At 44.2% G+C, this 72,089-nt stretch overlaps 2 protein-coding genes across 6 annotated transcripts; one reads left to right on the top strand and one right to left on the bottom strand.

The window, feature by feature from the left end:
* The first annotated feature begins 446 nt into the window (after window positions 1–446).
* LOC109732905 (uncharacterized) lies at window positions 447–1,921 on the top strand. Its single transcript, XM_073509600.1, has 2 exons — window positions 447–963; window positions 1,183–1,921. Exon 2 carries the CDS (start codon window positions 1,270–1,272, stop codon window positions 1,765–1,767), a length of 498 nt encoding a protein of 165 aa, XP_073365701.1. The 5' UTR covers window positions 447–963; window positions 1,183–1,269; the 3' UTR covers window positions 1,768–1,921.
* Window positions 1,922–12,117: 10,196 nt separating this feature from the next.
* LOC109732906 (uncharacterized) lies at window positions 12,118–30,247 on the bottom strand. Of its 5 annotated transcripts, XM_073508930.1 has the most exons (16): window positions 29,815–29,932; window positions 29,609–29,716; window positions 28,548–29,231; window positions 27,383–27,583; window positions 26,873–27,184; window positions 26,627–26,745; window positions 25,439–26,470; window positions 24,963–25,104; window positions 24,711–24,870; window positions 24,459–24,622; window positions 23,963–24,042; window positions 23,134–23,233; window positions 22,891–22,952; window positions 22,321–22,477; window positions 13,479–13,668; window positions 12,551–13,163 (listed from the first exon to the last, which is right to left on the bottom strand). In XM_073508930.1, exons 3-15 carry the CDS (start codon window positions 28,776–28,778, stop codon window positions 13,498–13,500), a joined length of 2,931 nt encoding a protein of 976 aa, XP_073365031.1. In that variant the 5' UTR covers window positions 28,779–29,231; window positions 29,609–29,716; window positions 29,815–29,932; the 3' UTR covers window positions 12,551–13,163; window positions 13,479–13,497. The 5 variants fall into 5 exon arrangements, 4 of the variants coding, with proteins under 4 accessions (XP_020147695.1, XP_020147693.1, XP_073365031.1 ...); XM_020292106.4 differs by having other exon boundaries at window positions 12,118–13,668; window positions 29,815–30,186; XM_020292105.4 differs by lacking the exon at window positions 29,609–29,716 and having other exon boundaries at window positions 29,815–30,247.
* Between the last annotated feature and the right edge of the window lie 41,842 nt (window positions 30,248–72,089).

Here is a 72,089-nt window from a genome sequence, read left to right as displayed (position 1 = left end):
CCATGCGGGCTGACTCGTGGCGCATTTGTTAATTCCATCCCAGTGAAGAGCAGAGTAAATAGCATAAAACTACTAGTTTACAGGCTTTGGTTTCAAAAAACTACCACTTTTTAATTTTTCTCAGAAAGCTACCGAACGCGCGGTCCGCTGTTTCAAAAAACCCAAACCCGCGGTGACTAGCGATTTAACCCGTTTTCTGACGGACCGGGCCCATCTGTCAGCCCACGTGGCCACGCGCGCTCACGGCGCGGCCGTTAACGGCCGTTAGCCGACCGGCCCGGTCGGAACTGGGGTAAATAACCGCTCGGTCGGTCGGGCGCACCCACCCGCTCGCACACTCTCTCGTGCTCGCTCGCTCACTCCCCTGCTCTCACTCCCCTGCTCCAGTACGAGCTCGCCGCCGCTCGCCGTCTTCGAGGCCGGTGGCGGTCGACCTCCTTGCCGCAATGCCTTCCTGGAACGACGAGGAAACCAGCTCGGAGGAGGAGTGCGAGGTTGTCAGCATGGACATGGGACTTATGGTAAGTTCTTTGCCACCTAGGGTTAGGGTTAGGGTTAGGTGCTAGTAGCCCTAGGCTCTAGCCATGGATGTTGCTGAGTGTAGTGTTGTTGTTGTGTGTGTGATACTGTTCTTGATTAGTGAGGGTGGGGTTTGATTGTAGGATTGAGGTAACCTAGGGTTCATCTCTGTACAGTGTTAGGGTTCATGCTGATTTGGAGATTTTTTAGTGATCAAGTTTAAAGAACAGTGCTTGTTGATTCTGGTATTGAGTGGAGATTGAAACCAGTGTTTGTTGGTTATTATGGTTGCAGGAGGAACCAGACACCACTGTGGAGCCCCTTTTCTGTGGCCAACTTGAGCTTGCTCATCCCAAGTGCATTCTGCATCAACTGAGGCCTATTAAGCGTGTTGCTTTTGAAGGGCCTGTAACAGGAAGGCGTTTCTATGGCTGCCCAGTCCAGGTTAGATGCCCATTAAGTTTTCTGTTATGGATGTTTGATATGATGCAGCATTTTGTTTGATATGACAGTCACATATGTATTTTTGTCACTTTGGTAACTTAATCATGGCATTGTAATAACTTATCATATCTCATTTATGTTATTCATAGTTAGAAAATCTCCAGTTTATCAAGTAGGTTGTAGAGTGGGGCCATAGTCTTATCACATTTACAAATGCAGGAAAATGGTGTGAATTGTGGTGTTGTAGAGTGGGTTGATGGGCCTTGGCCAACTGTTCTTCAGAGATGTTTGTGCAAACTATGGGAGATGTTCCATGAGCAGAACTTTGGAAGGGTACATGACAAGGAGAAGTTTGAGAAGGAGTTGGCCAGGCTTAAGAGTGAACATGAAAGGGAGTTGGCCAAGCTTAGGACTGAAAATGACAAGCTTTGCATTGAGTACACCAAGCTTGTTGATGATGTATCCAAGATGTTTGATTGGCAGGATGGTAGGGTGGACAAGAAGGTGTACCAGAAACAAGTGGAGGAGGAAGAACTTGAGAAGAAGAAGAAGGAGCTAGAGGAGAAAGCTATGTTGGAGGTGCAGATGGAAAAGCTCAAACTTGCAAAAGAGCATAGGTGCATTTTGCAGAGCCAAGCTGATATCATCAAGAACACCGGGAAGGCTATGAAGGCTGTTGAAGTTGACAGAGATGTTCTTAAGAAGGAGAAGGCAAAGCTTGAGCTTGTTGTTGCTGAGCTGCTGAAAGAAGGGTATGGCAGCAAGGAGAAGTTAGAGCAAATCAAGGCCATCCTTGAGTCTTGAAGCTTGATCTTGGTGAAGTAAGTACATCCAAAGGCCTTTATATAAGGATGTGGCCTGGCATGACTGCAAGTGATTATGGGTGTACATTTTGGGGGAATGTGAAGTTTAACCTAGTGCAAGAACCTTATTTCCTATGTTGTTAAGTTGTAATGGATCACCTATTAAGTAGTGGAAATGGATCTCTTATGCTACTAAGTTGTGGAAATGTAGAATATATGCTATTAAGTGTTCAACTTGATCTTATATCTTTTATATGTTATTTGTTAGCCTACTAATATTATTTCTGTGGGTATTTGGGCTTATTGGCCCACTAGTCTTTGACCAAATGCAACCCTAGGCCTGCTAAACCCAACCCCATCCATCTGTCAATATAAACCCCTCCCCACCCCCACCCTTTCCCAGTTACTCCACCAGCCGCCACCCAAAAGAAAACCACAGATGGATCCTGACATGGGAGATGTCACAGAGGAAGAGGGGGAGGCTGTGGAGGTTAGGACAGCAGCAGCAGCACAGAGGAGGAGGAGGAGGCGCAGGCAGAGGGCACTAGAGGCGGCCCAGGATGAGCAGCAAGAGGAGTTCAACCGCCGACTCTCCGACAAGGTACTGGAGAAGTGCAATGATGAAGAACTAGAGCTGGTTTTCACTGGCGGCAGGGGAAGGTCATTCATGGAGATAATTAGGTGGGCAAGGATGAGGGCAGTCATGGCTCCTCATCCAGCAACTAGGGCCAAGTGGGTCCGTTTCTTTGAGCGCTATGACTGATATTCGTGAGATTTGGATGTAATCTATCTTTCTAGCTATCTGTAAGTCAATTTGAGAGATAGTTTTGGTAGTATTTGTGAGATTTGGATGTAATCTATGGGACTATCTTTCTATCTATGTAACATTTGGATGTTTCTAAATAAATGTATGCATTTGGTCAGTTATGTATATCTCAGTATCTTATAATGCACTTGGTCAGCAGCACCATCAATTTATCAAGTGTTGAATCCACATATAGATAAAAGTTGCAGATGAATTGAAGTTGCAGACAAGTGCAGAATCCACATAAAGTACCATATTACAAACCAAATCAAACAGTGCAGCATCAAGTACTTAGTGAGGCAGTGTTATGACAAACCAAATCAAACAGTGCACTTGCATACAGAGTAGTTCAACCACTTCAGCTAGTTACCACTTGCATAAAAGTAATCTTTCAGCCTCCCAGATGGCTTCCTGACCCTCTTTGACCCATCCTGCACAGCACTTGTAGCAGATTGTCTAGGAGCAATGAAAGATCCATTGCCAGCTCTATTGGCAGTAGCTGACCTGGTGTTCTTTGCTGGAGAAGACCTTGATGACCTTGTGTTCTTTGCTGGAGAAGACCTTGATCCATTGCCAGAAATAGTTGTGTTCTTCTTCTTGGGAGGTGGTACTAGTGTTGAAGAAGAGGTGTTGGGCCTGCTCTTCTTGAGAGGTGGTGGTACTGCTGTTGTAGCTAGAGCTGCCCTTTTCCTTGACCTAGAAGCTGTCTGTGTTGACACACTTGTTATTGGAGGAGGAGTTGGTGCAGGTGCAGAGGCAGCAGGTACCCTTGGTGGCCTTTGTGCAGTTGCAGCCATTGAAGAACCAGCCTCAGAGTAGTTTGCTCTATTTTCCTACACAACAATATTAGTTAGAACTATTTTCCTACAAATGCAATGAATGTAACAATGCAATGAATGTAACAATGCAATGAATGTAACAATGGAATGAATGGACATACCTGGTGCTTGTTCAGCCTCATCTCGAACTTAGGTTTCAAAGGGACACCACAATTGTTGATCCTGTGCCCTTGCTTCTTGCAGTTGCTGCATGTCACTGTACCAATTCTAGAAGTATCCTTTTTAGCTGGCACCTCAAACAGGCCTTTCCTCCGGGCAGTTTGTTTTTTACCTTTCTTTTCTCTAAAAACAGGGGGAGAAATATCATCACCAGGTGTATGAGGCCAATGGTCAGGACCTGGCACAGGGAATATTATGTGCTTATATGTTTCACAATACATGGGTTTCTTGAAGAAAGCAGAAACATAGTCTTCAGGGTGTATCTTCACTTTCTGCATTGCAGCAATGGCATGACTACAGGGGACAGCTGTCATGTCCCACCTCCTACAGTCACAGGTCTCATTGTTCAAATTAACACAATATGTGTTTTCAGAGCTACTAGTGACCTGCCATATTCCTGGCCCTGCCATGTATGCTTCACAATATTTAGCCCACTTCTTCCCCTCTTCTAAAATCTCTGAATAAGTAGGTGTGATTTCCCATCTGCATGTCTCTGTCTTCTCTCTGATCTTCTGAAACTTAATCATCAGCTTTGTTCTTATGCCCTCTAACATAGTCCTGATTGGTTTCTTCCTAACATCCAATATCATTCTATTGAAAACCTCACTAAGGTTGTTTACTAACAGGTCTGTTTTGCACACAGTGTCCATTTTATACCTAGCCCATGTATGCTCTGGTATCTGTGACAACCACTGCCAAGCTTCTAAACTTTCTTTTTTCAAATTCTCCATGCCTAAATCATGTCCATGTTTGGTAAAGGAATAGGCAACCTGATCTAAATGTTTCTTAAGTTCCTCTCCTCTGAAACCAGCAGATTGAAAATTGGCATAAATATGTCTAAGACAAAACCTTTGTGGAGAGTCAGGGAATACATCATCTATTGCATTCAACAATCCCTGTTCAATGTAGTGTAATCTTAAGTGTTACTACTGAATAACATTTTACTCATGGCAAATGTAAACACTAGGTTCAGAAAAATACCTTCTGCATGTCAGACATAATTGTGTATTTGCCAAACTTATTGCCAGTTCCAATGACTGTTCTCAACTGTGTGAGAAACCATGTCCAACTGTCTGTCTCTTCCTTATCAACAACACCAAAAGCTATTGGGAAGATGTTATTGTTGCCATCCCTCCCTGTAGCTGCCAACATCTGCTGACCAGTGCTTAGCTTGATGAAGCAACCATCCAGACCTGCTAACATGATAACATGAGTGCCTAAGTACATCAATGTTTACAAATCATATAAATTTCTGAATACTTACCTATAAATGGCCTGCATCCATTCAGAAAACCCTCCTTGCATGCAAACAAGCAGTAAAACATATAGTGAAACCTTGGGGTAGGAGTTGGGTTAAGTGGGTCCTCATGTGTTGTTACTATGCACCTACTGCCAGGGTTAGTATCTAGCACACACTGCAGGTAGTCCCTTATTCTGTGATACCGGAGTTTGTGATCTCCTTGCACAACCTCAACTGCTTGCTTCCTTGCCCTATATGCCAAGCTTTTAGGCACATGCACACCAAACTTCTTCTTTGTGTATGACATAATTGTGTCAACACCAGCTCCAGGGTTGGATCTGACTGTATCCTCACAAACCTTAGCAACCCAATTGACTGTCACCTTTGTGTTCTCTCCACTTGCTCCACAAGTGTGATCCAGGTTCATCTTCTTGATACTGAAAGTTGCCTCATGAGCTATCTTGGAGGCAACTATGTAAAACTCACAACCATGTTTTCTCTCAGAGCACCAAGCAATAACCCTAGTTGGTTCATTTCTGTGATACTCAAAATTCCTAAGAGTCCTCACATGAAAATTTCTAAGTGCTTCTCTGAACTCAACTACATTTTCAAAGCACAAATGCATTGAAAACTGCTCATATGCATCAGGCCTTTTTGGATCATACCATCTCCTCTCCTTCTTCTGCTTCTTCCTACTCTTTCTTCCAGATGGCAGCCTTGGTGCATCCTCTTCATCACTTATGCCAAAATCACCTGGAAAACAGTACTCATCAGCTTCAGGGACATAATCTTCAAACTTGTTGTGCTCAGGCTCACTGTGAGACTTGCTAGTTGGGCCAGGTTTTCTAACTGGCTTAAGATTTTTGGCTGCTTTTGTAGTTATAGCAGCAGGATCCACTACTTCTTCATCTTCAGAAACTATTGGTTCTTCCTCCCAAAACTCAGAAGGTTCTGAGTTAGCTGCACAATAGTGCTCTGCAGTATCAGTGCCAGCCTCATCTTCACCCCTACACCAAGCTTTGTAAGAAATTTTCTGCCCTCTGTAATCACCCCTAAAGAACTCAAAATCTGAAGATGATTTGTCATCTTCAACTACATCTTCTTCCTCTGGTACATCTTCTTCCTCTGGTACTTCTTCTTCTTCTTCATCTGCTTCTTCTTCTACATCTTCTTCTTCCACAACTGTTTTCCCCTTGTTCAAATTGTTGCTTTGCTGTGTGTTCATGTAGGGCTCATCAGGGGTTAAAGATGGCAAGCTAGCATTAGAGGCAGGGTACAGAACACCTTCTTGTGAAACTCTGTAAACAACAGGTTCACCAACATGATCAATGGGGATCTGTTCCTCATCAGCTGGGCTTGGATCAGTAGCTTTTCTGACACTGATGTTCAGTACCTTCTTATCAACAAATAAGTCAAGCATTTCCTCTAATGCCTCCTCACTATCCAGGGCCTCCACACCCTCCAGCCCCTTTCCCTCTTCCTTTACATAAGTCAGAAATGCATCCATGCCATAGCCCTCCAACTCAACCAATGCTAATATGGTCAGATAACTGATATCTGAGGAAACTGAATACTTTTTCTTCATATTATCTATTCCTTGAAAATGTAGCCTCAAGTCCCAAATCTCATCATCTAAGCTGTAGGATTAAATTGACAAACAATTATTTTTTAAGTCACTGAACATTACTGAACTTTCTTCAGATATCAAGAACATCTATGCACTGACCAAATGAACTAACCAAATGCACTTTCTTCTACAGTAGCATGCCAAGAACAAACAATTACTAACCCTAGTTCTAATTTGAACTAAAGCACACGGAAATTTTAACTAAAGGACCCAGAAACATTGACCAGTGCCTACCTCACTCCACCAAAGGACGACGCCCAATGGTGGCCGCCTGCTGGATCAGTGTGGATGCGCTTCGCCACTGCCCTAGCCGCGCGGACTTCCGGATCTGAGCTCGCCGGATCCACATGAGCTGCGGGCGGTGATGGCTGCTGCGACCGCTGCGCCGGGAAGCTCGAGCTGCCTAGCCATTTGTCCACCTCTGAGTGTCCACCGCCCTCCTGGCCGGTGCCGCCTTGCCTCAATAGCTCGCCGCCGACGACATTTGGCTGCGCCGCCGCCATCGCCCACCTAGGTCACCGCGGGGGAGAGGAGGGGGAGTGAGAGAGTGTGTGGCCGACCGCCCACTTTGGTTCCGACCGGACCCGGGTCGGCTAACGGCCGTTAACGGCCGCGCCGTCAGCGCGCGTGGCCACGTGGGCTGACAGATGGGCCCGGTCCGTCAGGAAACGGGTTAAATCGCTAGTCACCGCGTGTTTGTGTTTTTTGAAACAGCGGACCGCGCGTTCGGTAGCTTTTTGAGAAAAATTAAAAAGTGGTAGTTTTTTGAAACCAAAGCCTGTAAACTAGTAGTTTTATGCTATTTACTCGAAGAGCAGGGACATTATAGTACAGTACTACTAGTATATAACAAAATGCGACCAGATCACGAACAGGCACAATTCGCTGGGCGACCTCAACAATAACAAAATGCGGCAAGCAACGATTTCTTGATAGGGCGACCCTTTTCCGATGCGCCGTCGGCCCAGACAGCAGCAGCCGTTCACTGTGCCGTATGCGTGCGTGCAAATTTTTCTACCCGCTAACCAATCACATATGGTTGGTGCGGACAGATCCGGTGACTGCAGCGCGTCTCGCGCCGACGGTGTCCCCATTTCTTTTAGTCTGCGATGATGAAGAAGGACGGGCTCAGCTCCATCGGTCTCGTGAACCTCCACGTCTAATCAAAGGTACTACTCACTCGCAAAAAAAAAGTATTTCTCGCAAAAAATAATAATAATCAAAGGTACTACTACTACAAACTCATAGTCAAAGTGGGAGCGAGCTGATTTCGCGGGCGCATTTGTCGTGCGGCACTCGTACGGACGCCCTTTATATATTATCTGTATGTATGTATCTAATGTGAATATGTGATATCAGGCAGCATCAGTGCAATTATCTACGTCGGAATAGGAGTTCCGGTGAAAAGGGTGGGCTTCTAAAGTTTCCCATACGTGGCTCACTCCACCGAAACCACTCCACCCTAGACGCTCCATTAAAAGGCTGTGACCCAATTTTGATTCCATCCTTGTGAAACGCTGTGACAGTGGTACAGCACTACTATAATAAGTACTATGGCGACCAGATCGGCAACCAAGATAGTACGCCCAATTCGTCGGGCGACCTTAACAATTTGCCTAAACGACGACCTTGCTTCGCCATTGGCCCAAACAACCGCAGCCGCTGTGCCGTATGACTAACTAATCTGTAGATTAGTTAGCTGCTACGCACTCCCTCCCTCCCATAATCTACACTTAGTGGTAGCTTCAGTATATATACAGCCTAGCATTTGGGTGCAAGCGAAGATGGAGCACGCTTGGGCCCCCGATGCCGACCGATCTGCGAGCGGATTGGTCTCCGGTTGGAGTGGAAGGGATTCGGTGACTGGTGCGCATCTCGCGCTGACAGTGTCCTTTTTAATGAATCAACTTGTTTTTCAAAAAACTTTCGATCTATTCATTTTCAATCATGGTAGTACAACAGACATTAGAAATAATAATAAAAATTACATCCAGATCCGTTGACCACCTAGCGACGACTACAATCACTGAACCGAGCCAAAGGCGCGCCGCCGTCATCGTCCCTCCCTCGCTGGAGCCGGGCAAACCTTGTTGTAGTAGACAGTCGAAAAGTCGTCGTGCTAAGGCCCCATAGGACCAGCGCACCAGATCAGCAACCGCCGTAATTGAAGAGTAGCATAGATCGGAAGGATCCAACCTAAAGACACACGAACGTAGACGAACTACGACAATATCCGAGCAAATCCACCAATGACAGATCCACCGGAGACACACCACCACACACCCACCGACGATGCTAGATGCACCACCGGTCCACCGGAATGGGGACTAGGCGGGGAGAACCTTATTCCATTTTCAGAAAGCCGTCGTAGTCTCGTCTTCCTGAGCAGGACACAAACCCTAACAAAACTTGAAGGAACATCTAAAGACAGAGCCCTCCCTTGTGAAGAAGAAACCATGTGATATTGTCATCAGTAGTATTTCTGCGATCAACTTGTGATTCGTACGGAATGATTTCTACTACATACTGTATCAACTTGCAGCTGAATTTGCTGGCTGTGCATAGAGGAAACCATGTGAACTTGCCATCTAGGAGTGTTTCTGAATGTCTATAAATTGGTATGTGTATAGGACATATGAATACCTATCTGAAGTGAGAACGTATGTACTATACGTGACAACATACGAAAGAAACTTGACTTCATAGTTTTATATAATTTAAAGAAAAATGAAAACTTGGCTTCGCACAAGGGACATGAAATAGCGACGGGAGTTGTTGCCAAGGTACGAAAACTGAGTGTGAAATCAACCAATGAAACTTGTCAACTTGTTCAACTTGATACTGTGGATCTCTTGCGAAGTGGCCTGCCACTTACCGAATCGCTAGCAGTTGGCGCGGCCTAAAAGAATGATCATATGGGGCAATTTTCTGCCAAAAGATCGTCTAAAAGGGCGACAGCATCGAGTGAGTATCATGTTATTCCCGGAATCTAGAGTCCTATGATACATAAGAGTACTGACGATAAGCCTAGATAACGGTCTCAACTTGCGCATCTACTAAATTGTTCAACACGCTGTGGCTACAGAGCTAGGTCCTTTAAAATTAGTGCCAGATCGCCACTTTATTTTGCGTGTTGTATAGAGCTGTAAAGGCCGGCGAACCTACGTAGACAGGACGACTACCTCAATTGTAACCCAATGGAATAGATATAACTGAAGAACAGAACAAAACCGGAGAGCTGGATCGCAAGGTCAGTGAGCCAACCGTACCATTGGTCCATGGACGATTAGGTTAGCATATCCTGGAGCAAGTGGCAATTCTCTACGCCGAAATAGAAGTTCCGGTGGGGAGGGTAGGCTGCTAAAGTTTCTCATACGTGGCTCACTCCACCAACACACACCTCCATTAAAAGGCCAGGCTATGGTAGCTTAGCCATCAGCAAAGAAGACACTGTTTTGAGGCCAAGCTATGGTAGCTTAGCCATCAGCATCCTCTGAGCAAGCTGCTGCCTAGGAACCTAGGCCGGGACGACGGAAGACGGAGAAAGAAGAAGACGACATGCTGGTATTGTTTCGGCTCATGTCCTCGTCGAGCACATCGTCGGATGAGATGTGAGCCGAACCAATATCACTCATGTATTCTTCCTTCAGAGAGGAGTCCTGTGTGGAGATCCTGTTGACAGAGGGGGACTGGTTATTGTCATAGTCATGGTAAGTGTTCTGTACTTCTGATACTCCAAGATAACAAGCTAGCCAAGGACTATAAGTAGGGGGGTCTCAGATTTCTACCACTACTAGAGGGATCGTTTTAATATCACTCTCCTTACTCAAGACTAGTACTTCATACATTTGCTTTGTTGAGGCGACTATCATAAATTGGCCAGATTTACTTGTTTTCTCAAGGTCTACCTACGGCTACGAAATTATAGTGCAGGTGGCTATGAGCCATGTAAGCATTAGTGGTTAGAGACTAATAGGAACAGCTTTATAAGCATTTGCGGTATGATTTCTCTCTTTGATCTTGAATAAAACATAGGCACATTTGTGCTTAGCAATTATGATATAAGCTATACATGAACCCGCGGAAAGGATGTAGCTGTTAGAACTTTTCACGATATCTCATATTATACGTCGACAGCTTTTGGCACCGTATTCTTTTCTTCTTTGGAAAGAGCTATAACCTCTTTGGTATTGCCATGCCTTTTGCTTGGATGACTTTTGCAAGGTACATAGCCATTTTCCTGCACTTTTGTATGCCTAAATTGGTTTCAAGTGTACATTGTTAAGCATTAGTGTCCTGATCAAACATCGAAATAATAATTTTACATGATTTTAACTATCTTAACTTGATTGGTTAATTATATCTTGAACGAAAAATAGTTCTGTTACCCACATCCTCCATGAGGACATATGAAGACTTGCATAGGAAAAGGTCCTTGCAAACGAGATCTTCAGTACATCATAGGACATCTGGATAACAGATAGATCTATGCATACTATAATCATGATGAGAATTCGCTCCCAAGACTCACTCCAACCTCTTTGAGATATCAATGGTCCCATTTGGAACAAATGAAAAAAAAAAACGTGGCAATCTTGGTTGATTGAATTCCGATAGGAAAAATTCATAATTTGCCATCTGAACATGTGACTAGCTTACAGGATTCTTCAGTATTACCGTGGAATGGGCTATTCCATATTTAAAAAAATGGAGGAATGGGCTGTTTATCTTTTTCTTCTTGTTATGTCAACAATTCCTGTGTTTTCTAGGTGACATAGAAAAGTCAATTTTAATATTAAAAAAACCCTTGTTTTGTCCCTACTGAAAACTAAAGTACTAAACAACACCATAATTTCTACGGTTTTCCTATTTCTGAGTTCTTAAATCCCTGCCAAGTTAATCAGGATGCCAGTTCGGAAGCGTCGTCGTACCGAGAAAAGGTCATCTGTGCAGTTTAGCTGTTGTCTGCGCTCGCTGATCCAAGGGCACATTGTCAAGCTTGCGACCTGGGATGCCCTTTTGGACCCTAGCGGCGATCAATCGCCTAACGAAAATGCCCCGTGCTGCACAGCGCCTAATTAAGCTTTATATTAACAGCTGCTACTTGCTAACGTACAGTAGCCGGATGGCCTAGCCAGCTAAGCTAGCAGGGGGGAGGAATATGCACTTGCCACGCAGGATCTGCATGTGCCGTGCAAGCCTTTTGTCCCGTCATTTGTTTGTTTCTTCCTACGACAGTGACTCGCCCGGTTTTGAGCCACATGTGTTCATGCGCCAGCCATTGAAAAATGCTAGGGTACGACTCTTCAGGCGTGAGCTTTGTGATGGTGTCTATCTGTACACGCTATTGGTTTGCTTAATACTGGCGTGGTACGCATGCATGCAGTCTGGTGGTTGTGCGTCTGTCAGGCTACGTGTTCTGTGGATTTTCATATGCGTTCTGAAAGGGATTCCAGACAGAAATGTAGCTATCCAACGGATAGCTCATCAGCCGTGATCTTAGCCTAGCCCTACTTATACGCCAGCATGCTGGCATCGACATGTACGACGATGTATTTGTTCGGGCCTGATGCAATGGATGGGCCATTCGTGTGCCGACTACTTCAAAGCTGGAGTGAAAACTAAGAGAAAAGTTCTACGGAGTTGACATGGTCTCTCTGCGAGCTAACAAACAATCAATGTACACGAAACCACACAAACTAACCTCGATTTTACACTGTTATAAGGCAGACACAAAGCGCATGTCTGAACTACAGGTATCAGGACATGGAAGTGATGGCACGCTGACCAAGCAAAACATCGAGACAAGTAGATAACATACTTGTATGCCGGCATAGGATATTGCATTGGAAAGTATAGGGTACCAGTTGCACCAAATTGGCACCTGAAAGGATAAGACAGCTGAGCTAGGGTGTCTCACAGAGCATCGCTCCGCATTCTTCCAAGAACTCCACTCTGCCAGTGTTTACAATTTCAGCTAGATCTGCAACTATCAGCTCTGCGAACATCTGATTCGCAGGTCAGATAACATCTCTTTGACCATTGCAGATCGTGGTAGCCTTCAGCATAAATTCAGCAGTTTCGAAAACCAGAACTTCCAATGGGAGTGTGCAATTTTCCAACCACCAAATTTTTCATTGAACAAATTTAGAACTATCAACCCAAAAGTACCCAACTTTCAAATGAAAAATACCAGAATCAAACCCAGAAAATCTGACATTCAAGAGGGGAACACCAACTTTCATCCAGCAACTTCAAATTTTCAACAGTGAGAAACGAGTAGACAGTATCATATCCCTCGAAGGCAGCAGCACCAAGCCATCCATTGTGGTTTGTGGGGGACAGACCACTGGATTTGGTTAGCATTTGATGACATATGGTGTACAACTTCACGTCCCGAATGGACATGATTTTAGTAGTGACTTGGCAGCGATGTCTTTATGGTAGGTTCAACAAATTTTACCAAAGAACAGAGTCCCATAACCAATCTGTCCTGTCGCCCAGTTAGTGGTGATCTTGTTGCAATTGCTGAGAGGGCAACAAGGAGGCCCCAGTAAGGTCAGGAGTCAGGACATCAAATACCAGGTACGGCATCACTATGCCTGGATGCCCGCACTTTGGATGCACCGTCAATGGCAGGAGGCCAGAGGGCAGGCAAGGACCTTCATTGTCCAAGTAAACCCACAATATTGCCAGAGTTTTCAAGTCATGTAACTTCCCCTTTTCACTGAAAATTTTGAAATGAATTTCCAACATTATAACTTCCCAACCGAGCATTCCATCTTCAAGTATAAAAGCTCCATAAATTAATCAATAACACAGCTCCAATCTCTTTAGTGAAAGGAATATACAAGAACTGCTGATCTTAACAATATGTATCTCTGAATGAAGAAGCCTCCCCCCACGTTCTGCTTCTTCTTTCTGCTTGCAAATGCAAGCAAAGAGACCTCACAACTAGCACACAATCACACTCACTAACTTTTGTCATGAAGGGATGCAAAAGGTGAACTAGTTCCGGAAATTGCAAGATAAATGGATGCACCTCTTTTCACATTGTCATGTCAGAAGTAGAAGCAGCCCACATCCTTGGTGATTTTCAAAGAGTGATACTCATTGTAGTTCAGATACCCCCAGAAGCGAGAAAGACCAAGCTCCTCATACTTTGAAGACTTCGAATGCAAAATATACAAATCTTTGATGTTACTCTCAAACCTCGTTCTAATTGCGTCCACCTGTGCAGGAAGATAGATGCTCTCAAATTTCATATTACTATGTTACCAGAAAGGACATGTATATAATTAGCAGCTGCTACATAGTGCTAGGTAAGATTTGGAGGAAATGGAAACCATCAATAGTACTGCAGCAAGTAAAGTGCATGACAGCAGACATTTAGCAAATCTCAGCAACTACTGATAGAACACACCAACAAATCTATTACTGACGGTGTAATACGGGGGTGGCCGCTCGGTGGGGAGCCCGGCAGCAGGCCCGTCTTGGGGCCCACAGGAGGGGCCCTGGAAGCCCGGAGAGGCGGCAAAAAGACCACCTTGGCGAGCAAGTCAAGGTGGCAGCGGCTTAGATCAGATCGATCTCCTGTAAAACCCTATCCCCTGTCATCTATATAAGGTAGGGGTTGGGGGTAGCAAGGCCCATCTACATCCGTAGAACCATACTCTCGCTAGACTCATACTCCATCCCCCATTATAACCCTCGCACGATGTATCCCACCATGAATACAAAAACAAAGCAGGACGTAGGGTATTAGGCCAACTCCAACCGTCGACCCCAAACGGACGCCTGTTTAGTCTGGATTTTGTCCGTTTGGGTAGGGCGATGGGGCAGCGTCCAGCCGTTTTCCTGGATGCGTTGGCCGTGCTCCCAACGCGCTGTCGCATCTGGTCCGGCACGGCCGGCTGGAGCCCCTATATGCACATTTTAACTATGCACATTGTAAAAATAGTTTCACAACCAAATAAATCAAACATTGCAAATAGTCTTACAAACAAATAGTTCCACATCCAAAAAAACACAATCAAATGGTTTTATAACCCAGTCGAAATTGTCTTCAATAGATGGAAAGAAAATGAACCGATGCATCTATTGGTTGCCAATGTGATTCCACATGTGCTCAACCAAGTCATCTTGGAGCTGCATGTGAGTATGCCAACCACGCATTTCACGATGGAATTGGGCAAACTATTCAAACGTTGCCGGTTCTTGGTGCTCAGGCTCAACATTTACACCCTGGAAATCAAACCCTTGACCATAGATGATGTCATCACGCTCATCCTCCACGATCACACAAGCAGTCGTTCTTGGTGCTCAGGCTCAACATTTACACCCTGAAAATCAAACCCTTGATCATAGATGATGTCATCATGCTCATCCTCCACGATCACACAAGCAGTCATCATCTCCCAAAGCTTCTTGGTGCTCCATGTCAGTGCATGGTTTCGAACGATACCCATCAAGATTGAAGCATGCCAAAAGCACGCTCCACATCCTTCCTAGCACTCTCTTGCATTTGGGCAAATCTCTATCTCTTCTCTCCTTGCGGATTGGGTATTGTCTTCACAAGAGTTGACCACTGAGGATAGATACCATCAGCTAGGTAGTATCCCTTGTTGTAATGGTGGCATGGTTTTTGAGTCGCTGTATAGTCGCCGACTAATCGCCAAGTCGTTTTCTAGAAATCAGGGCGACTCGCGACTATACAGCGACTTGGGTCGACTAATCGCCGAGCCGTAGGGCTGGCGGCGACTTGACTAGTCGCGACTCAAAAACCATGAATGGTGGCCACTGATCTCAAAGTTGACCTCTGGGGAGTGGCCTTCTGCAAGCCTTGCGAACACTGGAGAACGCTGAAGCACATTGATATCATTGTGAGAACCAGCCATGCCGAAGAAAGAATGCCATATCCAAAGATCGTGTGAAGCCACCGCTTCTAGTATGACAGTGGTACCTTTCACATGCCCCATGTACTGCCCTTGCCAAGCAAATGGACAGCTCTTCCACTTTCAGTGCATACAATCTATGCTGCCAAGCATGCCCGGAAAGCCCCTATATGCATTGATCGTCAACAACAGTTCTGTATCGATGGCAATTGGCTCTCTCATGTACTCAAGGCCAAACACTGCCACCACGGCCTTGCAGAAATTGTACATTGATAGGAGACATGTGGACTCACTCGTACGCACATACTCATCCACAAGATCGCCTAGAATTCCATATGTAAGCATGTGAATAGCCGTAGTGCATTTCTGGTAAGAGGAGAAGCCAATCTTGCCAAGGGCATCCTCTTTGCACTCAAAGTGTGGGTCATATCCGACCACTCCCTCCCCAATACGATTGAACACATGCCTCCTCATACGGAAGCAGCGGCAGAATTGATGTGGTCTGAAGAGCGCGGTATTCTCAAAGTAACCGGCATAGAGCAGGGCGTGGCCACTCTCCCTATTGCGGTTCAAGGCCGGAGCATGACCCGGGATTGATCCCCTGAACCGAGGCCGCTGCCGAGAAATGTGGTCATTGACGACCAAAGCAGCCACCACAAGCTCTTCGTCATCCGATGAACAAAATGAAGTTGTGAAAAAAAATACTCGTCCCCACTATCCATGGTACCTTGTGAGCAAAGTCTCGAACACCTTGCGATCATGGTGGAGATGCGGCCGGGCTCCCCTCACAGGCAGCAGGCAAGGTTGGCGATGGCAGCCGGCGGCTATGCAGCGCCTGCCGGAAGGTGTTGGGGTCAATGGGCGTCGCCAGCGGCCGTAGCTTCCCTAGTACCGGATGAGGCGACAAAGGGCCAAAAACGCCGGCAAAAACTCCTTCGAAACACAGGCATGGGGCGGCTATGGCAAGGGGTGGTCGTGGTTTGGGCGGCCAGAAAAATGTGTGGCGACGGCGATGGCGGGGGGAGGGGAAGAGAAAAGGGGTTGTGTCCCCGACAGGTGGGCCAGGGGAGGACAAGGGTGAGCGTCCCGCCCGCCCGCGGGCTGTCCATTCGATGCAAACGCGGCCCAAATTTGGGCCAAGAATGGGTTGAAAGCGGACAAAAAACGGACATTTGTCCATTTGCTCCCGCGCGTTGGGCCGCGATTTCTGTCCGTTTAGCCCCAAACGGGCACGGCCAGACCATTTGGGGTCCTGCGTTGGAGTTGATCTTACTCCTTCTCGGAGGCCCGAACCTGGGTAAACTCTTCGTGCGACCTCCAATCTGGTACTTACGCCCATGTTCGCCACCCTACCGAGGGTACTGAGGGGTTTCTGCTCCGTCAGTTGCCGCGCGAGGCACGGGCTACGCTGGTCGGAGAACGAACCCATATCGGATCATTATACATGCCCGAAGACTTCATGCCGGGCCAGACCTTCATCTTCGGCTCCTTCGACCTCAAGGTTGACAATCAGGGGCTGCTTTATGACGTAACGCCTCACCCCTTCGTGAACTACAACTGTTTCGGGAACATTGAGTTCGTGTTCGAGGAACACGGCAACACCACATGCGTCAATGCCCCTTCATCACCACTGGCAAAAAAGGAGGCATCGATCTCGACCTGTCTCGGGGCTGCTGGATCTTCACCAACCCACCAGCCCACCCAAACAATCAGCGTCAACATGATCTTCTAGGCCACACCAACCCCGACGACCTCCTAGAGTGGTCAGGCACCACAATAGCCTCCAGCTGCACCGACCATCCGGCCTACGTTCCCCATCCTGGCAAGTTTGCTTTGGTGGTAAATCCGATCATCAAGGGCTTCGGCCTCCCATGGGTTCTGAACTTCTGATGGGCGGTGGCAGTAGCGTAAACATCATCCTCCCCGACACGCTGGCCAAGACGGGGGTCTTTCCCAGCACAGCTTGTAGCCCTCGCTCACCGGCTTCCGCGACTTCGTACCGGGTGGGCCGGTGCGCCCCCTCGAACGGCTCAATCTAGAGGTCGTCTTCGAGGAAGAGAAAAATTACAAATAAGAAACGATCCAGTTTGAGGTCCCCCCGTTCCAAACCGACTACAGCGTGATCCTCGGCAGGATGGCCTACGTAAAGTTTATGGCACTGCCCACCCATGCGTACCTCTAGCTCAAGATGTCGAGGTCCCAATGGCACGATCACGATACATGACAGACCCGAGAGGGCACTCCAAACGAAGGTCGTCAACGTAGAGCTCGCCGAGGAAGCGCTGGCCTTAGCGGAGCTCGAGCACATCATGAAGTTCGTCGACACATCTACAAAAACGCTCCCAACCAAACCCAGGTCAGGGCCCGCGTACTAGCCGACAAAGGAAACCAAAAAATTCCAAGTGCACCCAGAAGATTTGAAGAAATTGATGATTATCAGAGAAGACATGTCAAAGGAACAGAAAGCCGAACTCCTGCAATTCCTCCTGAGCAACTGGGACATCTTTGCTTGGAAACCCGCAGATATGCCCGGGTTTCCCACAAAGATCGCACAACACAGCTTCGACGTCCGAAAGGACGCCAGACCAGTCAAACAAGCCCTCCACCGCTTCACCACAGAGAAACGGCGAGCCATCAGCAAAGAGATCGCTCGGCTCCTAGCCGCCAGGTTCATCAGAGAAGTCACGCACCCAGAGAGGCTTGCCTGCGTTGACTACACCGACCTCAACAAAGCATGCTCAACGGACCCATTCCCTTTACCCCGCATCAACCAAGTCATAGACTCAACCGCGGGCTGCAAAGTTCTGTGCTTCCTGGACGCCTACTCCGGCTACCACCAAATACGCATGAAGGAGTCCAACCAGGAGAAGACCTCCTTCATTACACCTTTCGGGCCCTTCTCCTACATCACCATGCCCTTCGGGCTCAAGAACGCCGGTGCAACGTATCAACGAACCATGCGAAAGTGTCCTCACGACCAGATCAGCGTCAACGTCGAGGCATACGTCGACAATGTAGTCATCAAGTCAAGACATGGCTCCAGCCTTCTCTCCAACCTCGAGCAGACATTCACCAACCTACGGGGCTTCAGCATAAAGCACCCTGAAAATGTGTTTTCAGGGTACCCTCGGGACAACTCGGCTTCATGTCGCTCAACGAGGAATCAAGGCCAAACCGGAGAAGATACAAGCCATCATCAACTTGAAGCCCCTAGAAAAGATCTGGGAAGTCCAGAAGCTCGCCGAGTGCGTTGCAGCCCTCAGTCGGTTCATCTCCCAGCTCAGGGAGAAAGCACTTCCGCTTTACCGGCTCTTACAGAAGAATGACAAGTTCTACTAGAGCAACAAACCAAAGGCCGCATTCGTCGACCTCAAGCGTCTCCTGCAATCCAACCCGCAGCTGGCCTCCCTGTTGCAGCCCGATCCGCTATATATCAGCTGTTATAGTATATGTGGATTGCACTAGCCCTTTCCATCAGTTCGGACTTTTGGTTGCGTTGGCTGTTGCAGTCTGATCCGCTATATATATATATCAGCAACCACACAGGTAGTCAGTGTAGTTATAGCAGTAGAGACATCGGGTTCTGCATCCCGTATACTACGTTAGTGAAGTGCTGACACCATGCAAGACCCGCTACCCACATTATCAGAGGATCATGTATGGCGTGTTCATGGCGGCCGCAAGCTACGTCACTACTTCCAGGCAAATCCCATCACGGTTGTCAGTCATGCCCCGCTATCGAACATGGTTCTATGGTCATCCAAGGATTGGGGGCCGACATCGTCCTGATCTCACCGTGCGGTGATAGGATGAACTACGACCTACAGATACATTTCCCCAACTCCAACAACGGGGCAGAATACGAAGCCCTCCTCCACGAGCTTCGCATTGCGGCCTCCATGGCATCTGTCACCTCATCTGCCGTGGTGACTCCAACCTCATCGCTCAACGGTGATGAAGACATTCGACACCAAAGGCCCAAAGATGGTCGCATACTGTGCTGTCGTCTATGTACTAGAAGGAAAATTCGATGGCACCGAACTACACCACGCCAAGCATACTGACAACGTGGCAGCTGACAACTTGGCACGCATGGGGGCAGCCCAAAAACTAGTCCCGGCTGAGGCATTCCTAGAGGTCCTACACAAGCCATTTGTGCAGCTACGAGAAATCGCAGAAGACTCCGACCTCCGGTGGACCAAAGCCTGCGGACGCAGAAAATGAGGCTGGAGAAGGGGAACTCGCGGAAGAAACTCTCGTGGTCACCCCGACCTGGACTCGGTCGCTCCTCGCATACTTGATAAACAGGACCTACCCGAAGACAAAAAAGAAGTCCGGTGCATTGTTTGCAGGTCCAAGGCATACACAGTCATCCAAGGAGAGTTGTACAAGTACAGTGTCACAGGCATCTTCCATCGTTGGGGGCTTGATATGGTCGGGCCCCTCGCCACAACGCCAGGCTGTTTCAAGTTCTAGTCACCGTCGACAAATTCACAAAGTGGATAGAAGCCAAGCCCGTCACCAATGCGGAGGCTGACACAGCAATAAATTCACCTTTGGTATAATCCACAGATTTGAAGTCCCCCACGACATCACCGATAATGGCTCCAATTTCACAGTAGACACATTCAAAGAATTCTGTCGCAACCGGAGGATCCAAATCGATTACTCGGTTTCACACCCACAGTCCAACAAGCAGGTGGAGTGCACCAATTGGTTAATCATGCAAGGTCTGAAGCTCCGCCTCATTACCCCTTTGGTCCAAGCAAAGGGAAAATGGGTTGATGAGCTCTCATCCGTCCTATGGAGATTACGGACAACTCCAAACAGATCAATTGGACACACCATTCTTTATGGTCTACGGGGCCGAGGTGATACTCCCTTCCAACATAAGAGTACGAATAACCACATGTCTGTGTGTACAAGGAGGCCATGGAAGAATTCAAGAAAGACGACATCGACACCAAGGAAGAAGCTCGGCTCATTGCCCTCGAACGCACAACCGTCTACAGCAAAAACTACACCAATACAATGGAAGGCATGTCCGAGCGTACGAGTTCAACGGCGGCGACTCATCCTCCACCTTAAGCAGAAGCCACGAAAGAACAAGCTCTCCTCCCCATGGGAAGAGCTTTACATCATTCACGAAGCCCTTAGCGATGGGGCTTACTACCTCCTCAACCGCAAGACAAGCCGGATCACGAAGCGTCCATGGAACGCTGCCCAACTACGTCTTTTTTATTAAGTTACTCTTTAGCAAGCATAAGCATTTTTTATGTTTTTAGCCCCCTTGTTTTAGCTCGATCCAAATAAACTGCTGAATAAAGGAATCATTCTAGGTTCCCATGGTGATTTGCTATTTCAATTGTTAATACAACGAACACAATGGGATAGACCTAGAGGTAGAAACAAACGTATCTCTCTGCTTGCCAGGCTCGGGGGTTGTACTAGCATCGTGGACCTCCCCACGGTCTGCACAGAGGCTGCATCATGCATTCCTTCTATTAGTCTGGACCCGAGGGCTGATTGGCCCTTGCCGACCTCCTAGTGCCACCAACACGGGGCTGCATCGACGTAAGAAAACGATTTGGTAATCCTTATAAAAAGGGCATAGCCGAGGGAAGACGGAGGCTGAATAACCTCTGGTCGCGTCATTCCCCGATCAAAAACAAAGAGGCCTCAGGCAGTATAACACACTTGATCTCCAAATAAAACTGTTAAAGGACAAGAAACTGATTCAGGTATGCATCACATGAATAAGTTTGTCTATGATGGGCATCACCCAAGCCGCAACGACCACTACATCTTTTTCAAGCTACTCCAAGCCTACATCCAGGTCGCAGTCCGCCGCCACCATAATGGAGGCCTCCCTCCCTTCCTCAAATAAGTCGAATAACTGACAATCTCGGGAATCAAAGTGGCGACGACCTCCGTGGAAATATCGGGGCGATGCACCTTTAGTTGCGCAAGAATGGGCCGAGCTCCTTCGAAAGCAGCAAACTCCTGCAGCACAATTAGGTGCTCCGTTCACGAGCTCAATCAGAGGCCGCGGGCGAACGTCCACTCCATTGTGTCCGGGTTCCACATCAACCCCGACACATGGACAAGAGCTCGGGTCATCCGCCGCAACAAAGGTGCCGCCACGTTCAACCTCTCCTCTGGTGGGGAGCCCGACAACAGGCCCGTCTCAAGGCCCACAAAGATAGGTGAAGACCTAACCACAGGAGGGACCCTCGGAGCCCGGAGAGGCGGCAAAAGACTACCTTGGCAAGCAAGTCAAGGTGGTGGCGGCTTAGATCAGATTGATCTCCTGTAAAACCCTATCCCCTGTCATCTATATAAGGTGGGGGCTGGGGGTAGCAAGGCCCATCTACATCCGTAGAACCATACTCTCGGTAGACTCATACTTCATCCCTCATTGTAACCCTCGCACGAGGTATCCCACCATGAATACAAACACCCGGAGGCGCAAACCTAGGTAAACTCTTCGTGCGACCTCTGATCTGGTACTTCCGGCCATGTTCGCCACCCTACCGAGGGTACTGACGGGTTTCTGCTCCATCAATTACCAACTATTCACAATGTGACAGAATATCCCTTTAGTGTGACCAATCTTCATCTATGGTGTTTGGTTCGGGCACAATTAACAGTTTAAGCTCCAAAAAGGAAAAGGAAAAAGGAAAGGGGAAGCACCCAGTATACTACCATAACTTTGAGAGGGTTTCTGGCGTTTACAATTAGAATCAAACTCAATGGATTATATCAGGATTTTCCGGATAGTCAGACAGGGAGCTAAAGACAGACCTACTCAACCATAGATTATTTGTTCCCAGAACTATGATACATACATCGTTCTTAGGGAGAATAATCAATAATGGTTATCAGATCAGTAAAGATCTTTTATGTGCATGCTGGAGTTGAAAGAATAAACCCAGAAGACACAATGTAATACTTCCAGACAACTTTGTCCATGTGAAATCAAGAGAATACCTGAGAGAAGTTTATAAGAGAATGCAGATTAAGCTGATTAACTGTTGATTCGGAAAGGTCATTAAGACTCTTAAAGCATGACCGGAACTCCAAAGCTTGTTGAAGCATGCTTTTGATTATGGTGGCAACTGGTTTTGTCTCATTGGATAAGAAACATCTGGAAAAAAAACACCATGCAGTTAGAAGCAAACGTAATATAACACAAGAAAAAATCCAATATTATAGTCAGTACAGAATTAGCAAAAGAGATGATACTCAGGAAGTATAGACACCAAGTAAATGGGATAAACGAAGTTCTCTTGGCAGCTAAGAGATAATGTCAGAAGTACCAGATTCCCTTGCTTTCTATCCTACTTGGAAGAATTAGATACTCAATTGAACAGCCAAATGTGAGTTTGTGACAGGACAAAACAGAAAGTAGTCTAATAATTATCTTTATTATGCTCATTGCAATAAATCACACTAGTTCATGGCATGAACCACAATTAAAAAAAAAAACAGCTGCATAAATTGCCTATATACATGTAGTAAAATGAAAACTAGTTTCATTTTTGTGGGTAAAGGCCTTACATGTGAAGTGCGTCTGTAACATAACACAAATGCACATACTCGATATCCCGCATATCTTTAACCTACAGAATAGTTGAGATCAGTATACGCGCAGCCACCCAGAAAAGCTCAATCCAAGTAAGATCATTATCTCAAAAGAGGTAATACGTTAATAGATAATAAACTCATGATGTTTAAAAAGGTATATTTTCATCCTCTTTGAATGTAAGTAACATAACTACTATGCCAACAAATATATTATACCTGATGTTTAAGGGAATGTTGAAAACGACGCCATGATATATCAGACAAATTGCAATGGTGGTACTGCTGTAATGTTGATAGAAAATGGTAAACTTGATGTCTGATAAAAGAAAGGATAGTTATGTCAAGAAACAAACCAATAAAATAAGGACACATAAGTCAAGAGTAGAGGAACAGAAGGCATTCGCATAGTAGAAGCAACTACACATGAGAACATTGAGATAATTCATTATGCTTCCGCATAAAAATGGAGGATGCTATTTTAGATAATATGGACGTTGGTCTGTGCAATTGCAAATCAATAATTTAACCATCCAAAATGACAATATTTTTCTCAGAAGATTAAAAGGTTCAACCCTCCAGCAATGTTTTCAACAGTACATGATGTAACTTGAATTACATCTGACTAATTCTACTTTTTGGAATGTTGTTTGGTAGAAACAGGACAATTTTGCAGTGACTAATGAGTCGGCAGTACAAAAAAGATAAAATTAACGATTTTGTTTTGATAAATGTGGCAATTACAAATGTCATATTTATAGCAGGTTTAAGGGACTACTTTCCTGACCATCAACCACTATCTATTTGGCTATGGTTATCTAATACTAGAAAACCACTGAATGAATAATCAAACATGAATGCAACAGTTACTTTTATTATGACTTGGATATGCCAACATGTATTGCATTTCGAGATATTTTTAGAATAACAAGATTTACCAACAGATCAAACATTCAAATACTCGAAACAAATCAGACATTATGTTCTTAACACTTCAGTGGAATATTTGAATGCCACAAAGCTTTGGAAAGGTTTTGTATGTGCGTACCTCACTTTCATCACAGAGTTTAATTTTTTCAATATATCAGGTCTACTGCGGCCAGAGCGACTGATTAACTGTGTCAACTCCTACAATAAATTACCATATTATAGTCACATAGCAGCAAATAAGTCCCACGTCACCACAATTATGGATATTCACATTTGTTGACAGAAAAATATTCTTGTAACTTCTCTTGAAGAAAATTTAGTAAAAATCACTCGACGGTAATTTTGTATGTGAACAAAGGGCACTCCACAAACTTGTTCAGTTTCAAATAGATCCTACATCTGGGTTGGGTCTGAGAACTCTCTGTCCCCCGATTGATGCGAACTAACAATGACGACCCCTTAAATTTCTGTGTAGTGCTTATTTATTTATTTATTTTCTCTTGCCTAATTGCCTCCAGCTGCAGCCTTGTGGGTTTTGCCATACATACAGATAATAACAGAAGCTTACATGGCATGTACATTTCAATGAATTAAGACATCGATAAAGGAATCACCTTTAGAAACCGCCATACTTCAGTCAGTGAAAAGACTGCAAACCTGACTTGAACAAGATAACAGAATATTTCAGCATATCTCCTAAGTGCCTCCTCTGTAATGACAATATTCACTGGCCAATCAACTTTATAACCCAGCAAGAAGTCATCCAGCATGTGGAAACCTGGCCGCCAAAAGTTGGGCCGTTAATAATTTGAGAAACAAACCTTCAGTTCTAAAAACTATAGTCAAGGACAAGATCAAATTATTACCATGTTCAGAGGCTGCCACAGAAATGACTGGCTGTTCTTTCATGTATATAAACAGTTTTTCCTTATAAGGATCGGTATCACATGAAGACCTCTGCAAGGCCAAGTCAAGAAGCCCTTGGATCTCTGCTCTTTTCTGCTCAGACTTAACAGAGAACCATTTCTGCATGGGGGGAAGTCAGACTTAACAGATTTGTGCATATAAACATGAGTGCATGGCGTACAGGCTAAAAAAAAACAGTTGGATAAAATTACCTTATGATAAATGGAAACAATAAAAGATTCTGCCCAGTCAGCTAGTTCCATGAAATGGTACCGTCGTAGTGCTAGTAGATGTCCACAAAGATCAAAACCCTCCTCAAGCAACTTCATTGTGAAGCTGCTAACATATTTATATCTTTTATTACAGTTAGGGAATAACAGGTAGAAAGAAAAATACTGGCCAACAACTTTAGTGGTTTATAAGCTTTAGAATCATAGCCTGGATCAGATTTATTTTTTCCCCAACAAGATGGTTTTTTACTTGTAAAAGCAGTTGATGAACCTAATACATGACAGATGGACTAAGTTTGACACAAAAAAAAGGCATTTAAAAGACAGTACATCACAAATTGGCGTTCGTGAAATAGTCTATGATGTTATGCTGATAGTAATAGTAGAATGAACAAGAGGCATTATGATCAATCTGACATTATGAACTGCACTGTACAAGCATATACAATTAAGGATACTGAAGCAGAACTTCTTGTATAATGCACTTGTCAATAGCTATATCAAGTGGCATATCAGATGCTGAACTACTATCTCCAGCTATCTTTTCTGTTGATTTAGCAGTATATTCTAACAATTTCTCCCATAATGCTCCCCCGCAGACATATTTTGGAAGATTATCACTTGCTTCCGTTTCTCCTGATGAAGCAAGGTATCCCTGACTCCCTGTCTTAGCTTGAAGAAGCTCGCTGGAACAATCAGGCTGTTTCTGAGCAGTGGAATGTACAACCTTTGTAGCTCCGGCTTCAGACTCCACAAGGGACGTACTTCTTTCACAGTATACTTCACATGGATTTGTGACTGACTCGAAAGCAAAGCTTTCAAGTGCTTGATTTTTCCATTTTCCTCGCAAGTCACTCTCCATATGATGACCAGCCGCATTCTTCAGAATGGGATTGGTGCTGAGATTGTAAGAAATGCTAGAATTCCATGAATGATTTATCTTGCAAGACTTATCTGTGTGTGATGGATAAACTACATCATCATGTGATACTTGCTCCACTGCACTTTCATTGTCCGTATACAGAAACTCATCAACTAAACACATTTTTCCAGGGGAACTATTAAATGTGTTCTTTGGAAATTTGCCAAATGGCCAAAATTTACTATACTGGTAATCCAGTTCTAGAGCATCAGGCATCACATTATGTTCCACATTCTGCGAGTGCATGGGAACGTTGATGCAACCCAAATCAACATTTCTATGGTCCTCATCATTAGGGCTTGAAGAGTTTGTCCCGTTGTGACGAGAACTAGTTTGATGTGAAAGCACATTTTGGGTTTCTGAGGAGCATTTTGCTTCACCTGTACTTGCATGGTACAACGAAAACCTGGAACTAGACAAATTACCACAAGTGATGCCACTCTCAACCTCAATTTCATCCATAGAACTATAAGAAGAAGAGCATTCTGAAGATTCCAGAGGATCTAGTTTATCTGAAGATTCTTGCGATGTTGAATAAGCATCATTGTCTTTTTCATCTGCAGACATACTGTGAGAAAGGACAGATCAGACTAATCTGTTGTGGTGAAGACTTATGATGTACACTGCTCGCATGAGTAAAAAGAGAGTATGCACAATAAAATACAGAAGAAGTGAATGAGAGTGGCAGATTTAACATTGCTACAAAGGTAGATCCAGGACGTACATATCACAAGTTGGTAGAGCATGGATGCCGCCATACAATAGCTCCACATCTGAAACTGATGTGTCTAGAGGGCTTTTACTTTTATGCAGGGAGTTTGACGGAGGACCAAAAGGAATTATCTGAAACATCATGTCATAAAGTGTGATTTAAAAGCATAGTTGACCCAGTATATTAGTACTGTTGCTTTGGCAAGGGCGAAAAACAGACTAGTTAATTCTGGAACTAAAATTAGAGTGCTAACCAGACCTCAATATTTAAGAAATAATGATGGAGCTTCTCTAGCATTGACTTGTACATAGCGTCTCTCTGACATATTACTGCATCAGCCTTGCTTTTTGAGAAAGTAAATGAATTCACTGAGCACTCAATTGGCGTACCAAACCATGGGAGAATTTCCTCCAGAAGGATAGTTTTACTAGCGTCGTAATTATCTCCTCCAGTAGAACAAAGATTGCATGACTTTACAACCTTCATGAGCACTTGAAGCTGCTGCCCAGTGCGTAAAAGAGGATTGCATATATCTTTCAGAAAACATGGAACAGATACATGATTACTTCCCTGTTGGCAGCGATACATGATAAAAACTTAATTAGATCTACTGGAAAAGGAATAACATTTTCATGGTTCAAATGCATGGGTTTATGTGAAGAGTGGAGCATATATCTGAATTTCTGATGTTGAGAATAAATTAGGTCAATAATGACCGTTTAGGCGTTTTTCCTTGAAGCTTCACAAAGACAAGAAGTGATGTCTTACCTTGAAGGGCAATGCAGTGACACCTAGTGGGCCCAACGAACCTCCTTGAATCTGGCTGTTCTCGGTTTGTGTTATGAGAAATTCTTCATAAGGGTCGTCAACACTAGCTCGGTAAATCCATAACTTAATGAAGTTACAGTATGGTTCACACGAACGAATGAAGAGATATTTCAAAAGAGCATAGTGAACTGGATCAGCATCCTACAATTGAAGGGAAATCATTGGACATTTCAAAACCTTTGTCATATGTAGAACGTGAACAGAAGGATATGTCCAAACAGAAACTTTCAGTACAGAAGCACAAATTTATGCCATCAGATAAAGAAAAACTAGCATGATCTTGTGGTAGCTGGTAATCTACAAAACTGTGGCGTTGATTGCCATGTTACAAAGAAATGTCAAAGAAATTAACCCATCCCAGCAGAGACCAAGTAAGCAACTGCGTACACATATAAAGCATAAGAGAAATAAGATGCTCGGCTACGTAGAATATGAAACTAAACATAGCCCAGGGCTCATAGCACCATACAAACAAGAGAGTAAATGCATTGTCTATAGAACAGAGAATATCAACAAAAAAATGAAGCGGTAAGTTCCACAGTGTCATTAAATTTTATTAAGTAAATATGGGAGGGGCTATCACACCATCCTAAATCTTGCATTGCTTATTTGCTTCTCATGGAGGACAGAAATTGCTACCAATATCTCTGCCAGCTATTTTCTAGAACAATGAGTATGAAAAGTTGGCAACACTTCAGGGCGATTATTACCAAAAAACTTAGATAAATAAAAAGCAGCAAAGAATCACTTGAAAGGAAATTTTATTTGATAACATTTCCAAAACTTGAATAGATTCCCTCTCAAAAAGTTCCTTTTCTGGATAATTACAGCAAATATGACCTAAAATTCCATGGCCGTTTCAAACAAGGCATTGGTAAGTCTGAAATGTTCAGTATCATACGTAAAGCTTAGATCTTGCTATTGAGCATGCAAACCAAAGACATTGGCAAGATAAAATATAGATACAAAGTAGCGGACAATAGGAAATCCCTTTAAAAGTTTATTAAATTGAGTTAAACCGAATAGTAGGTTTTAAACAATAAGACGATTGCTTAAATTGAGTTAAACCGAATAGTAGGATTTAAACAATAAGATGATTGCTTACACGAAGGCGGACATACAAATAAGAAAGCAAATCAGTGCCCCGCGGAAAATTCTCAAACTCCAAGTTAGAATCAGTAGTCAAACCCTCCTGGCATAATGCAAGACCTGCAAACTTAGGAAAACAAATATTTCCAAGGGACTTAATATGCCTTCTCAACTCCTCGGTGTGGAGATAAACTTCCAGAAGAGTGATTTCAGAGCTAGAATTACAACTAGCTCTATCTGAGGTCATGGAAGGTCTATCAGGTTGTCCCACTGACCGCCTCAGCTTAATTGAAGGTGGTAAAGTATTCAAGGAACAGAAATAGCCTTCTAGAACTTTTTCAACTGCTGCAGCAAATGCTTGGTTCACTAGACTATAAGGAGGAGAATGCTCAGTATCTTTGTCATCAGAAACATCATGTCCATGTCCTTCTCTATTTCCACAATTTACTTCTCGACTTTGGAAAAGATAATAGTGCACAAACTTGCGCAGGAAGAAAACTGCAAGACCTGTAGAGCCTATAGAATTGAGAATATGTCCTATAGAGGCAGTGCTAGATGACCGTGACCACACATTTGCAATGCGATGAGATGTCCTGTCTGCCGGACTTGAGGAGAACAACACAGAAAGCTCGTCAATCTCATCTAGCGATGATTTGACACCATGCAGTGCATGCAAAGCCAAACGAACCAAAGCAGCATCCTGCAGAATAAAGATGATCCTCACACCCATCAGCAATATAATACTCCCTCAGTCCAAAATAAGTGTCGTGGTTTTAGTACGAAATAGAATGGCACTACCCAGAAGATGTAACACACACACATCTATAATCGCTTCCCAAAAATCTATTCAGGTTATGAGATGTCATCACTAATAATCATCACATCTTTAGCAATTCGCACCTAACTTACTGCATCAGATTAAAACTTAGTTTGAAGATTGTCAAAACATTTCACACCTATCAATACCACATTTCAGGATCCCAGAACAGATAATTCAAAACTTCCCACACTTCACTACCCACACTCAGTAGCCATTTCGAGTAACCCTATTTCACAGCAATCTGCCTACATACCTACCTGCCTACTTATTCTGGCCCCAATCCCCAACCGGAGCAACTTGTTTTAACTTGCGTCCTCTCGCTTTTTCTGCTGAAGGGCACTGCAGACTGCACTCAAAATTTCTCCCTATGAATGTCGCAACTCCCACAAGTAGTTTTGGTTTAGTAGCCACAGCGGGTCGTAACATAATGCTGAATTTAGCTGGGTTCAGATATTTCACTCACAGGAACGGAGGTGAGCTCGTAGATTGGATCCCGAGAGGGACGCCCTGCAGGGTCAGGAACACCGGCGGACGCGCTCTCGGGGGCGATGGAATCCCAGGCTGCAGGCGGCGTCCAGGGGCCGTCCACGCGGAGGCTGACGAGCAGCGACGAGAGGCTGGAGGCGGCGGCCTCCATCCGGAGGTCTATCACCCTAGCTAGGGTTATGGTATGCTCTCCAATGTGGTGTAGCTCCGCGCGTAGATAAAGAGATACGGGAGCAGAGGTGGGCGGATGGTGGTGAGAGCCGAGCGGCGGCGAGGTGCGGATGGCCGGAGGGTTGGCAGCCCCGGCAAAGGGAGTGGCGAGGAACCGGAGGAGAGCAACGAGAGCGCCGGAACCGAACCGAGGAAGAAGAGAATTTTGCGGTTTTCTGCTGAAGCGTCAGATTATGTTTGGACGGTCGGTGATGGTGTCCATGGCATAAAAGCCAATTGTTACTACTTTTTTTTTTGGCAAACTGTAGGTCAAAAGAGGTGCCAAATTCACTTTTCAGCCTTTTTGGCACCGATGACCTATGTTGCTCAGCCGAAGTCAAAAAAAAAAAATCTGGGCATCGGAGACTTGCTCCAATGCTAAACTCTTCAAAGCTGGCTGGAAGCCGCCGGTAGCTAGATCAATGAACTTGTTTATTCCTTATTTTACACCATGTGGTGCCCTCCACTGTGAAGCTGGTGTCATAACTTTTTTCTTGGGCATTAATGGTGATATGGCATCGATAACATCGTGGAAGGCCCTAGGTCTTCTTTTGGTTCAAAAGATCTCTAAAAGAATTTTGAAGGATTCTGATCTTTAAGATTTTTTTCCTCTATGGGTTGTTTGATTCATCATAGGGTTGTTATCCATGGGATTTTTTATAGGATTCACTTGTACTAGTTTTTATAGGAAAATTTTCATCGACTCCAACCTCATATGAAGAATCCTACGTTTTTCATGCGCATATCAAACGCTCATGCTAATCCTATAGAATTGAGGATGACATGCCACTATATTCCTCTGTTTTATCTATTCCTGTGTTTTACAAATCATGTAAATCAAAAATAGGCCGAGGGCTAAGGGTAACTCCAATGAGGCATCGCATTTCGTCCACCCGCGTTCGTTTGCGTCCAGACAAAAAGCACGACCCAATTCGCCGATGCAAACGGACGGGTCCGTTTTCATGTCCGCTTTAAGCCATTTCCGGCCCATATTTGGGTCGGGTTTGCGTCCACCCGGACACGTCGTGCACGCCCATGACGTTCTCCCCTTGACCTCCCCTGGCTCGCCGGTCGGTGGCACACCATCTCCACTTCCACCATTCCTCACCCAAAACCCTCCCGCCTAGAGCCATGGCCGACGCGTCCAATCTATAATTTTTGATTGTTCCATGCTATTATATTATCCATCTTTGGATGTTTTATATGCACTTATATGATATTTTATATTATTTTTGGGACTAACTATTAACCTAGAGCCCAGTGCCAGTTTCTGTTTTTTCCTTGTTTTTAAGTTTCGCGGAAAAGGAATATCAAATGGAGTCCAATTAAATGAGCTGAAAATTTACGGTGATTTTTTATGGACCAGAAGAAGCCCCCGAAGCAAAAGAGTTAGGCCAGAAGAGTCTCGAGTCAACGCCAAGGGTGGAGGGCGCGCCCACCCCCCCTAGGGCGCGCCTCCTACCTTGTCGCTGACTCGTGGCCCCCCTGACTTGAAATCGACGCCAAAAATTCCTATAAATCCATAAACCCCCAGAAAGAAACCTAGATCCGGAGTTCCGCCGCCGTAAGCCTCTATAGCCACGAAAAACCAATCGGGGGCCCGTTCCAGCACCCTACCGGAGGGGGAAACCATCACAGGTGGCCATCTTCATCATCCCGGCGGTCTCCATGACGAGGAGGGAGTAGTTCACCCTCGGTGCTGAGGGTATGTACCAGTAGCTATGTGTTTGATCTCTCTCTCTCTCTCGTGTTCTTGATTTGGCATGATCTTGATGTATCGCGAGCTTTGTTACTATAGTTGGATCATATGGTGTTTCTCCCCCTCGACCTTCTTGTGATGAACTGAGTTTTACCTTTGAGGTTTCACTATTATCGGATTGAATACTATTATGGATTTGAGAACACTTGATATATATCTTGCGTGGGATACCCGTGGTGACAATGTGTATTCTATTGATTCACTTGATGTATGTTTTGGCACTCAACTCGCGGATTCCTGAGGTGACATTGGGGTAATCTATGCATAGGGGTTAATGCACGTTTTCGTCCTTATTTCTCCGGTAGGAATCTTGGGGCACTCTTTGAGGTTCTTTATGTTGGATTGAATATTATGAATCTGAAGTTGTTTGATGCATATCGTATAATTGACCCACGGATACTTGTGGTGACATTGGAGTATCTAGGTGACATTAGGGTTGATTGATGTGTGTCATATGGTGTTATTTTACTACGAACTTTAGGGTTGTTTGTGACACTTATAGGAATAGCTCAATGGATTGATCAGAAAGAATAACTTTGAGGTGGTTTCGTACCCTACAAGAAATTTCATCTTATGTTCTCCGCGATAGGAACTTTGGAGTGACTCTTTGTCGCACATTGAGGGATTGCCATATGATCTAATTATGTTATCATTGTTGAGAGAACTTGCACTAGTGAAAGTGTGAACCCTATGCCTTGTTTCCAAGCATTGCAATACCGTTTTCGCTCACTTTTATCACTTGTTACCTTGTTGTTTTTATTTATTCAGATTATAAAAATATATTTCTACCATCCATATTACGCCTGTATCACCATCTCTTCGCTGAACTAGTGCACCTATACAATTTACCATTGTATTGGGTGTGTTGGGGACACAAGAGACTCTTTGTTATTTGGTTGCAGGGTTGTTTGAGAGAGACCATCTTCATCCTACGCCTCCCACGGATTGATAAACCTTAGGTCATCCACTTGAGAGAAATTTGCTACTGTCCTACAAAACTCTGCGCTTTGAGGCCCAACACGAGTCTACAAGAAGAAAGGTTGCGTAGTAGACATCAAGCTCTTTTTTGGCGCCGTTCCCGGGGAGGCTAGGTAAGCGGCACTCACATCCCATCAACGAAGCTCTTTTCTCGCGCCGTTGCCGGGGAGGTGAGTGCTTGAAGATATATCTTTAGATCTTGCAATTGAATCTTTTAGTTCTTGTTTTATAACTAGTATAGTTTATAAAAGAAAACTACAAAAAATGAATTGAGGTTGCCTCATATGCTTCATCTTTTTAATGTCTTCCATGAAAATGATGGAAAGGATAATTGTGCTCAAGTGTTAGAGGAAGAAGTCAATAAAATGTTTGGCACTAATTATTTGAATGATGAGCATGATTGCAATGTTGTTACTATGAATTCTTTGAATATCCATGATGCTAATGATGTGCAAAGCTACAAGCTTGGGGATGCTATGTTTGATGAAGATGATATTTTTAGCCCCCCAAGTTTTGATGAGCAAATTTACTATGATGAAAGCATGCCCCCTATTTATGATGATTATATTGATGAAAGTGGGTTTGGAAGAGTGTCAACTCTAGGAAATAATGATCCCACTATTTTGGAGGGTGTTGAATCTTATTGTTATAATTATAAAAGTGGATTTGGAGAGGTCATGACTTTATTTAGTGATGAATCCACTATTTTGGAAGAGGTTCCAATTGATTATGAGAACAAAGTTGCTATCTATGATGATTATTGTGATGACATGTATGCTATAAAGAATAATTCTAACCATGAAACTTGTCATCATGATTTTAATTTTCAATTGGATTATGCCTCACATGATAGTTATTTTGTTGAATTTGCTCCCACTACTATTCCGAATGAGAATAATTTTGCTTATGTGGAGAGTAATAAAATTTCTATGCTTATGGATCATGAAAAGAATGCTTTATGTGATAGCTATATTGTTGAATTCATTCATGATGCCACTAAAAATTACTATGAGAGAGGAACATGTGCTCTTACATATTGCAATAATATCAAGTTTACTCTCTATGTGTTGAAAGTTTTGAAGTTTTGCTTCTTTTACCTTCCTATGCTAGTTGATTCTTGTTCCCACAAGTTGTTTGCTCACAAAATCCCTATGCATAGGAAATGGGTTAGGCTTAAATGTGCTAGCCATATGCTTCATGATGCTCCCTTTGTGTCTCAATTCTTATCTTTTATGTGAGCATCATTGAAATCATCATGCCTAGCTAGAAAGGCATTAAAGAAAAGCGCTTGTTGGGAGACAACCCAATATTTACCCCTACTGTTTTTGTGTGTTCACATGATTATGCTACTGTAGTAATCATGTTTTATTGCTTTTGTTTCAATAAAGTGCCAAGTAAAGCCTTTGGGATAGTGTGGATGATAGTTGACTTGATTCTGTGCAAAAACAAAAACTTTTGCTCCCAGTCCAGGAATTTTAAAAATTCACTGGAACATGATTTTGATCTGAATTTTTTACACATGATTGGTATACAAATTTTCTACGTTGTCCTATTTTTTCAGAATTTTTGGAGTTACAGAGGTATGGAGAGTTTCCAGATTACTACAGACTGTTCTGTTTTAAACAGATTCTGTTTTCTATGTGTTGTTTGCTTATTTTGATGAATTTATGAGTAGTATCGGAGGGTACGAACAATGGAGAAGTGGGAATAAAGTAGACATAACACCAATATGAATTTAGAATGAGTTCATAACAGTACCTAAGTGGTGATTTATTTTCTTATACTAACGGATCTCATATGATTTTCTGTTGTGAAGTTTTCAAGTTTTGGGTGAAGTTTCGATGGACTACGGAATAAGGAGTGCCAAGAGCCTAAGCTTGGGGATGCCCAAGGCACCCAAAGGTAATATTCAAGGACAACCAATCAACTAAGCTTGGGGATGCCCCAGATGGCATCCCCTCTTTCGTCTTTGATCATCGGTAACCTTACTTGAGGCTATATTTTTATTCACCACATGATATGTGTTTTGCTTGGAGCATCATTTTCTTCTGTTTATATTTGCTTGCTGTTATTCAGAGACATGTTTTCTATCTTTTAGTTCAACAAAATGTCAAGTATAGCCTTTACCATGCTTATTTTGCAAGTCTATATGTTGCTGTTTGAAAACAGAAAGTTTGTTGTTATGTTTTGAATATTGGTGAATAGTCAGAACATGATAAAATCTTGAAATTTTTACACAATGAGTAACAAAAAAAATTATACAGTGTGGTAATTTTTCAGAATTTTTGGAGTTAGGGAAGTATGATTCCCCTTGCATTCTTTACAGACTGTCCTGTTTAGACAGATTGCTGTTATGATTTCATTGTTTGCATATGTTTGCATGTTCAATGGTTCTATTTGAGGATGGGAGTATTAAATATGCGAAGGCATTTAGTATGCAATGTCAAATTATAATTTTAGTGATTTTCTACAGTGGAGAATGATAAGGTTTTGCATGGATTTATACTAACTTATCTCACGAGTTCTTGTTGAGTTTTGTGTGTATGAAGTTTTTGAGATTTAGGGAAACCGTGATATGAGAAGAATTAAGGAGACACAAAAGCTCAATCTTGGGGATGCCCAAGGCATCCCTAATTAATATTTCAAGAAGTCTCAAGCATCTAAGCTTGGGGATGCCCCGGTAGGCATCCCACCTTTCTTCTTCAACAACTATCGGTCAGTTTTGGTTGAGCCTAAGTTTTTGCTTCTTCACATGATATGTGCTATCCTTGCGATGTAATTTCATTTTATTAGTATTTGCTTGTTGTTTGAATAAGATACCAAGATCTGAACTTTTTAAATGTTAGAGAGTCTTCACATAGTTACAGAATTATTCGACTACTCATTGATCTTCACTTATATCATTTGGAGTAGTTTGTCATTTGCTCTAGTGCTTCACTTATATCTTTTTAGAGCACGGCGGTGGCTTTATTTTGAAGAAATTGATGAACTCTCATGCTTCACTTATATTATTTTGAGAGTCTCTCTAAATAGCATGGTAATTCGCTTAGGTTATGAATTTAGTCCTAATATGATGGGCATCCAAGAGGGATATAATAAAAACTTTCATATAAAGTGCATTGAATACTATGAGAAGTTTGATTCCTTATGATTGTTTTGAGATATGAGGATGGTGATATTAGAGTCATGCTAGTGATTAATTGTGGATTGTAGAAATACTTGTGTTGAGGTTTGTGATTCCCGTAGCATGCACGTATGGTGAACCGTTATGTAACGAAGTTGGAGCATGATTTATTTATTGATTGTCTTCCTTATGAGTGGCGGCCGGGGACGAGCGATGGTCTTTTCCTACCAATCTACCTCCCTAGGAGCATGCGTGTAGTACTTTGTTTCAATCACTAATAGATTTTTGCAAGAAGTATGTGAGTTATTTATGACTAATGTTGAGTCCATGGATTATACGCACTCTCGCCCTTCCACCATTGCTAGCCTCTCTAGTGCCGCGCAACTTTCGCCGGTACCATACACCCACCATATACCTTCCTCAAAACAGCCACCATACCTACCTATTATGGCATTTCCATAGCCATTCCGAGATATATTGCCATGCAACTTTCCACCGTTCCGTTTATTATGACACGTTTCATCATTGTCATATTGCTTTGCATGATCATGTAGTTGAGTTGACATAGTATTGGTGGCAAAGCCAGCATTCATAATTCTTTTATACATGTCACTCTTGATTCATTGCACATCCCGGTACACCACCGGAGGCATTCATTTAGAGTCATATTTTGTTCTAAGTATTGAGTTGTAATTCTTGAGTTGTAAGTAAATAAAAGTGTGATGATCTTTATTATTAGAGCATTGTTGATACGTCTCCGTCGTATCTATAATTTTTTATTGTTCCATGCCAATATTCTACAACTTTTACATACTTTTGGCAACTTTTTATACTATTTTTGGGACTAACATATTGATCCAGTGCCGAGTGCCAGTTCCTGTTTGTTGCATGTTTTTTGTTTCGCAGAAAATCCATATCAAACGGAGTCCAAACGGGGTAAAAACTGACGGAGATTTTTTTGGAATATATGTGAATTTTGGGAAGTGGAATCAACGCGGACGATGCCCGAGGGGCCCACGAGGGTGAGGGGCGCGCCCTGGGCCCTCGTGGCCACTCTCTAACACGGTTGGTGCCCTTCTTTCGCCGCAAGAAAGCCAATATCCGGATAAAAATCATGTCCAAATTTCAGCCCAATCGGAGTTACGGATCTCCGGGAATATAAGAAACGGTGAAAGGGCAGAATCAGGGAGCGCAGAAACAGAGAGAGACAGAGAGACAGATCCAATCTCGGAGGGGCTCTCGCCCCTCCCATGCCATGGAAGCCAAGGACCAGAGGGGAAACCCTTCTCCCATCTAGGGAGAAGGTCAAGGAAGAAGAAGAATAAGGGGGGCCCTCTCCCCCTCTCTCCCGGTGGCGCCAGAACGCCGCCGGGGCCATCATCGTGCGACGGCGATCTACACCAACACCTCCGTCATCTTCACCAACATCTTCATCACCTTCCCCCATCTATCTACAGCGGTCCACTCTCCCGCAACCCGCTGTACCCTCTACTTGAACATGGTGCTTTATGCTTCATATTATTATCCAATGATGTGTTGCCATCCTATGATGTTCGAGTAGATTTTCGTTGTCCTATCGGTAATTGGTGAATTGCTATGATTGGTTTAATTTGCTTGTGGTTATGTTGTTGTCCTTTGGTGCCCATCATATGAGCGCGCGCGTGGATCACACCATATGGTTTGTATGTTGATAGGACTATGTATTGGAGGGCAAGAGTGACAGAAGCTTCAACCTAGCATAGAAATTGATGCATACGGGATTGAAGGGGGACCAATCTATCTTAATGCTATGGTTGGGTTTTACCTTAATGAATGTTAGTAGTTGTGGATGCTTGCTAATAGTTCCAATCATAAGTGCATAGAATTCCAAGTCAGGGCTGACATGCTAGCAGTGGCCTCTCCCACATAAAACTTGCTATCGGTCTAGTAACATAGTCAATTGCTTAGGGACAATTTCACAACTCCTACCACCACTTTTCCACACTCGCTATACTAACTTTATTGCTTCTTTACCTAAACAGCCCCTAGTTTTTATTTACGTGCTCTTTATATTCTTGCAAACCTATCCCGTTACACCTACAAAGTACTTCTAGTTTCATACTTGTTCTAGGTAAAGCGAACGTTAAGCGTCCGTAGAGTTGTATCGGTGGTCAATAGAACTTGAGGAAATATTTGTTCTACCTTTAGCTCCTCGTTGGGTTCGACACTCTTACTTATCGAAAGAGGCTACAATTGATCCCCTATACTTGTGGGTTATGAAGACCTTTTTTTGACGCCGTTGCCGGGGAGTTATAGCATGGGGTGAATATTCTCGTGTGTGCTTGTTTGCTTTATCACTAAGTAGTTTTTATTTTGTGCTCTTGTTTTCTATCTTTAGTTATGGGTAGGAAACGCAAAATACCAAAAAATTAGTTGTACCTACTACACCAATGGTTGAAGAACCACTCAAAATCTATCACACTCCTGAAGCTTTTTACTTGGATCATATTCGATCCCTTTGTGCTCGTGCTGAAACCCCAACTAGTTTAGTTGAGGGCAAATCTTTAGATGAGCATGCTTGTTATGTGCGACACCGCATATCTGAAAAGGGAAACTTTTACTGGATCAAATTCATCGTTTGCAATGCTATGCTTGGAATTTATGTGAAATATATGATGTTACTTGTTGTTCTGAAAACCCTAAGAAACACCTACCCTACCAATGTGAGTTTAGTGATAATGGAATCGTATCTTCGTATGCTAAGGGTGTTTATAATTACTATGATGTTCAACAAATTGAAGAATTTGTTGCTTTTAAGGGTGCTTATGAAATTGCTTCTTTGATTGAAACGTATGATGCTACTCTTTACAAATCTGAAAATTTTGCCATACTTAAATATTGCTATGATAATTATGCTTCTAATGCCTATGTTAAATCATATATTGAGGACTCCTCCGCTGTCCAAGAAGAGACTAATATTTTGCAGGAGTCTATGGAAGAAGGAATTGATGAAACTGTGGGCTCATTGGATGAAAAAGATGATGAGGAGAGAGAAGAACAAAAGGAGGAAGAGCGGATTAGCTACCCGTGCCCACCTTCTAATGAGAGTAACTCTTCAACTCATACATTGTTTAATTTCCCTTCGTGCTTACCGAAGGATGATTGCTATGATGATTGTTATGATCCCGTTGATTCTTTTGAAATATCCCTTTTTGATTATGCTTGCTATGCTTGTGGCCAAGATGCCAATATGAATTATGCATATGGAGATGAACTTGCTATAGTTCCTTATGTTAAACATGAAACTGTTGCTATTGCACCCACGCATGATAGTCCTATTATCTTTTTGAATTCTCCCGACTACACTATATCGTAGAAGTTTGCCCTTATTAAGGATTATATTGATGGGTTGCCTTTTACCGTTGCACATGATAATTTTGATGAATATAATATGCATGTGCTTGCTGCTTCTACCTGCAATTATTATGAGAGAGGAACTACATCTCCGCCTCTCTATGTTTCCAACACGAAAAAATTGCAAGAAACTTCTTATGCTATGTATTGGCCTTTACTTGATGTGCATGAATTGTTCTTGTATGACATGCCGATGCATAGGAAGAGAGTTAGACTTCGTCATTGCTTGATATATGTTGCTTTGTGCTCACTACTAAATGCCAAATCATTGTTAATTAAAATTGGCTTTGATATACCTTGGGATCCGGGTGGATTCATTACTTGAGCACTTTATGCCTAGCTTAATGGCTTTAAAGAAAGCGCTGCCAGGGAGACAACTCGGAAGTATTAGAGAGTCGTTTATTTCTGTTGAGTGCTTTTATGAAGTTTAAAAACAAAAAAATATAGAGGGGAACCCAAAACTTTTCAAAAAGGAAAGTGAAAGTGAGAGAGACAAGCATTGTTGAAGTGGGGGAGCTCCTTGAACTTTGTTCGTGCTCACGGAAACTTTGTGAATCTTGATTACAGAAACTTTTCAACAAAAATAATTATCCCCTTGTACAATTCCATTGTATTATAAAAATAATGTGCCAAGATTTGCCTTTAGGATGTTTACATTGCTTGTTGGTTTGTGCGGTGCAAAACAGAAACTTTGGCTGTAGTGCACGATTTTACATTTTTTACTGGAACGTCAAACGGTTCTGAAACTTTTTGCACTGTCTTTCTATACAAATTTTTTATTTTTCCTAATTGTTTGAGAATTGTTGGAGTACCAGAAGTATGGTGAATGTTCAGATTACTACAGACTGTCATGTTTAAGACAAATTCTATTTTTTGATGCATAGTTTGCTTGTTTTGATGAAACTATCGATTTCTATCAGTGTATTAAGCCATGGAAAAGTTATATTACAGTAGCTACAATGCAAAAACAAAATATGATTTGGTTTGCAACAGTACTTAGAGTAGTGATTTGCTTTATTATACTAACGGATCTTACCGAACTTTCTATTGAGTTTTGTGTGGATGAAGTGTTCGAAGATCGAGGATGTCTCGATGTGAGGAGAAGAAGGAGAGGCAAGAGCTCAAGATTGGGGATGCCCAAGTCACCCCAAGTAAATATTCAAGGAGACTCAAGCGTCTAAGCTTGGGGATGCCCCGGAAGGCATCCCATCTTTCTTCAACAAGTATCGGTATGTTTTCAGATTCGTTTCGTTCATGTGATATGTGCAAATCTTGGAGCGCCTTTTGCATTTAGTTTTCACTTTTCTTTTATGCACCATGCTGGTATGAGATAGTCCTTGGTTGATCTATAGAATGCTCATTGCACTTCACTTAAATTTTTTTGAGTATGGCTTTATAGAAGGCTTCATGTGCTTCACTTATATCATTTGAAGTTCGGATTGCCTGTTTCTCTTCACATAGAAAACCGCCATTTGTAGAATGCTATTTTGCTTCACTTATATTTGTTAGAGCGTGGGAATATCTTTTGTAGAAAGAATTAAACTCTCTTGCTTCACTTATATCTATTTAGAGAGATGACAGGAATTGGTCATTCACATGGTTAGTCATAAAATCCTGCATAAAACTTGTAAATCACTGAATATGATATGTTTGATTCCTTGCAATAGTTTTGCGATATAAAGGTGGTGATATTAGAGTCGTGCTAGTTGAGTAATTGTGAAATTGAGAAATACTTGTGTTGAGGTTTGCAAGTCCCGTAGCATGCACGTATGGTAACCGTTGTGTGACAAATTTGAAGCATGAGGTGTTCCTTTGATTGCCTTCCTTATGAGTGGCGGTCGGGGACGAGCGATGGTCTTTTCCTACCAATCTATCCCCCTAGGAGCATGTGCGTAGTGCTTGGTTTTGATGACTTGTAGATTTTTGCAATAAGTATGTGAGTTCTTTATAACTAATGTTGAGTCTATGGATTATAAGCACTCTCACCCTTCCATCATTGCTAGCCTCTTCGGTACCGTGCATTGCCCTTTCTCACCTCGAGAGTTGGTGCAAACTTCGCCGGTGCATCCAAACCCCGTGATATGATACGCTCTATCACACATAAGCCTCCTTATATCTTCCCCAAAACAGCCACCATACCTACCTATTATGGCATTTCCATAGCCATTCCGAGATATATTGCCATGCAACTTCCATCATCTTCATATACATGACTTGAGCATCATTGTCATATTGCTTTGCATGATCGTAAGATAGCTGGCATGATATTTGCATGGCTTGTCCGTTTTTTGATATCTTTGCTATGCTAGATCATTGCACATCCTGGTACACTGCCAGAGGCATTCATATAGAGTCATACTTTGTTTTAGACATCGAGTTGTAATATTGAGTTGTAAGTAAATAAAAGTGTGATGATCATCATTATTAGAGCATTGCCCCGGTGAGGAAAGGATGATGGAGACTATGATTCCCCCACAAGTCGGGATGAGACTCCATACTTTAAAAAAATAAAAGAGGCCAAAGAAGCCCAGATAAAAAAGAGAGGCCAAAGAAGCCCACCAAAACAAAAAAACAAAAAAAATGAGAGAGAAAGAAAGAAGGGGCAATGTTACTGTCCTTTTACAACACTTGTGCTTCAGAGTAGCACCATGTTCTTCATATAGAGAGTCTCTTGAGTTATCACTTTCATATACTAGTGGGAATTTTCATTATAGAACTTGGCTTGTATATTCCTAGATGGGCTTCCTCAAATGCCCTAGGTCTTCATGAGCAAGCAAGTTGGATGCACACCCACTTAGTTTCTTTTGTTGAGCTTTCATACATTTATAGCTCTAGTGCATCCGTTGCATGGCAATCCCTACTCCTCGCATTGACATCAATTGATGGGCATCTCCATAGCCCGTTGATTAGCCGCGTCGACGTGAGACTTTCTCCCTTTTTGTCTTCTCCACACAACCTCCATCATCATATTCTATTCCACCCATAGTGCTATGTCCATGGCTCGCGCTCATGTATTGCGTGAAAGTTGAAAAAGTTTGAGAATACTAAAGTATGAAACAATTGCTTGGCTTGTCATCAGGGTTGTGCATGATGAGAGCATTTTGTGTGACGAAAATGAAGCATGGCCAAACTATATGATTTTGTAGGGATGAGCTTTCTTTGGCTATGTTACTTTGAGAGGATATAATTGCTTGGTTAGTATGCTTGAAGGATTATTGTCTTAATGTCAAATGATAGACTATTGCTTTGAATCACTCGTGTCTTAATATTCATGCCATGATTATATTACATGATCAAAATTATGCTAGGTAGCATTCCACATCAAAAATTATCTTTTTATCATTTACCTACTCGAGGACGAGCAGGAATTAAGCTTGGGGATGCTGATACGTCTCCGTCGTATCTATAATTTTTTATTGTTCCATGCCAATATTCTACAACTTTTACATACTTTTGGCAACTTTTTATACTATTTTTGGGACTAAAATATTGATCTAGTGCCCAGTGCCAGTTCCTGTTTGTTGCATGTTTTTTGTTTCGCAGAAAATCCATATCAAACGGAGTCCAAACGGGATAAAAACTGACAGAGATTTTTTTGGAATATATGTGAATTTTTGGAAGTGGAATCAACGCGAGACGATGCCCGAGGGGCCCACGAGGGTGAGGGGTGCGCCCTGCGCCCTCGTGGCCACTCCGTAAGGCGGTTGGTGCCCTTCTTTCGCCGCAAGAAAGCCAATATCCGGATAAAAATCGTATCCAAATTTCAGCCCAATCGGAGTTACGGTTCTCTGCGAATATAAGAAATGGTGAAAGGGCAGAATCAGGGAGCGCAGAAATAGAGAGAGACAGAGAGACAGATCCAATCTCGGAGGGGCTCTCGCCCCTCCCATGCCATGGAAACCAAGGACCAGAGGGGAAACCCTTCTCCCATCTAGGGAGAAGGTCAAGGAAGAAGAAGGGGGCCCCCTCTCCCCCTCTCTCCCGGTGGCGCCGGAACGCCGACGGGGCCATCATCGTGCGACGACGATCTACACCAACACCTCCGTCATCTTCACCAACATCTTCATCACCTTCCCCCATCTATCTACAGCGGTCCACTCTCCCGCAACCCGTTGTACCCTCTACTTGAACATGGTGCTTTATGCTTCATATTATTATCCAATGATGTGTTGCCATCCTATGATGTCTGAGTAGATTTTCGTTGTCCTATCGGTAATTGGTGAATTGCTATGATTGGTTTAATTTGCTTGTGGTTATGTTGCTGTCCTTTGGTGCCCATCATATGAGCGCGCGCGTGGATCACACCATAGGGTTTGTATGTTGATAGGACTATGTATTGGAGGGCAAGAGTGACAGAAGCTTCAACCTAGCATAGAAATTGATGCATACGGGATTGAAGGGGGACCAATCTATCTTAATGCTATGGTTGGGTTTTACCTTAATGAATGTTAGTAGTTGCGGATGCTTGCTAATAGTTCCAATCATAAGTGCATAGAATTCCAAGTCAGGAATGACATGCTAGCAGTGGCCTCTCCCACATAAAACTTGCTATCGATCTAGTAACATAGTCAATTTCTTAGGGACAATTTCACAACTCCTACCACCACTTTTCCACACTCGCTATACTAACTTTATTGCTTCTTTACCTAAACAGCCCATAGTTTTTATTTACGTGCTCTTCATATTCTTGCAAACCTATCCCGTTACACCTACAAAGTACTTCTAGTTTCATACTTGTTCTAGGTAAAGCGAACGTTAAGCGTGCGTAGAGTTGTATCGGTGGTCGATAGAACTTGAGGGAATATTTGTTCTACCTTTAGCTCCTCATTGGGTTCGACACTCTTACTTATCTAAAGAGGCTACAATTGATCCCCTATACTTGTGGGTTATCAATTGTCCCTTGTGAGGAAAGGATGATGGAGATTATGATTCCCCCACAAGTCGGGATAAGACTCCGGATGAAAAAAAGAGGCAGAAAAAGAGAGAAGGCCCAGAAAAATGAGAGAAAAGAGAGAAGGGGCAATGTTACTATCCTTTTACCACACTTGTGCTTCAAAGTAGCACCATGAAATTCATGATAGGGAGTCTCATATGTTATCACTTTCATATACTAGTGGGAATTTTTCATTATAGAACTTGGCTTGTATATTCCAATGATGGGCTTCCTCAAATTGCCCTAGGTCTTCGTGGGCAAGTGAGTTGGATGCACACCCACTTAGTTTCTTTTTGAGCTTTCATAAACATATAGCTCTAGTGCATCCGTTGCATGGCAATCGCTACTCACTCACATTGATATCTATTGATGGGCATCTCTATAGCCCATTGATACGCCTAGTTGATGTGAGACTATCTCCTACTTTTTGTCTTCTCCACAACCACCATATTCTATTCCACCTATAGTGCTATGTCCATGGCTCACGCTCATGTATTGCGTGAAAGTTGAAAAGGTTCGAGAACATCAAAAGTATGAAACAATTGCTTGGCTTGTCATCGGGGTTGTGCATGATTTGAATATTTTGTGTAATGAAGATGGAGCATAGCCAGACTATATGATTTTGTAGGGATAAGCTTTCTTTGGCCATGTTATTTTGAGAAGACATAATTGCCTTGTTAGTATGCTTGAAGTATTATTGTTTTTATGTCAATATTAAACTTTTTTTGAATCTTATGGATATGAACATTCTTGCCAAAATAAAGAAAAATTACATGGATAAATATGTTAGGTAGCATTCCACATCAAAAATTCTGTTTTTATCATTTACCTACTCGATGACGAGCAGGAATTAAGCTTGGGGATGCTTGATACGTCTCCAACGTATCTATAATTTTTTATTGTTCCATGCTATTATATTATCCATCTTGGATTTTTTATATGCTATTTTATACTATTATTTTTGGGACTAACCTGTTAACCTAGAGCCCAGTGCCAGTTTTTGTTTTTTCCTTGTTTTTAAGTTTCGCAAAAAAGGAATATCAAACGGAGTCCAATTAAATGAGCTGAAAATTTACGGTGATTTTTTATGGACCAGAAGAAGCCCCTGGAGCAAAATAGTTGGGCGAGAAGAGTTCCGAGTCAATGACAAGGGTGGAGGGCGCGCCCACCCCCCTAGGGCGCGCCCCTACCTTGTCGCTCACTCGTGGACCCCCCTGACTTGAAACCGACGCCAAAAATTCCTATAAATCCAGAAACCCCCAGAAAGAAACCTAGATCGGGAGTTCCGCCACCGTAAGCCTCTATAGCCACGAAAAACCAATCGGGATCCTGTTCCGGCACCCTCCCGGAGGGCGAAACCATCACCGGTGGCCATCTTCATCATCCCGGCAGTCTACATGACGAGGAGGGAGTAGTTCACCCTCGGGGCTGAGGGTATGTACCAGTAGCTATGTGTTTGATCTCTCTCTCTCTCTCTCGTGTTCTTGATTTGGCACGATCTTGATGTATCACGAGCTTTGTTACTATAGTTGGATCATATGGTGTTTCTCCCCCTCCACCTTCTTGTGATGAATTGAGTTTTACCTTTGAGGTTTCACTATTACCGGGTTGAATACTATTATGGATTTGAGAACACTTGATGTATGTCATGCGTGGGATACCCGTGGTGACAATGGGGTATCCTATTGATTCACTTGATGTATGTTTTGGCACTCAACTCGCGGATTCCCGAGGTGACATTAGGGTAATCTATGCATAGGGGTTGATGCATGTTTTCATCCTTGTTTCTTGGGTAGGAATCTTGGGGCACTCTTTGAGGTTCTTTATGTTGGATTGAATATTATGAATCTAAAGTTGTTTGATGCATATCGTACAATTGACCCATGGATACTTGTGGTGACATTGGAGTATCTAGGTGACATTAGGTTTGATTGATGTGTGTCATATGGTGTTATTTTACTACGAACTCTAGGGCTGTTTGTGACACTTATAGGAATAGCTCAATGGATTGATCTGAAAGAATAACTTTGAGGTGGTCTCTGTTGGGGAACGTAGCATGCAATTTCAAAAAATTTCCTACGATCACGCAAGATCTATCTAGGAGATGCATAGCAACGAGAGGGGGAGAGTGTGTCCACGTACCCTCGTAGACCGAAAGCGGAAGCGTTAGCTCAACGCGGTTGATGTAGTCGAACGTCTTCGCGATCCAACCGATCAAGCACCGAACGTACGTCACCTCCGAGTTCTGCACACATTCAGCTCAATGACGTACCTCGAACTCTTGATCCAGCAAAGTGTCGAGGGAGAGTTTCGTCAGCACGACGGCATGGTGACGGTGATGGTGATATGATCCGCGCAGGGCTTCACCTAAGCACTACGACGATATGACCGGAGGAGTAAACTATGGAGGGGGCACCGCACACGGCTAAGAGAACAATTGATGTGCTTTGGGTGCCCCCTGCCCCCATACATAAAGGAGGAGAGGGAGGAGGCCGGCCCTAGGGGGACTCCTAGTGCTAGTCGGCCCCCTTTCCTTTCTTTCGGAGGGGGAAAGGGAAGGAGAGGGAGAGGGGAAAGGAAAGGGGGGCCGCGCCCCCTTCCCCTTGTCCAATTCGGATAGCCCATGGGGGGCGCCACCCCTTGCGGGCTCTCCTCTCTCTCCCCCTATGGCCCATGTAGGCCCATTAATTTCCCGGGGGGTTCCGGTAACCTCCCGGTACTCCGAAAAATACCCGAAACATTCCAGAACCATTCCGATATCCGAATACCATCGTCCAATATATCAATCTTTATCTCTCGACCATTTCGAGACTCCTCGTCATGTCCATGATCTCATCCGGGACTCCGAACAATCTTCGGTCACCAAAACACATAACTCATAATACAAATCGTCATCAAACGTTAAGTGTGCGGACCCTACGGGTTCGAGAACTATGTAGACATGACCGAGACACCTCTCCGGTCAATAACCAATAGCGGAACTTGGATGCTCATATTGGCTCCCACATATTCTATGAAGATCTTTATCGGTCGAACCGTAATGACAACATACGCTATTCCCTTTGTCATCGGTATGTTACTTGCCCGAGATTCGATCGTCGGTATCCTCATACCTAGTTCAATCTCATTACCGGCAAGTCTCTTTACTCATTCTGTAATGCATCATCCCATAACTAACTCATTAGTCACATTGCTTGCTAGGCTTATGATGATGTGCATTACCGAGAGGGCCCAGAGATACCTCTTCGATACTCGGAGTGACAAATCCTAATCTCGATCTATGCCAACCCAACAAAACACCTTCGGAGATACCTGTAGAGCATCTTTATAATCACCCTTTTATGTTGTGATGTTTGATAGCACACAAGGTATTCCTCTGGTATTCGGGAGTTGCATAATCTCATAGTCAAAGGAACATGTATAAGTCATGAAGAAAGCAATAGCAATAAAACTTAACGATCATTTATGCTAAGCTAATGGATGGGTCTTGTCCATCACATCATTCTCCTAATGATGTGATCATGTTCATCAAATGACAACACATGTCTATGGTTAGGAAACTTAACCATCTTTGATTAACGAGCTAGTCTAGTAGAGGCTTACTAGGGACACTGTTTTGTCTATGTATCCACACATGTATCAAGTTCCCGGTTAATACAATTCTAGCATGAATAATAGATATTTATCATGATATAAGGAAATATTAATAACAACAACATTATTGCCTCTAGGGCATATTTCCTTCAGTCTCCTACTTGCACTAGAGTCAATAATCTAGTTCACATCGTCATGTGATTTAACACCAATAGTTCACATCACCATGTGACCAACACCCAAAGGGATTACTAGAGTCAATAATCTAGTTCACATCGCTATGTGATTAACACCCAAAGAGTACTAAGGTGTGATCATGTTTTGCTTGTTAGAGAAGTTTAGTCAACGGGTCTGCCACATTCAGAGCCGTATGTATTTTGCAAATTTTCTATGTCTATAATGCTCTGCATGGAGCTACTCTAGCTAATTGCTCCCACTTTCAATATGTATCCAGATTGAGACTCGGAGTTAGCCGGATCGGTGTAAAAGCTTGCATCGATGTACTCTTTACCACGAACTCTTTATCACCTCCATAACCGAGAAATATTTCCTTAGTCCTCTTAGGTAACTAAGGATAACTTTGATGGCTGTCCAGTGATCCACTCCCGGATCACTATCGTACCCCTTTGTCAAACTCATGGCATGGTACACAACAGGTTTGTTACACAGCATGGCATACTTTATAGAACCTTTGGCTGAGGCATAGGGAATGACTTTCATTCTCTCTCTATCTTCTGCCGTGGTCGGGTTTTGAGTCTTACTCAACTTCATACCTTACAACTCAGGCAAGAACTCCTTCTCTGACTGATCCATTTTGAACTCTTTCAAAAACTTATCAAGGTATGTACTCATCGAAAGTCTTATCAAGCGTCTTGATCTATCTATATAGATCTTGATGCTCAATACGTAAGCAGCTTCACTGAGGTCTTTCTTTGAAAAACTCCTTTCAAACACTCCTTTATGCTTTCCAGAAAAATCTACATCATTTCTGATCAACAATATGTCATTCACATATACTTATCAGAAAGGCTGTAATGCTCCCACTCACTTTCTTGTAAATACAGGCTTCACCGCAAGTCTGTATAAAACTATATGCTTTGATCAACTCATCAAAGCGTATATTCCAACTCCGAGATGCTTGCACCAGTCCATAGATGGATTGCTGGAGCTTGCATATTTCGTTAACACCTTTAGGATTGACAAAATCCTCTGGTTGCATCATATACAACTCTTCTTTAATAAATCCATTAAGGAATGCAGTTTTGATATCCATTTGCCAGATTTCATAAAATGCGGCAATTGCTAACGTGATTCGGACAGACTTAAGCATCGATACGGGTGAGAAGGTCTCATCATAGTCAACTCCTTGAACTTGTCGAAAACCTTTCGCAACAAGTCGAGCTTTGTAGACAGTAACATTGCCGTCAGCGTCAGTCTTCTTCTTGAAGATCCATTTATTCTCTATGGCTTGCCGATCATCGGGCAAGTCAACCGAAGTCCATACTTTTTTCTCATACATGGATCCCATCTCAGATTTCATGGCCTCAAGCCATTTCGCGGAATCTGGGCTCATCATCGCTTCCTCATAGTTCGTAGGCTCGTCATGGTCTAGTAACATGACTTCCAGAACAGGATTACCGTACCACTCTGGTGCGGACCGTACTCTGATTGACCTACGAGGTTCAGTAGTAACTTGATTTGAAGTTTCATGATCATCATCATTAGCTTCCTCACTAATTGGTGTAGGAATCACTGGAACTGGTTTATGTGATGAACTACTTTCCAATTCGGGAGAAGGTACAATTACCTCATCAAGTTCTACTTTCCTCCCACTCACTTCTTTCGAGAGAAACTCCTTCTCTAGAAAGGATACATTCTTAGCAACAAAGATCATGCCTTCGGATCTGTGATAGAAGGTGTACCCAACAGTCTCTTTTGGGTATCCTATGAAGATGCACTTCTTCGATTTGGGTTCGAGCTTATCAGGCTGAAGCTTTTTCACATAAGCATCACAACCCCAAACTTTAGAAACGACAACTTAGGTTTCTTGCCAAACCATAGTTCATACGGTGTCATCTCAATGGATTTAGACGGTGCCCTATTTAAAGTGAATGCAACTGTCTCTAATGCATAACCCCAAACGATAGTGGTAAATCGGTAAGAGACATCATAGATCGCACTATATCAAATAAAGTACGGTTACGACGTTCGGACACACCATTACGCTGTGGTGTTCCAGGTGGCATGAGTTGTGAAACTATTCCACATTTTTTTATGAAGGCCAAACTCATAACTCAAATATTCGCCTCCATGATCAGATCGTAGAAACTTTATTTTCTTGTTATGATGATTCTCCACTTCACTCTAAAATTCTTTGAACTTCTCAAATGTTTCAGACTTGTGTTTCATTAAGTAGATATACCCATATGTGCTCAAATCATCTGTGAAGGTCAGAAAATAACGATACCCGCCACGAGCCTCAACACTCATCGGACCGCATACATTCGTATGTATTATTTCCAATAAGTCAGTAGCTCGCTCCATTGTTCCGGAGAACGGAGTCTTAGTCATCTTGCCCATGAGGCATGGTTCGCAAGCATCAAGTGATTCCAAAAGTCCATCTGCATGGAGTTTCTTCATGTGCTTTACACCAATATGACCTAAACGGCAGTGCCACAAATTCGCTGCACTATCATTATCAACTTTGCATCTTTTGGCATCAATATTGTGAATATGTGTATCACTACGATCGAGATTCAATAAACCATTTACATTGAGTGTATGACCATAGAAGGTTTTATTCATGTAAACAGAACAACAATTATTCTCTGACTTAAATGAATAACCGGATTGCAATAAACATGATCCAATCATATTCATGCTCAACGCAAACACCAAATAACATTTATTTACGTTCAACACTAATCTCGAAGGTAGAGGGAGTGTGCGATGGTGATCTTATCAACCATGGAATCACTTCCAACACACATCGTCACCTCGCCCTTAACTAGTCTCTGTTCAATCTATAACTCCTGTTTCGAGTTACTAATCTTAGCAACTGAACCGGTATCAAATACCCTGGGGTTACTATGAACACTAGTAAAGTACACATCAATAACATGTATATCAAATATACCTTTGTTCACTTTGCCATCCTTCTTATCTGCCAAGTATTTGGGGCAGTTCCGCTTCCAGTGACCAATCCCTTTGCAGTAGAAGCAGTCAGTTTCAGGCTTAGGTCCAGACTTGGGCTTCTTCCCGGGAGTGGCAACTTGCTTGCCATTCTTCTTGAAGTTCCCCTTCTATCCATTGCCCTTTTTCTTGAAACTAGTGGTCTTGTTAACCATCAACAATTGATGCTCTTTCTTGATTTCTACCTTCATCGATTTCAGCATCACGAAGAGCTCAGGAATCGTTTTCGTCACCCCTTGCATATTATAGTTCATCACGAAGTTCCAGTAACTTGGTGATAGTGACTAGAGAACTCTGTCAATCACTATCTTATCTAGAAGATCAACTCCCACTTGATTCAAGTGATTTGTAGTATTCAGACATTCTGAGCACATGCTCACTGGCTGAGCTATTCTCCTCCATCTTGTAGGCAAAGTACTTGTCAGAGGTCTCATACCTCCCGGCACGGGCATGAGTCTGAAATACCAATTTTAGCTCTTGGAACATCTCATATGCTCCGTGGCGTTCAAAACATTTTTGAAGTCCCGGTTCTAAGCCGTAAAGCATGGCGCACTAAACTATTAAGTAGTCATCATATTGAGCTAGCCAAACATTCATAATGTCTGCATTTGCTCCTGCAATAGGTCTGTCACCTAGCGGTGCATCAAGGACATAATTTTTCTGTGCAGCAATGAGGATAATCCTCAGATCTCGGACCTAGTCCACATCTTTGCTACTATCATCTTTCAACTTATTTTTCTCTAGGAACATATCCAAAAATAAACTGGGAGCTACATCGCAAGCTATTGATCTACAACATAGATATGCAAATACTATCAGGACTAAGTTCATGATAAATTAAGTTCAATTAATCATATTACTTAAGAACTCCCACTTACATTGACATCCCTCGAGTCATCTAAATGATACGTGATCCAAATCAACTAAACCATGTCCGATCATTACGTGAGATGGAGTAGTCTTCAATGGTGAACATCTCTATCTTGATCATATCTACTATATGATTCACATTCGACCTTTCGGTCTCCAGTGTTCCGAGGCCATGTCTGTACATGCTAGGCTCGTCAAGTTTAACCCGAGTATTCTGCATGTGCAAAACTGTCTTGCCCCCATTGTATGTGAACGTAGAGCCTATCACACCCGATCATCACGTGGTGTCTCAGCACGAAGAACTTTCGCAACGTGCATACTCACGGAGAACACTTATACCTTGAAATTTAGTTAAGGGGTCATCTTATAATGCTACCATCGTACTAAGCAAAATAAGATGCATAAAAGATAAACATCACATGCAATCAAAATATGTGACATGATATGGCCATCATCATCTTGTGGCTTTGATCTCCATCTCCAAAGCACCATCATGATCTCCATCGTCACCGGCTTGACACCTTGATCTCCATCGTAGCGTCGTGGTCGTCTGGCCAACTATTGCTTCTACAACTATCGCTAACGCATAGTGATAAATTAAAGCAATTACATGGCGTGTGCATCTCATACTTTAAAGCTGTCGGCGTCCTGGGAACGGGCTACCCAGGCTTGCCTGCCTACAGCCCAGGGCGTGGCTCCTCTAACGGCCTGGTACGGCCAATCTTCATCAGCAAACACACAAGACCCTCGCGAGGGGCCAAGCCTCGCGAGGGGGACGACACAAGACCTCCTCAGGGGCAGCCTCACTAGGCTGGCTCGCGAGGAGCGGAGAGATCAAGGCGAGGGGCACCTCGTGAGGTTCCCGTGACGTGAGCCATGACGACCAAGGCCAGGCGGGCACCAGGTGGGCGCTAGCGGGCGCAGAGTACTGGTTTCCTCTTTGGTGCTAAAGGAGCAGGTGCAGGCAAGGAGTCCCGAGGCGTCAGGCAAAGGTTTCCATATCGGTGCAATGAGACCAAGACCAGCAGGACGGCAGGACGGAGGTCATTGCGGAGCCCACAACGGCGTCACCACCGGAGCCTTTGGCAGGCGAAGACCACCTTTTGTCAGGATAGCTTGTACTAGCTCTCCCCCTTCAAATTGGCCGTTGTGGGATCCCTTCCCGCCTAAACATTTGGGAAGAGGACCGGTGCCTCTATAAATAGGACTAGCCACCACCATAGGAGGGGAGACTCATCTGGACGGATCGAGAACTGATCTTGGATAGATCATTCCGACCATCCTCGACCAAGCAAGCTCCTCGAGCTCAAGAACACCTCTCCTCAGGAGGTTTTTCATCCCTTGTACTTGTTCATCCTCAGCCTGCAAGACAATCCACCACACCACACTGGAGTAGGGTATTACACCACGTCGGTGGCCCGAACCAGTATAAACTCTTGTGTCCCTTGGGTCCGGCGAGCTTGGCCTTGAGATCGTTGTGAGAGTGTGAGCTAGGGGAAGAGAGATCTTCATGCGCACCCCAGTGTTCGAACCTCAAGGGTTTGCCGGAAACCGTAATCCGACATTTGGCGCGCCAGGTAGGGGTGCGCCGAAGTTTTCTTCTCCATCAACCAACTCGTCGCTGTCTGGCGGCTACGATGTCTGAGGATCCAAGGACTCAAAAGCCGACCGATGGGCGGCTTTGCCTGCCCGGGCACCACCACCAACTGCTCCAGAAGACCTCAACTCCGTGCTCCAGGCGGCCCGCGCGCTGCCTGATGTCTACTACGCAACCTTCTTCTTGTAGACGTTGTTAGGCCTCCAAGTGCAGAGGTTTGTAGGGCAGTAGCAAATTTCCCTCAAGTGGATGACCTAAGGTTTATCAATCCGTGGGAGGCGTAGGATGAAGATGGTCTCTCTCAAACAACCCTGCAACCAAATAACAAAGAGTCTCTTGTGTCCCCAACACACCCAATACAATGGTAAATTGTATAGGTGCACTAGTTCGGCGAAGAGATGGTGATACAAGTGCAATATGGATGGTAGATTAGGTTTTTGTAATCTGAAAATATAAAAACAGCAAGGTAACTAATGATAAAAGTGAGCACAATGCAATGCTAGGAAACAAGGCCTAGGGTTCATACTTTCACTAGTGCAAGTTCTCTCAACAATAATAACATAATTGGATCATATAACTATCCCTCAACATGCAACAAAGAGTCACTCCAAAGTCACTAATAGCGGAGAACAAACGAAGAGATTATGGTAGGGTACGAAACCACCTCAAAGTTATTCTTTCCGATCAATCCATTGGGCTATTCCTATAAGTGTCACAAACAGCCCTAGAGTTCGTAGTAAAATAATACCTTAAGACACACATCAACAAAAACCCTAATGTCACCTAGATACTCCAATGTCACCTCAAGTATCCGTGGGTATGATTATACGATATGCATCACACAATCTCAAATTCATCTATTCAACCAACACATAGAACCTCAAAGAGTGCCCCAAAGTTTCTACCGGAGAGTCAAGACGAAAACGTGTGCCAACCCCTATGCATAGGTTCATGGGCGGAACCCACAAGTTGATCACCAAAACATACATCAAGTGAATCACGTGATATCCCATTGTCACCACAGATACGCACGGCAAGACATACATCAAGTGTTCTCAAATCCTTAAAGACTCAATCCGATAAGATAACTTCAAAGGGAAAACTCAATCATTAAAAAAGAGTAGAGGGGGAGAAACATCATAAGATCCAACTATAATAGCAAAGCTCGCGATACATCAAGATCGTGCGAAATCAAGAACACAAGAGAGAGAGATCAAACACATAGCTACTGGTACATACCCTCAGCCCCGAGGGTGAACTACTCCCTCCTCGTCATGGAGAGCGCCGGGATGATGAAGATGGCCACCGGTGAGGGATCCCCCCTCCGACATGGTGCCGGAACAGGGTCCCGATTGGTTTTTGGTGGCTATAGAGGCTTGCGGCGGCGGAACTCCCGATCTATTCTGTTCCCCGAAGGTTTTATGGTATATGGGTATATATAGGAGGAAGAAATATGTCAGGGGAGCCACGAGGGGCCCACGAGGGTGGAGGGCGCGCCTAGGGGGGTGGGCGCACCCCCTGCCTCGTGCCTCCCTCGTTGCTTTCCTGACGTGCACTCCAAGTCTCCCGGGTTGCTTTCTTTCCAAAAATAACTTCTCCAGAAGGTTTCATTCCGTTTCGACTCCGTTTGATATTCCTTTTCTTCGAAACACTGAAACAAGGGAAAAAACAGGAACTGGCACTGGGCTCTAGGTCAATAGGTTAGTCCCAAAAATAATATAAAAGTGCATAATAAAGCCCATAAACATCCAAGACGGATAATATAATAGCATGGAACAATCAAAAATTATAGATACGTTGGAGACGTATCAGCATACCCAAGCTTAATTCCTGCTCGTCCTCGAGTAGGTAAATGATAAAAACAAATTTTTTGATTAGGAATGCTACTTGGCATAATTTCAATGTAATTCTTCTTAATTGTGGTATGAATATTCAGATCCGAAAGATTCAAGATAAAAGTTCATATTGACATAAAAATAATAATACTTCAAGCATACTAACTAAGCAATTATGTCCTCTCAAAATAACATGGCCAAAGAAAGTTCATCCCTACAAAATCATATAGTTTAGTCATGCTCCATTTCCGTCACACAAGAATGCTCTCATCATGCACAACCCCGATGACAAGCCAAGCAATTGTTTCATACTTTAGTAATCTCAAACTTTTTCAACCTTCACGCAATACATGAGCGTGAGCCATGGATATAGCACTATGGGTGGAATAGAATATAATGATGGGGCTTATGTGGAGAAGACAGAAAGGAGAAAGTCTCACATCAGCGAGGCTAATCAATGAGCTATGGAGATGCCCATCGATTGATGTTAATGCAAGGAGTAGGGATTGCCATGCAACAGATGCACTAGAGCTATAAATATATGAAAGCTCAACAAAAGAAACTAAGTGGGTGTGCATCCAACTTGCTTGCTCACGAAGACCTAGGGCACTTGAGGAGGCCCATTGTTGGAATATACAAGCCAAGTTCTATAATGAAAAATTCACACTAGTATATGAAAGTGACAAAACAAGAGACTCTCTATCATGAAGATTATGGTGCTACTTTGAAGCACAAGTGTGGTAAAAGGATAGTAACATTGTCCCTTCTCTCTTTTTCTCTCTTTTTTTGGGCCTTCTCTTTTTATGGCCTTTCTCTTTTTTTATTCCTCACTTGGGACAATGCTCTAGAAAATGATGATCATCACACTTCTATTTATTTACAACTCAATGATTACAACTCGATACTAGAACAAAGTATGACTCTATATGAATGCCTCCGGCGGTGTACCGGGATATGCAATGAACCAAGAGTGACATGTATGAAAGAATTATGAACGGCGGCTTTGCCACAAATACTATGTCAACTACATGATCATGCAAAGCAATATGACAATGATGAATGTGTCATGATAAACGGAACGGTGGAAAGTTGCATGGCAATATATCTCGGAATGGCTATGGAAATGCCATAATAGGTAGGTATGGTGGCTGTTTTGAGGAAGATATAAGGAGGTTTATGTGTGAAAGAGCGTATCATATCACGGGGTTTGGATGCACCGGCGAAGTTTGCACCAACTCTCAATGTGAGAAAGGGCAATGCACGGTACCGAAGAGGCTAGCAATGATGGAAGGGTAAGAGTGCGTATGATCCATGGACTCAACATTAGTCATAAAGAACTCACATACTTATTGCAAAAATCTACAAGTCATCAAAAACCAAGCATTACGCGCATGCTCCTAGGGGGATAGATTGGTAGGAAAAGACCATCGCTCGTCCCCGACCGCCACTCATAAGGAGGACAATCAAAGAACACCTCATGTTTCAAATTTGTTACATAACGTTTACCATACGTGCATGCTACAGGACTTGCAAACTTCAATGCAAGTATTTCTCAAATTAACAACTACTCAACTAGCACAACTTTAATATCACTACCTCCATATCTCAAAACAATCATCAAGCATCAAACTTCTCTTAGTATTCAAAACACTCATAAGAAAGTTTTTACTAGTCTTGAATACCTAGCATATTAGGATTAAGAAAATTACCATGCTATTTAAGACTCTCAAAATAATATAAGTGAAGCATGAGAGTTCATCTATTTCTTCAAAATAAAACTACCACCATGCTCTAAAAGATATAAGTGAAGCACTAGAGCAAACAACAAACTACTCCGAAAGATATAAGTGAAGATCAATGAGTAGTCGAATAATTATGCAACTATGTGAAGACTCTACCATTTTAATAATTTCAGATCTTGATACTTTATTCAAATAGCAAGCAAAACAAAATAAAATGACGCTCCAAGCAAAACACATATCATGTGGTGAATAAACATATAGCTCCAAGTAAAGTTACCGATGAACGAAGACGAAAGAGGGGATGCCATCCGGGGCATCCCCAAGCTTAGGCTCTTGGTTGTCCTTGAATATTACCTTGGGGTGCCTTGGGCATCCCAAATCTTAGGCTCTTGCCACTCCTTATTCCATAGTCCATCGAATCTTTACCCAAAACTCGAAAACTTCACAACACAAAACTTAACAGAAAACTCGTAAGCTCCGTTAGCGAAAGAAAACAAAACACCACTTCAAGGTACTGTAATGAACTCATTCTTTATTTATATTGGTGTTAAACCTACTATATTCCAACTTCTATATTGTTTATAAACTATTTTACTAGCCATAGATTCATCAAAATAAGCAAACAACACACGAAAAACAGAATCTGTCAAAAACAGAACAGTCTGTAGTAATCTGTAACTAACGCAAACTTATGGAACTCCAAAAATTCTAAAATAAATTGGTGGACCTGAGGAATTTGTCTAGTAATCATCTGCAAAAAGAATCAACTAAATAGCACTCTCCAGTAAAAAAAAATTAGCTCATCTCGTGAGCGCTAAAGTTTCTGTTTTTTACAGCATGATCATAAAGACTTCACCCAAGTCTTCCCAAAGGTTCTACTTGGCACAAACACTAATTAAAACATAAAACCACATATTAACAGAAGCTAGATGGATTATTTATTACTAAACAGAACCAAAAAGCAAGAAACTAAAGTAAAATTGGGTTGCCTCCCAACAAGCGCTAACGTTTAACGCCCCTAGCTAGGCATGATGATTTCAATGATGCTCACATAAAAGATAAGAATTGAAACATAAAGAGAGCATCATGAAGAACATGACTAGCACATTTAAGTCTAACCCACTTCCTATGCATAGGGATTTTGTGAGCAAACAACTTATGGGAACAAGAATCAACTTGCATAGGAAGGTAAAACAAGCATAACTTCAAGATTTTAAGCACATAGAGAGGAAACTTGATATTATTGCAATTCCTACAAGCATACATTCCTCCCTCATAATAATTTTCAGTAGCATCATGAATGAATTCAACAATATAACCAGCACCTAAAGCATTCTTTTCATGATCTACTTGCATAGAAAATTTACTACTCTCCACATAAGCAAAATTCTTCTCATGAATAATAGTGGTAGCAAACTCAACAAAATAACTATCATGTGATTGAAAATTAAGATCAAGATGAAAAGTTTCATGGTTATCATTATTCTTTATTGCATACGTGTCATCACAATAATCATCATAGATAGGAGGCATGCTTTCATCATAGTAAATCTGCTCATCAAAGCTTGGGGGACAAAAACTATCATCTTCATTAAACATAGCTTCCCCAAGCTTGTGGCTTTGCATATCATTAGCATCATGGGTATTCAAAGAATTCATACTAACAACATTGCAATCATGCTCATCATACAAATATTTAGTGCCAAACATTTTAATGCATTCTTCTTCTAACACTTGAGCACAATTTTCCTTTCCATCATACTCACGAAAGATATTAAATAGATGAAGCGTATGAGGCAAACTCAATTCCATTTTTTTGTAGTTTTATTTTATAGACTAAACTAGTGATAAAACAAGAAACTAAGAGATTCGATTGCAAGATCTAAAGATATACCTTCAAGCACTCACCTCCCCGGCAACGGCGCCAGAAAAGAGCTTGATGTCTACTACGCAACCTTCTTCTTGTAGACGTTGTTGGGCCTCCAAGTGCAGAGGTTTGTAGGACAGTAGCAAATTTCCCTCAAGTGGATGACCTAAGGTTTATCAATCCGTGGGAGGCGTAGGATGAAGATGGTCTCTCTCAAACAACCCTGCAACCAAATAACAAAGAGTCTCTTGTGTCCCCAACACACCCAATACAATGATAAATTGTATAGGTGCACTAGTTCGGCGAAGAGATGGTGATACAAGTGCAATATGGATGGTAGATATAGGTTTTTGTAATCTGAAAATATAAAAACAGCAAGGTAACTTATGATAAAAGTGAGCACAAACGGTATTGCAATGCTAGGAAACAAGGCCTAGGGTTCATACTTTCACTAGTGCAAGTTCTCTCAACAATAATAACATAATTGGACCATATAACTATCCCTCAACATGCAACAAAGAGTCACTCCAAAGTCACTAATAGCGGAGAACAAACGAAGAGATTATGGTAGGGTACGAAACCACCTCAAAGTTATTCTTTCCGATCAATTCATTGGGCTATTCCTATAAGTGTCACAAACAGCCCTAGAGTTCGTAGTAAAATAACACCTTAAGACACACATCAACCAAAACCCTAATGTCACCTAGATACTCCAATGTCACCTCAAGTATCCGTGGGTATGATTATACGATATGCATCACACAATCTCAGATTCATCTATTCAACCAACACATAGAACCTCAAAGAGTGCCCCAAAGTTTCTACCGGAGAGTCAAGACGAAAACGTGTGCCAACCCCTATGCATAGGTTCATGGGCGGAACCCGCAAGTTGATCACCAAAACATATATCAAGTGAATCACGTGATATCCCATTGTCACCACAGATACGCACGGCAAGACATACATCAAGTGTTGTCAAATCCTTAAAGACTCAATCCGATAAGATAAATTCAAAGGGAAAACTCAATCCATTACAAAAGAGTAGACGGGGAGAAACATCATAAGATCCAACTATAATAGCAAAGCTCGCGATACATCAAGATCGTGCCAAATCAAGAACACGAGAGAGAGAGAGAGAGATCAAACACATAGCTACTGGTACATACCCTCAGCCCCGAGGGTGAACTACTCCCTCCTCATCATGGAGAGCGCCGGGATGATGAAGATGGCCACCGGTGAGGGATCCTCCCTTCGGCAGGGTGCCGGAACAGGGTCCCGATTGGTTTTTGGTGGCTACAGAGGCTTGCGGCGGCGGAACTCCCGATCTATTCTGTTCCCTGAAGGTTTTAGGGTATATGGGTATATATAGGAGGAAGAAATACGCCAGGGGAGCCACGAGGGGCCCACGAGGGTGGAGGGCGCGCCCAGGGGGGTGGGCGCCCCCCTGCCTTGTGCCTCCCTCGTTGCTTTCCTGACGTGCACTCCAAGTCTCCCGGGTTGCTTTCTTTCCAAAAATAACTTCTCTAGAAGGTTTCATTCCGTTTTGACTCCGTTTGATATTCCTTTTCTTCGAAACACTGAAACAAGGGAAAAAACAGGAACTGACACTAGGCTTTGGGTCAATAGGTTAGTCCCAAAAATAATATAAAAGTGCATAATAAAGCCCATAAACATCCAAGACGGATAATATAATAGCATGGAACAATAAAAAATTATAGATACGTTGGAGACGTATCACTGCCTAACGCCCGCAGACGTGGGAAGCGTGGACCGATGCCCGCCACCCTCGCACCGCGGCGCACCCGCACCGCTGCGCGATCCTCCGGCTACTGCGGCAACGACAACACACACCCGACGGGAGCAGGCAAACATACGGGCAGCGCTCATCGTGGCGCGGGAGCTGTTGCGGTGCAGGCTGATGGAGAGCGGCCGCGACGCGGTACTGGAGCGGGTTGCCAAACTCCTGGACGCCGCTTGTAGAGGTACGCCACCCTTCTGCTCCATGGCCACGCCCCAGGTTGTGGCGGAAGCGCACGCGAGGCCCCGACGAGCCCGCGCGCCCCCTGGGGTGTCGAGGGGATCCGGCGACACAAGCGCGGGCAATGCCGCTGGCCGTCCTGCCGCGACCGCGTCGTTGCCAGGGGGGACAAGTGCTGACAGCCCATCGCAAGGGCACGCCAGAATACCGCGCGGCGGCCACCAAGGCCAGACGCTGCAATTCGAGGCCCAAGGCGTGGGGCGCCTGGGCGAGGATTCTGGCGAGGCGATCGCGGACGCCTACGTGCCACGCATGGTGCACCTGGAATACCTGCCGGGGGAAGGCTCCGATCCGTTCCCCGGGCCAGGATGGGTAGCTAGAGGGCCCAGGGCGCGAGCCTTTCATGGGCCGTCTGGAGACTTCGCCGACCCCTACAGCGACGACAACGGTGGGGTACGACCAGTGTCGCAGGAGCAGACTTATGCTAACCCTGAACTGCAGGAAACCCCGGTCGTGGTAGCAGTCGAAGACCACAGGGCAGCGGCCCAGCCAACGGCGGGAGTGGTGCTCTGGGGGCTGCGCGGGAGAGGCCCAGAGCCAGGCCCTCCCCCGCGCCGCACAGAGCCAGGCATGGCACGGAGGTAGGCCCTCGGCCGGGGGAAGCGCTGGGAGCCTCCCCCCGGCAGAGGGCCCGTGGTCGCCGAGGGCGTCGCCAGCGTCCTCTCTGCCCCTTGGTCTTGTCCTGGTTTCCAGACGCCCCAATGGTCGTCGAGGGTGGCGCAGGGCGGGGGCCTCGCCTGGCGATATGAAGCAAGGCTCACGCATGTGAAGGTCTCCGCCCGTGACACTCTCACGTAATAATGAGTGGGGTTGTACACGCCCCGGAGTCTCCGGAGTGCCGCCCTCGGGCCTCGGGGGCTCCCGCCCATGTCCTAGTGAAAGCACCATGCTCCGCGCTAGCCGTCGACACTGTCCCCCAATGACTATGCTCACAGCCAGTGAAAGCACTTAGCTCCACGCTGGTGGGAAGACAAGAAGACTAGCTAGGCGCCGGATGCAGCCATTTGCTTTCGACCTCTTTTCTGTAGCCCAAATTTGCAGCCTTTGATTTTGAATTTGAAGCCGTATTTTCATTGGCAATCGCGGGGGGTACCTTTTCTTGTTCGTGTTGATTTTGTGAGTTTCTGGATTCATGCCTTGTTTTGAGATTTGCGTCTGCTGCCTCCCCCTTCCGAGCACCTCGCGAGCGGGGGCTGGGCACGGCATGCACACACTACGCGCGCACCCCCCCGTGACTGGCACTTGCTTCTCGTGAGGCCCTCTCGGGCGGACTAGCAGACCCCTCAGGAGACCAAAATCTCGCGAGCCCGCAAAGGACTCCCCTCAAAAGAAATCCACATCCGCAGCTGCCAAAACGGTTTGAAGCCCGCCTGGACCAAGGTAAGTTACGGCAGCGAGCCTGCAAGGGGCTCGTGAGCTCACAAAAGCACGTTTCAAGCCTAGCCTAAGGAGTAAAATAGCAGTCCGTTTACATGAGGGGCTCCCCCTCCCCAAAATGCTCTTACATCGTGAGGGGCCATGCCCGAGCTTTTGCATGCAGGTTCAAAATAAAGGAGCGCGGGCTCAGTCGGACATGTCACTCGCCGCGTCTCCCGAATCACTCCCAGATATGCTGTTGGCGCTGTCATTGGCGCTATCTCCACCGTCGTCAACCACGCCGCCCTCATCCGCCACGACCACCACCGCGTCATCATCAGAAGCAAAGGCCCTGACCAGAGCATCCACATTGTCATCCACCCAGCGCGCGAGGTTGTCCCGGATGACCTCGGACACCGGGGCGATGGCGGCGTCGAAGTCAAAATCGGGATTGATGTTCTGGAGATGGCTGAAAACGCGAGAAAACGCGCGCCGAGGAGGCCTCGGCTCTTCTCCTCGACAAGCTCGCGAGCCCTCTCAGCCCGGTTCTCCAGGCGCGTCATGACATCAGTGAAGAAGCGGAGGTGGCTGGCGTAGTCTTTCGCGTGGGGATGAGGGGCGTGTTCATCACAAATGGCGCCTAGCGCCCGGTTGGCCCTCGTCCTGAGGTCCCGGAGCATGGGGGTGTGCTTGCCCTGCAACGTCTGCGGCGGATCGCCTCCTCCCTGCCTGCTGCGCGACGGACTCAGCAACGGTAACCTGCTGTTGAAGCGGGAGCAGCTCAGCACAGGCAGAGGCTAACTCGGCCTGCATGGAGATCAAGGCAGCCGTGGGGGCCTTCTCGCGCTGTTCCGCCTCAGCCAACCTTGACCTAAGGGCGGCGGTCCTGCCCTCAGCTTCAGCTTCCACGAACTTCAGCTTCAGGTCGTACCTACCAGCAAGATCAGCGCGAGCCTCGGCTACCCTGCGGTCAACTTCCTCCTGGGTCCTGGCCTCGCGTGCGCTCGCAGCATCCTCCGCTTGGGCAACCTGACGCTCCTTCGTCTCCAACCGCTCAAGCTCGAGGCTGCGCTCCGTGGCCTCCCGCATTAGCGCTTCCTCGCGCCTCAAGATCTCCTCCTCGTCAGACGGCGCCCCCTTCATCGACGCCAAGGCAGCTTTGCGTGCCTCCACTTGCTGCTCCAGGGAGGCATTCAGGGCTTGGAGCTCCTGCCTGCGCTTCTTGGCGACCTCACGATGATGGTCTGCCTCCCTGGCCTCCTCCAAGGCTCGGGCGCTGGCCTCACGCGAGGTTGCGAGGGATGCCTCGGCCTTTGCGTTGGCGTGCACACGCTAGAGTTGCCCGAGGTTGACGGCCACCTTCAGTCGACGCCATTCGTCCACCAGCCGGAGGCCCTCGGTTTCAAGGCGAACACCAACATCCACAAGCTCTTCCCCAAGCTGGCTCAGCGCACCCATCGCCTTCCGGAAGAGTTCGTGACGGACGGCACCCTGCTTGTGTGTAACGCCCCGAGACCGACGCTCCAGATGCGTTCCATGTTTTGCGTGTCAGCTCGGTTATTTATTTTGTGTGTTGCTTTCATCATCGCATCATTTGCATTGCATCGGCACTTCATTGCCGTCATGTTTTAAAAATTTGCATCCGTTCGTAGTTGCCGCGTTCCCCTTGTCTTCGTTGACCGTTCCGAGACCAACTGGATTTTCGATTCTCTCTTGTCTGACCGTTTGACCCTCTCTGCACAACCACCGAACCCCTCCTTGCGCAGTGCATAGACCCCTCTCGCGCGTCCGGAACCTCCCCGAACCCGACCCGGGTTGTTGTCACCGTTGGATTCGGATCATCCCCAAACATCTACAAAACATCACCGTTTTCTTTGTTGGACTCCCCTAGCCAATTTTTCTCGATCGTCCGATTTAAATCGGAGGGCCTAATAGCCTCTAATCTAATCCCATGAGATATATATAGGTCCAACCCTATGATCTAGGGATCTTGTCCCATCCTCCTAGCCGCCGCCGCCACTCCTCTTTTGTCTCCTCCCACCTCGGGTTCTTCCCCGATCCAGTCCTCCCTCGTTTTCTTCACTGGACCAATCCCGCAGCGCTCCTCCTCCTCCTGCACGAGCCCTGCTCGTCCCTGGCCTCCTCCTCGCCTCGCGTCCGAAGACCAGCGCCACCAAGAGGCAATCTCACGAGGTTCCCCGTGCCCCGTGCCTTCCCTTTCTTCTTCTTCCCTGCCTGCTACTTCCCCCTCTGCCGCCGTACTGTGGGAACCCGGAATCCGGGAGCACCCCACCATCTCTTGCGCATTTCACACATCCGCACAATTCTCTTTTGCGCCGGTATCTCCATTAGCCACCGGAACCGATATGGTGCCGTGGCATCATTTTCGGATTCGTTGCCATGGCACCCCCTTTCTTCCACCATGGTAACAAATGCCTCGTATCATTTTATACCAACACTTACATAAAATTGCATATACCTTGCATATGTCATCCGCATCATGATAATAACATTTAAATGTGTAAAATTGATGTTTGCATTAAAATTATCAAATGACATGAGGATTTATCGGAATTGTCGTTTGTTATTTCCGGCCTCATTTAAACTTGCCTAGATAGGTTGTTTAATTATGCTTCACCTCTTGCCATGGCTATAACATTTAATATTGTTGGGTACATAATGAGAGAGAACTAAATAATTGATGTGGTGTTTCGTCAATATGCAACTCGTTGCATATTGAGCTCCACTTAATTTGTAGTGTTGTTTGTTGCACTTTGCCATGCCTTGCCTCATTAAACCGGACATGCATCATACTTGCTTGTGCATCATGCCATGTTTATGTGGTGGTTGTTTACTTTGTTGTTTGTTTCTTTCCGGGTTGTTTCTCTCGTTAACTTCGGTTTCGTTCCGGAGTTGTGAGGATTCGTTCGACTCCATCTGTTTGTCTTCTTCATGGACTCGTTCTTCTTCCTTGCGGGATCTCAGGCAAGATGACCATACCCTCGAAATCACTTCTATCTTTGCTTTGCTAGTTGTTCGTTCTATTGCCATGCTGCGCTACCTACCACTTGCTATATCATGCCTCCCATACTGCCATGTCAGCCCCTAACCTTTTCACCCTTCCTAGCAAACCGTTGTTTGGCTATGTTACCGCTTTGCTCAGCCCCTTCTTATAGTGTTGCTAGTTGCAGGTGAAGATGAAGATTGCTCCATGTTGGATTATGTTTATGTTGGGATATCACAATATCTCTTATTTAATTAATGCATCTATATACTTGGTAAAGGGTGGAAGGCTCGGCCTTATGCCTGGTGTTTTGTTCCACTCTTGCCGTCCTAGTTTCCGTCATACCGGTGTTATGTTCCTTGATATTGCGTTCCTTACGCGGTTGGGTGATTTATGGGACCCCCTTGACAGTTCGCTTTGAATAAAACTCCTCCAGCAAGGCCCAACCTTGGTTTTACCATTTGCTACCACCTATCCCCTTTTCCCTTGGGTTCTGCAGACTCAAGGGTCATCTTTATTTTAGACCCCCCCGGGCCAGTGCTCCTTTGAGTGTTGGTCCGAACCGAGCAGCCTGCGGGGCCACCTCGGGGAAACTCGAGGTCTGGTTTTACTCGTAGCTTGACTTATCCGGTGTGCCCTGAGAACGAGATATGTGCAGCTCCTATCGGGATTTGTCGGTACATCGGGCGGCTTTGCTGGTCTTGTTTTACCATTGTCGAAATGTCTTGTAAACCGGGATTCCGAGACTGATCGGGTCTTCCCGGGAGAAGGTTTATCCTTCGTTGACCGTGAGAGCTTATAATGGGCTAAGTTGGGACACCCCTGCAGGGTATTAACTTTCGAGAGCCGTGCCCGCGGTTATGTGGCAGATGGGAATTTGTTAATATCCGGTTGTAGAGAACTTGACACTTGACCCTAATTAAAACGCATCAACCGCGTGTGTAGCCGTGATGGTCTCTTCTCGGCGGAGTCCGGGAAGTGAACACGGTTTCTGGGTTATGTTTGACGTAAGTAGGAGTTCAGGATCACTTCTTGATCATTGCTAGCTTCACGACCGTTCCGTTGCTTCTCTTCTCGCTCTTATTTGCGTATGTTAGCCACCATATATGCTTAGTGCTTGCTGCAGCTCCACCTCATTACACCATCTTTTCCTATAAGCTTAAATAGTCTTAATCTCGCGGGTGTGAGATTGCTGAGTCCTCGTGACTCACAGATACCTCCAAAACAGTTGCAGGTGCCAGGGATACCAGTGCAGGTGACGCAACCGAGCTCAAGTGGGAGCTCGATGAAGATCTTGTTCGTTGTGTTGTTTCTTTTCTTTTTGATCAGTAGTGGTGCCCAGTTGGGGCGATCGGGGATCTAGCAGTTGGGTTGTCTTCTTTTATTTTGGTTCCGTAGTCGGACCTATGTGTGTATCTCTGATTGATGTATGAATTCATTTATGTATTGTGTGAAGTGGCGATTGTAAGCCAACTCTTTATCCCATTCTTGTTCATTACATGGGATTGTGTGAAGATGACCCTTCTTGCGACAAAGCCACAATGCGGTTATGCCTCTAAGTCGTGCCTCGACACGTGGGAGATATAGCCGCATCGTGGGCGTTACAAGTTGGTAATCAGAGCCATCCCCGACTTAGGAGCCCCCTGCTTGATCGAATCCCTGGCGTTGTTGAGTCTAGAACAAAAATGTTTTGAGTCTTAGGATTATATATATCGGAGAGTAGGATTCTTTTTACTCCTCAGTCCCTTCGTCGCTCTGGTGAGGTCTCCTGACGTAGAAGTTTTGACTCTTCTCTCCTCAAATTTCACTAAAAAAAATTAGGATCACGCGGGTATCTTGGAATCGTTCCGATGGTTTTGTGACGAGAACATTGTTCTTGGTGCCTCCTGACATTTAGGGGTTGTGGCAGTGTCCCGGGGAGTTGAGCTCCGAGGTGTTGTCGTCACAATTTTATCGTTGCAGTTCTGGAATACCTAAGTTTCGCCGACATCGAAATCTCTTTTATTCAGTTGTTGGTGAGATCACCTCGACGCCACCCAGTACTGGGGCGGGAGTTCGGGAGTATTGCCATAACTCGTATAACGGATGCTTTTCGAAGGTTGAGGTAAACGATTTTCGAAGGTTTCTTGGTTATGTGTTGACGGATGGATACAGCTGGATCTAGGGATTGTTAGTTTGGGTGATATATTTTGTGTCCCCTGTATCCCCAACACCAGATTGCATAACCAGAAAGTTTCGGGAGTTTATAAGTGGGAATTCAAGTAGCCTTAGGATATCTTTCGACAGACGCATGATATGAGATTGGGGTTCGACGTCTAGTGGTCCGCCTTTCCACGGTTGGTTTTACAGTGGTCTCGTAGTGTCTTAAAGAGTCCTTGGCTATGCCGACTCGGGGACGTTTCATATGTCATGTGCACAGCCTTGTACATGATGGTGCTGTACGATCGAGCCCGTGTGGGCCCCACCACGAAAACTTCGGACGAAATCTCTATCATATGTTTGTTCCGGCTTACTCTGCAAGCCAAATCCCTTGTTTTGTTTTATTTGTGGTATTCGAGTTGCTTCAATGACAAGTGTTGATTCCATACCTTATTCTAAGTGGTGTTCTCATATTTCTATGTGGATGATAATCCTTCTTGATCATCGAGATCGTCATGTTAATTCTTTTCCAACCGGCGTGTTTCTCTTCAAGTGCATCCAGTCATTCCAACATTCGCAAGATCAATTCTAAGCTTTTTCTCAACGGTGTTCGTTTCATCCGACCCAAGTTGCCTTTGTTTTCCCACCCTCCCACCCTTTTTCTTCAAGGACTCAGATTTCTTAATCAAGTATCCTTTTATTGATGCAAAGTCCCTTCATTCCTTTTAATCAATGTTCTTATCCGGTGATTCCCCATGAAGATGCTCAACAGTTTCAAGTTCATCATCCTTCGTTGTTGTTTCTTCTCCGGTGGATTCAATTCAAGCTTTCGGTGTTGATCGTATTCTTTTCCTCGTTCCAAATGCTTTCTCATGCCGGTATATCTCTTAATCATTCCCCGCTTGCTATTCAATTGTTTCGGAGTGCTGAAGATATCTCTGAAGATTCGTGTTTCCACTCCGCATCAATTCTAACTATTTCGAGGTTGTTACCTCATTCAAGCCATTTAATTCAACCGGTGCAATTTCCTTTTCAAGTAATCTTTTCAACGGTGTATCTTTTGAGTGGGCCCTAACCCACAGGTCTTTTTCCAGGACCTTACCTGACTCTTCTAATTTTCCCGGAGTTTCTAAAATTCATTGCAAAGTTTGACGTAAGAATGAATTATCATCAGTCAAATGTCTTTCTCCAAGATCTTTCAAATTCTTTTCATCGTTGGTTCAACCTTTCTAATTTTCATTCCGGAGTGCCTCAACAATTCATGGTGGTGTTTCTCGTCGTCTTTCTCAACATTTGAAGAACGAAGAAGAGTTTCTCTTAAATCTTGGTCCGTTCTCTTGAAGATTCATGGTTCTAACTTGATGCCATCCTCTCATAATTGTTTTCGATTGCGAGAATTCTTTTCATAACCATACGGAGCATTTTCATGTGTTGTTTTTGTTTCTTGATCATCCAAAGGCCATCATTTCAGAAGATTTCTTCGTTCTAAGTTTTCAGCTTCGTTCTCCAATTACTCTAAATTGATGTCTCTTCGTTCATCTCCATATTCTCCTGGTGCATCATTCAATTATCCTCTAGTCAGCTCGTGATCTATTCGTTCTCATGTATCTAATTTCCCTCGAGTATTTTCGCGCGTTCTTTAATTCTTACGGTGTTTCGTCCTCTTTTCTTCAATTGTTTTCAATTCTCGCGGTGGTTCGTTCAAGATCCCTTTTCCTATGTCCTCATATTAATTCATTCGTTCTTTCAAATCCTACCGGTGGTTCCATCAAGACCTTCTCAAGTTTGCGCTATATCTTTCTTACTCCTTTCTAGAAGAATAAGTAGTATGCAAAAATCCGTTGCTTGTCATCAATTTAAATTGGTGAAGGATACGCATAACGTAATTCTTATTATTGTTTCATCCAAGTGATTAATTCCTTATTCCGGAGGTTCATCAAAATTCTTGATTTTATTTGTTTATCTTTCTTTCCAGAGTTCCAAGTTTTCTCGGTTATATCATTTCAAAGTTTCATTTTATCACTGCAAGGTTTCACCTTGTGTTTTCAACTCCTCTTTCTTTTATCATCCTTTTATTACCGGAGTTCTTCATGGAGGATCTACATGGTGCTTCGTCAAGGATTCTTTTCATTCTTCAATTGTTCGTCAAGAATTCTCTCGGAGTTAAGATCCGCCAAGCTATACTCTAAAATAAACATGGTGTTTCAACACATGTTTTGTTTTGTGGAGTCCAAGCATTATTCATCTTGCATTCCGAAGTGCAATTCTCTCTACCTTATCTTTTGGGATGGTGTTATGTCATTTTTGACAATTTCCTTCATGTTTCATGATTCACAAGTTGTCAGGAATGAGATAATTAAATCCATCATTTTCTGTTTCGTTCAAGAGATCTTTTCAACCAATCAATCTTTTTGTTGGAGTTATATTGGGTTATAATTCACCTAAAGCCTTCCCTAAGGAATGTAGCTATTTGTGGTGGTTATCAATGATCCAAATTTTCTCCTTCTCATCTCGGTGTAGAAGTTTTCATCTCCTTGTTGATATCAATCCAATCATTTGTTTCCGTTAGTGGCGGGTTGTCACCTCATAATTTTGAGAAGTTTTCCATAAGCCCACTACAAGCTTATTCTTTTCGTTGTTGGTTTTCCAACAATTCCGTTCTAACCTTCTTGGAAGGATGCTTTCCAAGCTCATTTGTGGCGGAAGTTGTCATTTTCTTCTCCATTCTTTATTCCAATGATCTATCTTCTATTTTTCTGTCGGAGGCATTGTGATGTTGCTCTCTTCACTCATCTTCTCGGTTTGTGAGGACCGTGTTCTTTTCGTGCCTATCCATTTCCAACCGGAGTGTCGTGCCCTCTTTTCAAGTTCTTCCCATTCTGTCAAGTTTTGCCTCCCTTATCAACCGGAGTGCTGTCTGAAATCTTTCTTACCCCTTGTGCCATTCTTTCTTTAGTTCCGGAGGCAATGTGTTGTTAATTTCATCGAGTATCCTCTCATCTTGTCAAGATCATGTTCAATTCCTTCCATTTACAGGCGGAGTGCTCCCCAAATTATACCATCCTCATTCCTTCTTTATCTTGTTTTAACCGGAGTGTTGATGTCTATCATTCCTCTTCTAACCGGAGTCTCATCCAAGTGCTTTCATTTTGCCAAGTCCATATTGTACCCCCTTCCATTTTCCAACCGGAGCGTTTTCGTAATTGATCATTATCGTTCCTTGTACATCTCGTTTCAACCGGAGTGCTCGCATGTACTTCTCGTCCATTGTTCTCGTCATTCATAGCTTTGCAAACTCCAAAGTTCACATGGTGTTCCTTGTTCTCTTTTCTACCGGAGTCTTCTCAATTTTGTTCAACTCTGTCGTATTCGTCTTTCAAGTTTTCAACCTCTCAAGGTTCTTTGGTTTCACTCGTTTGTCAAAGAAGCAATTTAGTTTTACCTCTTCTCCTCATCTTCCGTTTCCCTCAGGTGCCATCCTAGATCTCGGGACGAGATCCTCTTGTAGTGGTGGAGTGTTGTAACGCCCCGAGACCGACGCTCCAGATGCGTTCCATGTTTTGCGTGTCAGCTCGGTTATTTATTTTGTGTGTTGCTTTCATCATCGCATCATTTGCATTGCATCGGCACTTCATTGCCGTCATGTTTTAAAAATTTGCATCCGTTCGTAGTTGCCGCGTTCCCCTTGTCTTCGTTGACCGTTCCGAGACCAACTGGATTTTCGATTCTCTCTTGTCTGACCGTTTGACCCTCTCTGCACAACCACCGAACCCCTCCTTGCGCAGTGCATAGACCCCTCTCGCGCGTCCGGAACCTCCCCGAACCCGACCCGGGTTGTTGTCACCGTTGGATTCGGATCATCCCCAAACATCTACAAAACATCACCGTTTTCTTTGTTGGACTCCCCTAGCCAATTTTTCTCGATCGTCCGATTTAAATCGGAGGGCCTAATAGCCTCTAATCTAATCCCATGAGATATATATAGGTCCAACCCTATGATCTAGGGATCTTGTCCCATCCTCCTAGCCGCCGCCGCCACTCCTCTTTTGTCTCCTCCCACCTCGGGTTCTTCCCCGATCCAGTCCTCCCTCGTTTTCTTCACTGGACCAATCCCGCAGCGCTCCTCCTCCTCCTCCTCCTGCACGAGCCCTGCTCGTCCCTGGCCTCCTCCTCGCCTCGCGTCCGAAGACCAGCGCCACCAAGAGGCAATCTCACGAGGTTCCCCGTGCCCCGTGCCTTCCCTTTCTTCTTCTTCCCTGCCTGCTACTTCCCCCTCTGCCGCCGTACTGTGGGAACCCGGAATCCGGGAGCACCCCACCATCTCTTGCGCATTTCACACATCCGCACAATTCTCTTTTGCGCCGGTATCTCCATTAGCCACCAGAACCGATATGGTGCCGTGGCATCATTTTCGGATTCGTTGCCGTGGCACCCCCTTTCTTCCACCATGGTAACAAATGCCTCGTATCATTTTATACCAACACTTTCATAAAATTGCATATACCTTGCATATGTCATCCGCATCATGATAATAACATTTAAATGTCTAAAATTGATGTTTGCATTAAAATTATCAAATGACATGAGGATTTATCGGAATTGTCGTTTGTTATTTCCGGCC

Source organism: Aegilops tauschii, chromosome 2 (genome assembly GCF_002575655.3).
Source record: "Aegilops tauschii subsp. strangulata cultivar AL8/78 chromosome 2, Aet v6.0, whole genome shotgun sequence".
NCBI classification, from domain to species: domain Eukaryota; kingdom Viridiplantae; phylum Streptophyta; class Magnoliopsida; order Poales; family Poaceae; genus Aegilops; species Aegilops tauschii.
The sequence above is the reverse complement of the archived record's forward strand: the minus strand, read 5'-3'. Positions and strand labels throughout refer to the sequence as shown.

What these genes read in the sequence shown, in the direction of transcription:
- LOC109732905 (XM_073509600.1), top strand. Translation starts at nt 1,270, where the DNA reads ATGTTCCATGAGCAGAACTTTGGAAGGGTACATGACAAGGAGAAGTTT.
- LOC109732906 (XM_020292104.4), bottom strand. Translation starts at nt 29,988, where the DNA reads ATGGAGGCCGCCGCCTCCAGCCTCTCGTCGCTGCTCGTCAGCCTCCGC. An exon ending in GCTCTACCAACTTGTGATAT is followed by an intron (nt 26,471 to 26,626) that starts GTACGTCCTGGA and finishes CCTTTCTCACAG; the next exon opens with TATGTCTGCAGATGAAAAAG. An exon ending in TGTGGCAGCCTCTGAACATG is followed by an intron (nt 24,623 to 24,710) that starts GTAATAATTTGA and finishes TTTGGCGGCCAG; the next exon opens with GTTTCCACATGCTGGATGAC.